Below are 71,343 nucleotides of genomic sequence, written 5' to 3'. Positions count from 1 at the left end.
CAGCATGCAGCCGGCCACTCCGGGCCACCGGGCACTGGACATCATCTATGGCCTTTCCCCAGAGAAACAAAAGTCACTAGGCCCGGTTCCTGATGTCAATTTGCAGGAGGCACTTGGCACTGTCAAACAAATCGCAGGTGCCTGTGGGGGCACTTGTATCTGGGAGGTATCCTGATTCGTTCGGAATTTCAGCAGGCAGCCGGCCTCTCTGGTCCAACTGGTCCAGGATATGAACCATGGCCTTTCCCCTGAGAAACAAAAGTCACCAGGCCAGGTTCCTCATGTCAGTTTGCAGGAGGCACTTGGCACTGTCAAACCAGCCACAATTTCCTGTGGGGGCACCTTGCATCTGGGATGTATCCTCATACGTGCGGAATTTCAGCAGGCAGCCGGCCACTGCGGGCCACCTGGCGCTGGAAATGAACCATGGCATTTCCCCAGAGAAACAAAAGTCCCCAGACCAGGTTCCTGATGTCAGTTTGCAGGAGGCACTTGGCACTCTCAAACCAGCCACAGTTGCCTGTGGTGATATTTTCGGTCTGGGAGGTATCCTGATCCGTTAAGAATTTCAGCAGGCGGCCGGACACTAGGGGCCACCCGGCCCTGGAAACGTACAATGGCCTTTCCCCAGAGAAACAAAAGTCACCAGGCCAGGTTCCTCATGTCAGTTTGCAGGAGGCACTTGGCACTCTCAAATCAGCCACAGTTGCCTGCGGTGGTACTTTCGGTCTGGGAGGTATCGTGATCCGTGTGGAATTTCAGCAGGTAGCAGGCCACTCCGGGCCACCGGGCACTGTACACGATCTATGGCCTTTCCCCAGAGAAACAAAAGTCACCAGGCCAGGTTCCTGATGTCAGTTTGCAGGAGGCACTTGGCACTGTCAAACCAGCCACAGTTGCCTAGTGGGGGCACCTTGCATCTGGGAGGTATCCTGATCCGTGCGGAATTTCAGCAGGCAACCGGCAACTCCGGTCCACTGGGCACTGGACAAGAATGATGGCCCTTTCCCAGAGAAACAAAAGTCACCAGGCCAGGTTCCTGATGTCAGTTTGCAGGAGGCACTAGGCACTGTCAAACCAGCCACAGTTGCCTGAGGTGGTACTTTCGGTCTGGGAGGTATCCTGATCCATGCGGAATTTCAGCAGGCAGCCGGCCATTGCGGGCCACCAGGCCCTGGACATGAACCATGGCCTTTCCCCAGAGAAACAAAAGTCACCAGGCCAGGTTCCTGATGTCAGTTTGCAGGAAGCACTAGGCACTGTCAAACCAGCCACAGTTCCCTTTTGGGGCTCCTTTCTTCTTGGAGGTATCCTCAACCGTGAGGAATTTCAGCAAGCAGCCGCCAACTGCGTGCCAAAGGGCACTGGGCACGAACGATGGCCTTTCCCCAGAGAAACAAAAGTCACCAGGCCAGGTTGCTGATGTCAGTTTGCAGGAGGCACTTGGCACTGTCAAACCAGCCACAGTTGCCTGTGGGAGCACCCTGCATCTGGGAGGTATCCTCAACCGTGAGGAATTTCAGCAGGCAGCCGGCCACTCCGGGCCAGCGGGCCCCGAACAAGAATGATGGCCCTTTCCCAGAGAAACAAAAGTCACCAGGCCAGGTTCCTGATGTCAGTTTGCAGGAGGCACTTGGCACTCTCAAACCAGCCACAGTTGCCTGCGGTGGTACTTTCGGTCTGGGAGGTATCGTGATCCGTGTGGAGTTTCAGCAGGCAGCCGGCCACTCCGGGCCACCGGGCACTGTACACGATCTATGGCCTTTCCCCAGAGAAACAAAAGTCACCAGGCCAGGTTCCTGATGTCAGTTTGCAGGAGGCACTTGGCACTGTCAAACCAGCCACAGTTGCCTGTGTGGGCACATTGCATCCGGGACGTATCCTGATCGGTTCGGAATTTCAGCATGCAGCCGGCCACTCCGGGCCACCGGGCACTGGACATCATCTATGGCCTTTCCCCAGAGAAACAAAAGTCACTAGGCCCGGTTCCTGATGTCAATTTGCAGGAGGCACTTGGCACTGTCAAACAAATCGCAGGTGCCTGTGGGGGCACTTGTATCTGGGAGGTATCCTGATTCGTTCGGAATTTCAGCAGGCAGCCGGCCTCTCTGGTCCAACTGGTCCAGGATATGAACCATGGCCTTTCCCCTGAGAAACAAAAGTCACCAGGCCAGGTTCCTCATGTCAGTTTGCAGGAGGCACTTGGCACTGTCAAACCAGCCACAATTTCCTGTGGGGGCACCTTGCATCTGGGATGTATCCTCATACGTGCGGAATTTCAGCAGGCAGCCGGCCACTGCGGGCCACCTGGCGCTGGAAATGAACCATGGCATTTCCCCAGAGAAACAAAAGTCCCCAGACCAGGTTCCTGATGTCAGTTTGCAGGAGGCACTTGGCACTCTCAAACCAGCCACAGTTGCCTGTGGTGATATTTTCGGTCTGGGAGGTATCCTGATCCGTTCAGAATTTCAGCAGGCGGCCGGACACTAGGGGCCACCCGGCCCTGGAAACGTACATTGGCCTTTCCCCAACGAAACAAAAGTCACCAGGCCAGGTTCCTGATGTCAGTTTGCAGGAGGCACTTGGCACTGTCAAACCAGCCACTGTTGCCTGTGTGGGCACATTGCATCCGGGACGTATCCTGATCGGTTCGGAATTTCAGCATGCAGCCGGCCACTCCGGGCCACCGGGCACTGGACATCATCTATGGCCTTTCCCCAGAGAAACAAAAGTCACTAGGCCCGGTTCCTGATGTCAATTTGCAGGAGGCACTTGGCACTGTCAAACAAATCGCAGGTGCCTGTGGGGGCACTTGTATCTGGGAGGTATCCTGATTCGTTCGGAATTTCAGCAGGCAGCCGGCCTCTCTGGTCCAACTGGTCCAGGATATGAACCATGGCCTTTCCCCTGAGAAACAAAAGTCACCAGGCCAGGTTCCTCATGTCAGTTTGCAGGAGGCACTTGGCACTGTCAAACCAGCCACAATTTCCTGTGGGGGCACCTTGCATCTGGGATGTATCCTCATACGTGCGGAATTTCAGCAGGCAGCCGGCCACTGCGGGCCACCTGGCGCTGGAAATGAACCATGGCATTTCCCCAGAGAAACAAAAGTCCCCAGACCAGGTTCCTGATGTCAGTTTGCAGGAGGCACTTGGCACTCTCAAACCAGCCACAGTTGCCTGTGGTGATATTTTCGGTCTGGGAGGTATCCTGATCCGTTCAGAATTTCAGCAGGCGGCCGGACACTAGGGGCCACCCGGCCCTGGAAACGTGCAATGGCCTTTCCCCAGAGAAACAAAAGTCACCAGGCCAGGTTCCTCATGTCAGTTTGCAGGAGGCACTTGGCACTCTCAAATCAGCCACAGTTGCCTGCGGTGGTACTTTCGGTCTGGGAGGTATCGTGATCCGTGTGGAATTTCAGCAGGCAGCAGGCCACTCCGGGCCACCGGGCACTGTACACGATCTATGGCCTTTCCCCAGAGAAACAAAAGTCACCAGGCCAGGTTCCTCATGTCAGTTTGCCGGAGGCACTTGGCACTGTCAAACCAGCCACAGTTGCCTGTGTGGGCACATTGCATCCGGGACGTATCCTGATCGGTTCGGAATTTCAGCAGGCAGCCGGCCACTCCGGGCCACCGGGCACTGGACATCATCTATGGCCTTTCCCCAGAGAAACAAAAGTCACTAGGCCCGGTTCCTGATGTCAATTTGCAGGAGGCACTTGGCACTGTCAAACAAATCGCAGGTGCCTGTGGGGGCACTTGTATCTGGGAGGTATCCTGATTCGTTCGGAATTTCAGCAGGCAGCCGGCCTCTCTGGTCCAACTGGTCCAGGATATGAACCATGGCCTTTCCCCTGAGAAACAAAAGTCACCAGGCCAGGTTCCTCATGTCAGTTTGCAGGAGGCACTTGGCACTGTCAAACCAGCCACAATTTCCTGTGGGGGCACCTTGCATCTGGGATGTATCCTCATACGTGCGGAATTTCAGCAGGCAGCCGGCCACTGCGGGCCACCTGGCGCTGGACATGAACCATGGCATTTCCCCAGAGAAACAAAAGTCCCCTGGCCAGGTTCCTGATGTCAGTTTGCAGGAGGCACTTGGCACTGTCAAACCAGCCACCGTTGCCTGTGGTGATATTTTCGGTCTGGGAGGTATCCTGATCCGTTCAGAATTTCAGCAGGCGGCCGGACACTAGGGGCCACCCGGCCCTGGAAACGTACAATGGCCTTTCCCCAGAGAAACAAAAGTCACCAGGCCAGATTCCTCATGTCAGTTTGCAGGAGGCACTTGGCACTCTCAAATCAGCCACAGTTGCCTGCGGTGGTACTTTCGGTCTGGGAGGTATCGTGATCCGTGTGGAATTTCAGCAGGCAGCAGGCCACTCCGGGCCACCGGGCACTGTACACGATCTATGGCCTTTCCCCAGAGAAACAAAAGCACCAGGCCAGGTTCCTGATGTCAGTTTGCAGGAGGCACTTGGCACTGTCAAACCAGCCACAGTTGCCTAGTGGGGGCACCTTGCATCTGGGAGGTATCCTGATCCGTGCGGAATTTCAGCAGGCAACCGGCAACTCCGGTCCACTGGGCACTGGACAAGAATGATGGCCCTTTCCCAGAGAAACAAAAGTCACCAGGCCAGGTTCCTGATGTCAGTTTGCAGGAGGCACTAGGCACTGTCAAACCAGCCACAGTTGCCTGAGGTGGTACTTTCGGTCTGGGAGGTATCCTGATCCATGCGGAATTTCAGCAGGCAGCCGGCCATTGCGGGCCACCAGGCCCTGGACATGAACCATGGCCTTTCCCCAGAGAAACAAAAGTCACCAGGCCAGGTTCCTGATGTCAGTTTGCAGGAGGCACTAGGCACTGTCAAACCAGCCACAGTTCCCTTTTGGGGCTCCTTTCTTCTTGGAGGTATCCTCAACCGTGAGGAATTTCAGCAAGCAGCTGCCAACTGCGTGCCAAAGGGCACTGGGCACGAACGATGGCCTTTCCCCAGAGAAACAAAAGTCACCAGACCAGGTTGCTGATGTCAGTTTGCAGGAGGCACTTGGCACTGTCAAACCAGCCACAGTTGCCTGTGGGAGCACCCTGCATCTGGGAGGTATCCACAACCGTGAGGAATTTCAGGAGGCAGCCGGCCACTCCGGGCCACCGGGCACTGTACACGATCTATGGCCTTTCCCCAGAGAAACAAAAGTCACCAGGCCAGGTTCCTCATGTCAGTTTGCCGGAGGCACTTGGCACTGTCAAACCAGCCACAGTTGCCTGTGTGGGCACATTGCATCCGGGACGTATCCTGATCGGTTCGGAATTTCATCATGCAGCTGGCCACTCCGGGCCACCGGGCACTGGACATCATCTATGGCCTTTCCCCAGAGAAACAAAAGTCACTAGGCCCGGTTCCTGATGTCAATTTGCAGGAGGCACTTGGCACTGTCAAACAAATCGCAGGTGCCTGTGGGGGCACTTGTATCTGGGAGGTATCCTGATTCGTTCGGAATTTCAGCAGGCAGCCGGCCTCTCTGGTCCAACTGGTCCAGGATATGAACCATGGCCTTTCCCCAGAGAAACAAAAGTCACCAGGCCAGGTTCCTCATGTCAGTTTGCAGGAGGCACTTGGCACTGTCAAACCAGCCACAATTTCCTGTGGGGGCACCTTGCATCTGGGATGTATCCTCATACGTGCGGAATTTCAGCAGGCAGCCGGCCACTGCGGGCCACCTGGCGCTGGACATGAACCATGGCATTTCCCCAGAGAAACAAAAGTCCCCAGGCCAGGTTCCTGATGTCAGTTTGCAGGAGGCACTTGGCACTGTCAAACCAGCCACAGTTGCCTAGTGGGGGCACCTTGCATCTGGGACGTATCCTGATCCGTGCGGAATTTCAGCAGGCAGCCGGCCACTCCGGTCCACTGGGCACTGGACAAGAATGATGGCCCTTTCCCAGAGAAACAAAAGTCACCAGGCCAGGTTCCTGATGTCAGTTTGCAGGAGGCACTAGGCACTGTCAAACCAGCCACAGTTGCCTGAGGTGGTACTTTCGGTCTGGGAGGTATCCTGATCCATGCGGAATTTCAGCAGGCAGCCGGCCATTGCGGGCCACCAGGCCCTGGACATGAACCATGGCCTTTCCCCAGAGAAACAAAAGTCACCAGGCCAGGTTCCTGATGTCAGTTTGCAGGAGGCACTAGGCACTGTCAAACCAGCCACAGTTCCCTTTTGGGGCTCCTTTCTTCTTGGAGGTATCCTCAACCGTGAGGAATTTCAGCAAGCAGCTGCCAACTGCGTGCCAAAGGGCACTGGGCACGAACGATGGCCTTTCCCCAGAGAAACAAAAGTCACCAGGCCAGGTTGCTGATGTCAGTTTGCAGGAGGCACTTGGCACTGTCAAACCAGCCACAGTTGCCTGTGGGAGCACCCTGCATCTGGGAGGTATCCTCAAACGTGAGGAATTTCAGCAGGCAGCCGGCCACTCCGGGCCACCGGGCACTGTACACGATCTATGGCCTTTCCCCAGAGAAACAAAAGTCACCAGGCCAGGTTCCTCATGTCAGTTTGCCGGAGGCACTTGGCACTGTCAAACCAGCCACAGTTGCCTGTGTGGGCACATTGCATCCGGGACGTATCCTGATCGGTTCGGAATTTCATCATGCAGCTGGCCACTCCGGGCCACCGGGCACTGGACATCATCTATGGCCTTTCCCCAGAGAAACAAAAGTCACTAGGCCCGGTTCCTGATGTCAATTTGCAGGAGGCACTTGGCACTGTCAAACAAATCGCAGGTGCCTGTGGGGGCACTTGTATCTGGGAGGTATCCTGATTCGTTCGGAATTTCAGCAGGCAGCCGGCCTCTCTGGTCCAACTGGTCCAGGATATGAACCATGGCCTTTCCCCTGAGAAACAAAAGTCACCAGGCCAGGTTCCTCATGTCAGTTTGCAGGAGGCACTTGGCACTGTCAAACCAGCCACAATTTCCTGTGGGGGCACCTTGCATCTGGGATGTATCCTCATACGTGCGGAATTTCAGCAGGCAGCCGGCCACTGCGGGCCACCTGGCGCTGGACATGAACCATGGCATTTCCCCAGAGAAACAAAAGTCCCCAGGCCAGGTTCCTGATGTCAGTTTGCAGGAGGCACTTGGCACTGTCAAACCAGCCACAGTTGCCTAGTGGGGGCACCTTGCATCTGGGACGTATCCTGATCCGTGCGGAATTTCAGCAGGCAGCCGGCCACTCCGGTCCACTGGGCACTGGACAAGAATGATGGCCCTTTCCCAGAGAAACAAAAGTCACCAGGCCAGGTTCCTGATGTCAGTTTGCAAGAGGCACTTGGCACTGTCAAACCAGCCACAGTTGCCTATCGTGGTACTTTCGGTATGGGAGGTATCCTGATCCGTGCGGAATTTCAGCAGGCAGCCGGCCACTGCGGGCCACCTGGCGCTGGACATGAACCATGGCCATTCCCCAGAGAAACAAAAGTCACCAGGCCAGGTTCCTCATGTCACTTTGCAGGAGGCTCTTGGCACTGTCAAACCAGCCGCAGTTGCCTGTGGGTGCACCTTGCATATGGGTGGTCCTGATCCGTTAGGAATTTCAGCAGGCAGAAGGCCACTACGGGCTACCGGGCCCTGGACACGAACAATGGGCTTTCCCCAGAGAAACAAAAGTCACCAGGCCAGGTTCCTGATGTCAGTTTGCAGGAGGCACTTGGCACTGTCAAACCAGCCACAGTTGCCTAGTGGGGGCACCTTGCATCTGGGAGGTATCCCGATCCGTGCGGAATTTCAGCAGGCAACCGGCAACTCCGGTCCACTGGGCACTGGACAAGAATGATGGCCCTTTCCCAGAGAAACAAAAGTCACCAGGCCAGGTTCCTGATGTCAGTTTGCAGGAGGCACTAGGCACTGTCAAACCAGCCACAGTTGCCTGAGGTGGTACTTTCGGTCTGGGAGGTATCCTGATCCATGCGGAATTTCAGCAGGCAGCCGGCCATTGCAGGCCACCAGGCCCTGGACATGAACCATGGCCTTTCCCCAGAGAAACAAAAGTCACCAGGCCAGGTTCCTGATGTCTGTTTGCAGGAGGCACTAGGCACTCTCAAACCAGCCACAGTTCCCTTTTGGGTCTCCTTTCATCTTGGAGGTATCCTCAACCGTGTGGAATTTCAGCAGGAAGCAGCCGCCAACTGCGTGCCAAAGGGCACTGGGCACGAACGATGGCCTTTCCCCAGAGAAACAAAAGTCACCAGGCCAGGTTCCTGATGTCAGTTTGCAGGAGGCACTTGGCACTCTCAAACCAGCCACAGTTGCCTTTGGTGATATTTTCGGTCTGGGAGGTATCCTGATCCGTTCAGAATTTCAGCAGGCGGCCGGACACTAGGGGCCACCCGGCCCTGGAAACGTACAATGGCCTTTCCCCAGAGAAACAAAAGTCACCAGGCCAGGTTCCTCATGTCAGTTTGCAGGAGGCACTTGGCACTCTCAAATCAGCCACAGTTGCCTGCGGTGGTACTTTCGGTCTGGGAGGTATCGTGATCCGTGTGGAATTTCAGCAGGCAGCAGGCCACTCCGGGCCACCGGGCACTGTACACGATCTATGGCCTTTCCCCAGAGAAACAAAAGTCACCAGGCCAGGTTCCTGATGTCAGTTTGCAGGAGGCACTTGGCACTGTCAAACCAGCCACAGTTGCCTAGTGGGGGCACCTTGCATCTGGGAGGTATCCTGATCCGTGCGGAATTTCAGCAGGCAACCGGCAACTCCGGTCCACTGGGCACTGGACAAGAATGATGGCCCTTTCCCAGAGAAACAAAAGTCACCAGGCCAGGTTCCTGATGTCAGTTTGCAGGAGGCACTAGGCACTGTCAAACCAGCCACAGTTGCCTGAGGTGGTACTTTCGGTCTGGGAGGTATCCTGATCCATGCGGAATTTCAGCAGGCAGCCGGCCATTGCGGGCCACCAGGCCCTGGACATGAACCATGGCCTTTCCCCAGAGAAACAAAAGTCACCAGGCCAGGTTCCTGATGTCAGTTTGCAGGAAGCACTAGGCACTGTCAAACCAGCCACAGTTCCCTTTTGGGGCTCCTTTCTTCTTGGAGGTATCCTCAACCGTGAGGAATTTCAGCAAGCAGCCGCCAACTGCGTGCCAAAGGGCACTGGGCACGAACGATGGCCTTTCCCCAGAGAAACAAAAGTCACCAGGCCAGGTTGCTGATGTCAGTTTGCAGGAGGCACTTGGCACTGTCAAACCAGCCACAGTTGCCTGTGGGAGCACCCTGCATCTGGGAGGTATCCTCAACCGTGAGGAATTTCAGCAGGCAGCCGGCCACTCCGGGCCAGCGGGCCCCGAACAAGAATGATGGCCCTTTCCCAGAGAAACAAAAGTCACCAGGCCAGGTTCCTGATGTCAGTTTGCAGGAGGCACTTGGCACTCTCAAACCAGCCACAGTTGCCTGCGGTGGTACTTTCGGTCTGGGAGGTATCGTGATCCGTGTGGAGTTTCAGCAGGCAGCCGGCCACTCCGGGCCACCGGGCACTGTACACGATCTATGGCCTTTCCCCAGAGAAACAAAAGTCACCAGGCCAGGTTCCTCATGTCAGTTTGCCGGAGGCACTTGGCACTGTCAAACCAGCCACTGTTGCCTGTGTGGGCACATTGCATCCGGGACGTATCCTGATCGGTTCGGAATTTCAGCATGCAGCCGGCCACTCCGGGCCACCGGGCACTGGACATCATCTATGGCCTTTCCCCAGAGAAACAAAAGTCACTAGGCCCGGTTCCTGATGTCAATTTGCAGGAGGCACTTGGCACTGTCAAACAAATCGCAGGTGCCTGTGGGGGCACTTGTATCTGGGAGGTATCCTGATTCGTTCGGAATTTCAGCAGGCAGCCGGCCTCTCTGGTCCAACTGGTCCAGGATATGAACCATGGCCTTTCCCCTGAGAAACAAAAGTCACCAGGCCAGGTTCCTCATGTCAGTTTGCAGGAGGCACTTGGCACTCTCAAACCAGCCACAATTTCCTGTGGGGGCACCTTGCATCTGGGATGTATCCTCATACGTGCGGAATTTCAGCAGGCAGCCGGCCACTGCGGGCCACCTGGCGCTGGAAATGAACCATGGCATTTCCCCAGAGAAACAAAAGTCCCCAGACCAGGTTCCTGATGTCAGTTTGCAGGAGGCACTTGGCACTCTCAAACCAGCCACAGTTGCCTGTGGTGATATTTTCGGTCTGGGAGGTATCCTGATCCGTTCAGAATTTCAGCAGGCGGCCGGACACTAGGGGCCACCCGGCCCTGGAAACGTACATTGGCCTTTCCCCAGAGAAACAAAAGTCACCAGGCCAGGTTCCTGATGTCAGTTTGCAGGAGGCACTTGGCACTGTCAAACCAGCCACTGTTGCCTGTGTGGGCACATTGCATCCGGGACGTATCCTGATCGGTTCGGAATTTCAGCATGCAGCCGGCCACTCCGGGCCACCGGGCACTGGACATCATCTATGGCCTTTCCCCAGAGAAACAAAAGTCACTAGGCCCGGTTCCTGATGTCAATTTGCAGGAGGCACTTGGCACTGTCAAACAAATCGCAGGTGCCTCTGGGGGCACTTGTATCTGGGAGGTATCCTGATTCGTTCGGAATTTCAGCAGGCAGCCGGCCTCTCTGGTCCAACTGGTCCAGGATATGAACCATGGCCTTTCCCCTGAGAAACAAAAGTCACCAGGCCAGGTTCCTCATGTCAGTTTGCAGGAGGCACTTGGCACTGTCAAACCAGCCACAATTTCCTGTGGGGGCACCTTGCATCTGGGATGTATCCTCATACGTGCGGAATTTCAGCAGGCAGCCGGCCACTGCGGGCCACCTGGCGCTGGAAATGAACCATGGCATTTCCCCAGAGAAACAAAAGTCCCCAGACCAGGTTCCTGATGTCAGTTTGCAGGAGGCACTTGGCACTGTCAAACCAGCCACAGTTGCCTGTGGTGATATTTTCGGTCTGGGAGGTATCCTGATCCGTTCAGAATTTCAGCAGGCGGCCGGACACTAGGGGCCACCCGGCCCTGGAAACGTACAATGGCCTTTCCCCAGAGAAACAAAAGTCACCAGGCCAGGTTCCTCATGTCAGTTTGCAGGAGGCACTTGGCACTCTCAAATCAGCCACAGTTGCCTGCGGTGGTACTTTCGGTCTGGGAGGTATCGTGATCCGTGTGGAATGTCAGCAGGCAGCAGGCCACTCCGGGCCACCGGGCACTGTACACGATCTATGGCCTTTCCCCAGAGAAACAAAAGCACCAGGCCAGGTTCCTCATGTCAGTTTGCCGGAGGCACTTGGCACTGTCAAACCAGCCACAGTTGCCTGTGTGGGAACATTGCATCCGGGACGTATCCTGATCGGTTCGGAATTTCAGCATGCAGCCGGCCACTCCGGGCCACCGGGCACTGGACATCATCTATGGCCTTTCCCCAGAGAAACAAAAGTCACTAGGCCCGGTTCCTGATGTCAATTTGCAGGAGGCACTTGGCACTGTCAAACAAATTGCAGGTGCCTCTGGGGGCACTTGTATCTGGGAGGTATCCTGATTCGTTCGGAATTTCAGCAGGCAGCCGGCCTCTCTGGTCCAACTGGTCCAGGATATGAACCATGGCCTTTCCCCTGAGAAACAAAAGTCACCAGGCCAGGTTCCTGATGTCAGTTTGCAGGAGGCACTAGGCACTGTCAAACCAGCCACAATTTCCTGTGGGGGCACCTTGCATCTGGGATGTATCCTCATACGTGCGGAATTTCAGCAGGCAGCTGGCCACTGCGGGCCACCTGGCGCTGGATATGAACCATGGCATTTCCCCAGAAAAACAAAAGTCACCAGGCCAGGTTCCTGATGTCAGTATGCAGGAGGCACTAGGCACTCTCAAACCAGCCACAGTTCCCTTTTGGGTCTCCTTTCATCTTGGAGGTATCCTCAAGCGTGTGGAATTTCAGCAGGAAGCAGCCGCCAACTGCGTGCCAAAGGGCACTGGGCACGAACGATGGCCTTTCCCCAGAGAAACAAAAGTCACCAGGCCAGGTTCCTGATGTCAGTTTGCAGGAGGCACTTGGCACTCTCAAACCAGCCACAGTTGCCTGCGGTGGTACTTTCGGTCTGGGAGGTATCCTGATCCGTGTGGAATTTCAGCAGGCAGAAGGCCACTGCGGGCCACCTGGCGCTGGATATGAACCATGGCATTTCCCCAGAGAAACAAAAGTCACCAGGCCAGGTTGCTGATGTCAGTTTGCAGGAGGCACTTGGCACTCTCAAACCAGCCACAGTTGCCTAGTGGGGGCACCTTGCATCTGGGAGGTATCCTGATCCGTGCGGAATTTCAGCAGGCAACCGGCAACTCCGGTCCACTGGGCACTGGACAAGAATGATGGCCCTTTCCCAGAGAAACAAAAGTCACCAGGCCAGGTTCCTGATGTCAGTTTGCAGGAGGCACTAGGCACTGTCAAACCAGCCACAGTTGCCTGAGGTGGTACTTTCGGTCTGGGAGGTATCGTGATCCATGCGGAATTTCAGCAGGCAGCCGGCCATTGCAGGCCACCAGGCCCTGGACATGAACCATGGCCTTTCCCCAGAGAAACAAAAGTCCCCAGGCCAGGTTCCTGATGTCAGTTTGCAGGAGGCACTAGGCACTCTCAAACCAGCCACAGTTCCCTTTTGGGTCTCCTTTCATCTTGGAGGTATCCTCAACCGTGTGGAATTTCAGCAGGAAGCAGCCGCCAACTGCGTGCCAAAGGGCACTGGTCAGGAACGATGGCCTTTCCCTAGAGAAACAAAAGTCACCAGGCCAGGTTCCTGATGTCAGTTTGCAGGAGGCACTTGGCACTCTCAAACCAACCACAGTTGCCTTTGGTGATATTTTCGGTCTGGGAGGTATCCTGATCCGTTCAGAATTTCAGCAGGCGGCCGGACACTAGGGGCCACCCGGCCCTGGAAACGTGCAATGGCCTTTCCCCAGAGAAACAAAAGTCACCAGGCCAGGTTCCTCATGTCAGTTTGCAGGAGGCACTTGGCACTCTCAAATCAGCCACAGTTGCCTGCGGTGGTACTTTCGGTCTGGGAGGTATCGTGATCCGTGTGGAATTTCAGCAGGCAGCAGGCCACTCCGGGCCACCAGGCACTGTACACGATCTATGGCCTTTCCCCAGAGAAACAAAAGTCACCAGGCCAGGTTCCTCATGTCAGTTTGCCGGAGGCACTTGGCACTGTCAAACCAGCCACAGTTGCCTGTGTGGGCACATTGCATCCGGGACGTATCCTGATCGGTTCGGAATTTCAGCATGCAGCCGGCCACTCCGGGCCACCGGGCACTGGACATCATCTATGGCCTTTCCCCAGAGAAACAAAAGTCACTAGGCCCGGTTCCTGATGTCAATTTGCAGGAGGCACTTGGCACTGTCAAACAAATCGCAGGTGCCTCTGGGGGCACTTGTATCTGGGAGGTATCCTGATTCGTTCGGAATTTCAGCAGGCAGCCGGCCTCTCTGGTCCAACTGGTCCAGGATATGAACCATGGCCTTTCCCCTGAGAAACAAAAGTCACCAGGCCAGGTTCCTCATGTCAGTTTGCAGGAGGCACTTGGCACTGTCAAACCAGCCACAATTTCCTGTGGGGGCACCTTGCATCTGGCATGTATCCTCATACGTGCGGAATTTCAGCAGGCAGCCGGCCACTGCGGGCCACCTGGCGCTGGACATGAACCATGGCATTTCCCCAGAGAAACAAAAGTCCCCAGGCCAGGTTCCTGATGTCAGTTTGCAGGAGGCACTTGGCACTGTCAAACCAGCCACCGTTGCCTGTGGTGATATTTTCGGTCTGGGAGGTATCCTGATCCGTTCAGAATTTCAGCAGGCGGCCGGACACTAGGGGCCACCCGGCCCTGGAAACGTACAATGGCCTTTCCCCAGAGAAACAAAAGTCACCAGGCCAGATTCCTCATGTCAGTTTGCAGGAGGCACTTGGCACTCTCAAATCAGCCACAGTTGCCTGCGGTGGTACTTTCGGTCTGGGAGGTATCGTGATCCGTGTGGAATTTCAGCAGGCAGCAGGCCACTCCGGGCCACCGGGCACTGTACACGATCTATGGCCTTTCCCCAGAGAAACAAAAGCACCAGGCCAGGTTCCTGATGTCAGTTTGCAGGAGGCACTTGGCACTGTCAAACCAGCCACAGTTTCCTGTGGGGGCACCTTGCATCTGGGAGGTATCCTGATCCGTGCGGAATTTCAGCAGGCAACCGGCAACTCCGGTCCACTGGGCACTGGACAAGAATGATGGCCCTTTCCCAGAGAAACAAAAGTCACCAGGCCAGGTTCCTGATGTCAGTTTGCAGGAGGCACTAGGCACTGTCAAACCAGCCACAGTTGCCTGAGGTGGTACTTTCGGTCTGGGAGGTATCCTGATCCATGCGGAATTTCAGCAGGCAGCCGGCCATTGCGGGCCACCAGGCCCTGGACATGAACCATGGCCTTTCCCCAGAGAAACAAAAGTCACCAGGCCAGGTTCCTGATGTCAGTTTGCAGGAGGCACTAGGCACTGTCAAACCAGCCACAGTTCCCTTTTGGGGCTCCTTTCTTCTTGGAGGTATCCTCAACCGTGAGGAATTTCAGCAAGCAGCCGCCAACTGCGTGCCAAAGGGCACTGGGCACGAACGATGGCCTTTCCCCAGAGAAACAAAAGTCACCAGGCCAGGTTGCTGATGTCAGTTTGCAGGAGGCACTTGGCACTGTCAAACCAGCCACAGTTGCCTGTGGGAGCACCCTGCATCTGGGAGGTATCCTCAACCGTGAGGAATTTCAGCAGGCAGCCGGCCACTCCGGGCCACCGGGCACTGTACACGATCTATGGCCTTTCCCCAGAGAAACAAAAGTCACCAGGCCAGGTTCCTCATGTCAGTTTGCCGGAGGCACTTGGCACTGTCAAACCAGCCACAGTTGCCTGTGTGGGCACATTGCATCCGGGACGTATCCTGATCGGTTCGGAATTTCATCATGCAGCTGGCCACTCCGGGCCACCGGGCACTGGACATCATCTATGGCCTTTCCCCAGAGAAACAAAAGTCACTAGGCCCGGTTCCTGATGTCAATTTGCAGGAGGCACTTGGCACTGTCAAACAAATCGCAGGTGCCTGTGGGGGCACTTGTATCTGGGAGGTATCCTGATTCGTTCGGAATTTCAGCAGGCAGCCGGCCTCTCTGGTCCAACTGGTCCAGGATAAGAACCATGGCCTTTCCCCTGAGAAACAAAAGTCACCAGGCCAGGTTCCTCATTTCAGTTTGCAGGAGGCACTTGGCACTGTCAAACCAGCCACAATTTCCTGTGGGGGCACCTTGCATCTGGGATGTATCCTCATACGTGCGGAATTTCAGCAGGCAGCCGGCCACTGCGGGCCACCTGGCGCTGGACATGAACCATGGCATTTCCCCAGAGAAACAAAAGTCCCCAGGCCAGGTTCCTGATGTCAGTTTGCAGGAGGCACTTGGCACTGTCAAACCAGCCACAGTTGCCTAGTGGGGGCACCTTGCATCTGGGACGTATCCTGATCCGTGCGGAATTTCAGCAGGCAGCCGGCCACTCCGGTCCACTGGGCACTGGACAAGAATGATGGCCCTTTCCCAGAGAAACAAAAGTCACCAGGCCAGGTTCCTGATGTCAGTTTGCAGGAGGCACTAGGCACTGTCAAACCAGCCACAGTTGCCTGAGGTGGTACTTTCGGTCTGGGAGGTATCCTGATCCATGCGGAATTTCAGCAGGCAGCCGGCCATTGCGGGCCACCAGGCCCTGGACATGAACCATGGCCTTTCCCCAGAGAAACAAAAGTCACCAGGCCAGGTTCCTGATGTCAGTTTGCAGGAGGCACTAGGCACTGTCAAACCAGCCACAGTTCCCTTTTGGGGCTCCTTTCTTCTTGGAGGTATCCTCAACCGTGAGGAATTTCAGCAAGCAGCTGCCAACTGCGTGCCAAAGGGCACTGGGCACGAACGATGGCCTTTCCCCAGAGAAACAAAAGTCACCAGGCCAGGTTGCTGATGTCAGTTTGCAGGAGGCACTTGGCACTGTCAAACCAGCCACAGTTGCCTGTGGGAGCACCCTGCATCTGGGAGGTATCCTCAACCGTGAGGAATTTCAGCAGGCAGCCGGCCACTCCGGGCCACCGGGCACTGTACACGATCTATGGCCTTTTCCCAGAGAAACAAAAGTCACCAGGCCAGGTTCCTCATGTCAGTTTGCCGGAGGCACTTGGCACTGTCAAACCAGCCACAGTTGCCTGTGTGGGCACATTGCATCCGGGACGTATCCTGATCGGTTCGGAATTTCATCATGCAGCTGGCCACTCCGGGCCACCGGGCACTGGACATCATCTATGGCCTTTCCCCAGAGAAACAAAAGTCACTAGGCCCGGTTCCTGATGTCAATTTGCAGGAGGCACTTGGCACTGTCAAACAAATCGCAGGTGCCTCTGGGGGCACTTGTATCTGGGAGGTATCCTGATTCGTTCGGAATTTCAGCAGGCAGCCGGCCTCTCTGGTCCAACTGGTCCAGGATATGAACCATGGCCTTTCCCCTGAGAAACAAAAGTCACCAGGCCAGGTTCCTCATGTCAGTTTGCAGGAGGCACTTGGCACTGTCAAACCAGCCACAATTTCCTGTGGGGGCACCTTGCATCTGGGATGTATCCTCATACGTGCGGAATTTCAGCAGGCAGCCGGCCACTGCGGGCCACCTGGCGCTGGACATGAACCATGGCATTTCCCCAGAGAAACAAAAGTCCCCAGGCCAGGTTCCTGATGTCAGTTTGCAGGAGGCACTTGGCACTGTCAAACCAGCCACAGTTGCCTAGTGGGGGCACCTTGCATCTGGGACGTATCCTGATCCGTGCGGAATTTCAGCAGGCAGCCGGCCACTCCGGTCCACTGGGCACTGGACAAGAATGATGGCCCTTTCCCAGAGAAACAAAAGTCACCAGGCCAGGTTCCTGATGTCAGTTTGCAAGAGGCACTTGGCACTGTCAAACCAGCCACAGTTACCTATCGTGGTACTTTCGGTCTGGGAGGTATCCTGATCCATGCGGAATTTCAGCAGGCAGCCGGCCACTGCGGGCCACCTGGCGCTGGACATGAACCATGGCCATTCCCCAGAGAAACAAAAGTCACCAGGCCAGGTTCCTCATGTCACTTTGCAGGAGGCTCTTGGCACTGTCAAACCAGCCGCAGTTGCCTGTGGGGGCACCTTGCATATGGGTGGTCCTGATCCGTTAGGAATTTCAGCAGGCAGAAGGCCACTACGGGCTACCGGGCCCTGGACACGAACAATGGGCTTTCCCCAGAGAAACAAAAGTCACCAGGCCAGGTTCCTGATGTCAGTTTGCAGGAGGCACTTGGCACTGTCAAACCAGCCACAGTTGCCTAGTGGGGGCACCTTGCATCTGGGAGGTATCCCGATCCGTGCGGAATTTCAGCAGGCAACCGGCAACTCCGGTCCACTGGGCACTGGACAAGAATGATGGCCCTTTCCCAGAGAAACAAAAGTCACCAGGCCAGGTTCCTGATGTCAGTTTGCAGGAGACACTAGGCACTGTCAAACCAGCCACAGTTGCCTGAGGTGGTACTTTCGGTCTGGGAGGTATCCTGATCCATGCGGAATTTCAGCAGGCAGCCGGCCATTGCAGGCCACCAGGCCCTGGACATGAACCATGGCCTTTCCCCAGAGAAACAAAAGTCACCAGGCCAGGTTCCTGATGTCTGTTTGCAGGAGGCACTAGGCACTCTCAAACCAGCCACAGTTCCCTTTTGGGTCTCCTTTCATCTTGGAGGTATCCTCAACCGTGTGGAATTTCAGCAGGAAGCAGCCGCCAACAGCGTGCCAAAGGGCACTGGGCACGAACGATGGCCTTTCCCCAGAGAAACAAAAGTCACCAGGCCAGGTTGCTGATGTCAGTTTGCAGGAGGCACTTGGCACTCTCAAACCAGCCACAGTTGCCTTTGGTGATATTTTCGGTCTGGGAGGTATCCTGATCCGTTCAGAATTTCAGCAGGCGGCCGGACACTAGGGGCCACCCGGCCCTGGAAACGTACAATGGCCTTTCCCCAGAGAAACAAAAGTCACCAGGCCAGGTTCCTCATGTCAGTTTGCAGGAGGCACTTGGCACTCTCAAATCAGCCACAGTTGCCTGCGGTGGTACTTTCGGTCTGGGAGGTATCGTGATCCGTGTGGAATTTCAGCAGGCAGCAGGCCACTCCGGGCCACCAGGCACTGTACACGATCTATGGCCTTTCCCCAGAGAAACAAAAGTCACCAGGCCAGGTTCCTCATGTCAGTTTGCCGGAGGCACTTGGCACTGTCAAACCAGCCACAGTTGCCTGTGTGGGCACATTGCATCCGGGACGTATCCTGATCGGTTCGGAATTTCAGCATGCAGCCGGCCACTCCGGGCCACCGGGCACTGGACATCATCTATGGCCTTTCCCCAGAGAAACAAAAGTCACTAGGCCCGGTTCCTGATGTCAATTTGCAGGAGGCACTTGGCACTGTCAAACAAATCGCAGGTGCCTCTGGGGGCACTTGTATCTGGGAGGTATCCTGATTCGTTCGGAATTTCAGCAGGCAGCCGGCCTCTCTGGTCCAACTGGTCCAGGATATGAACCATGGCCTTTCCCCTGAGAAACAAAAGTCACCAGGCCAGGTTCCTCATGTCAGTTTGCAGGAGGCACTTGGCACTGTCAAACCAGCCACAATTTCCTGTGGGGGCACCTTGCATCTGGCATGTATCCTCATACGTGCGGAATTTCAGCAGGCAGCCGGCCACTGCGGGCCACCTGGCGCTGGACATGAACCATGGCATTTCCCCAGAGAAACAAAAGTCCCCAGGCCAGGTTCCTGATGTCAGTTTGCAGGAGGCACTTGGCACTGTCAAACCAGCCACCGTTGCCTGTGGTGATATTTTCGGTCTGGGAGGTATCCTGATCCGTTCAGAATTTCAGCAGGCGGCCGGACACTAGGGGCCACCCGGCCCTGGAAACGTACAATGGCCTTTCCCCAGAGAAACAAAAGTCACCAGGCCAGATTCCTCATGTCAGTTTGCAGGAGGCACTTGGCACTCTCAAATCAGCCACAGTTGCCTGCGGTGGTACTTTCGGTCTGGGAGGTATCGTGATCCGTGTGGAATTTCAGCAGGCAGCAGGCCACTCCGGGCCACCGGGCACTGTACACGATCTATGGCCTTTCCCCAGAGAAACAAAAGCACCAGGCCAGGTTCCTGATGTCAGTTTGCAGGAGGCACTTGGCACTGTCAAACCAGCCACAGTTGCCTAGTGGGGGCACCTTGCATCTGGGAGGTATCCTGATCCGTGCGGAATTTCAGCAGGCAACCGGCAACTCCGGTCCACTGGGCACTGGACAAGAATGATGGCCCTTTCCCAGAGAAACAAAAGTCACCAGGCCAGGTTCCTGATGTCAGTTTGCAGGAGGCACTAGGCACTGTCAAACCAGCCACAGTTGCCTGAGGTGGTACTTTCGGTCTGGGAGGTATCCTGATCCATGCGGAATTTCAGCAGGCAGCCGGCCATTGCGGGCCACCAGGCCCTGGACATGAACCATGGCCTTTCCCCAGAGAAACAAAAGTCACCAGGCCAGGTTCCTGATGTCAGTTTGCAGGAGGCACTAGGCACTGTCAAACCAGCCACAGTTCCCTTTTGGGGCTCCTTTCTTCTTGGAGGTATCCTCAACCGTGAGGAATTTCAGCAAGCAGCTGCCAACTGCGTGCCAAAGGGCACTGGGCACGAACGATGGCCTTTCCCCAGAGAAACAAAAGTCACCAGGCCAGGTTGCTGATGTCAGTTTGCAGGAGGCACTTGGCACTGTCAAACCAGCCACAGTTGCCTGTGGGAGCACCCTGCATCTGGGAGGTATCCTCAACCGTGAGGAATTTCAGCAGGCAGCCGGCCACTCCGGGCCACCGGGCACTGTACACGATCTATGGCCTTTCCCCAGAGAAACAAAAGTCACCAGGCCAGGTTCCTCATGTCAGTTTGCCGGAGGCACTTGGCACTGTCAAACCAGCCACAGTTGCCTGTGTGGGCACATTGCATCCGGGACGTATCCTGATCGGTTCGGAATTTCATCATGCAGCTGGCCACTCCGGGCCACCGGGCACTGGACATCATCTATGGCCTTTCCCCAGAGAAACAAAAGTCACTAGGCCCGGTTCCTGATGTCAATTTGCAGGAGGCACTTGGCACTGTCAAACAAATCGCAGGTGCCTGTGGGGGCACTTGTATCTGGGAGGTATCCTGATTCGTTCGGAATTTCAGCAGGCAGCCGGCCTCTCTGGTCCAACTGGTCCAGGATAAGAACCATGGCCTTTCCCCTGAGAAACAAAAGTCACCAGGCCAGGTTCCTCATGTCAGTTTGCAGGAGGCACTAGGCACTGTCAAACCAGCCACAATTTCCTGTGGGGGCACCTTGCATCTGGGATGTATCCTCATACGTGCGGAATTTCAGCAGGCAGCCGGCCACTGCGGGCCACCTGGCGCTGGACATGAACCATGGCATTTCCCCAGAGAAACAAAAGTCCCCAGGCCAGGTTCCTGATGTCAGTTTGCAGGAGGCACTTGGCACTGTCAAACCAGCCACAGTTGCCTAGTGGGGGCACCTTGCATCTGGGACGTATCCTGATCCGTGCGGAATTTCAGCAGGCAGCCGGCCACTCCGGTCCACTGGGCACTGGACAAGAATGATGGCCCTTTCCCAGAGAAACAAAAGTCACCAGGCCAGGTTCCTGATGTCAGTTTGCAGGAGGCACTAGGCACTGTCAAACCAGCCACAGTTGCCTGAGGTGGTACTTTCGGTCTGGGAGGTATCCTGATCCATGCGGAATTTCAGCAGGCAGCCGGCCATTGCGGGCCACCAGGCCCTGGACATGAACCATGGCCTTTCCCCAGAGAAACAAAAGTCACCAGGCCAGGTTCCTGATGTCAGTTTGCAGGAGGCACTAGGCACTGTCAAACCAGCCACAGTTCCCTTTTGGGGCTCCTTTCTTCTTGGAGGTATCCTCAACCGTGAGGAATTTCAGCAAGCAGCTGCCAACTGCGTGCCAAAGGGCACTGGGCACGAACGATGGCCTTTCCCCAGAGAAACAAAAGTCACCAGGCCAGGTTGCTGATGTCAGTTTGCAGGAGGCACTTGGCACTGTCAAACCAGCCACAGTTGCCTGTGGGAGCACCCTGCATCTGGGAGGTATCCTCAACCGTGAGGAATTTCAGCAGGCAGCCGGCCACTCCGGGCCACCGGGCACTGTACACGATCTATGGCCTTTCCCCAGAGAAACAAAAGTCACCAGGCCAGGTTCCTCATGTCAGTTTGCCGGAGGCACTTGGCACTGTCAAACCAGCCACAGTTGCCTGTGTGGGCACATTGCATCCGGGACGTATCCTGATCGGTTCGGAATTTCATCATGCAGCTGGCCACTCCGGGCCACCGGGCACTGGACATCATCTATGGCCTTTCCCCAGAGAAACAAAAGTCACTAGGCCCGGTTCCTGATGTCAATTTGCAGGAGGCACTTGGCACTGTCAAACAAATCGCAGGTGCCTGTGGGGGCACTTGTATCTGGGAGGTATCCTGATTCGTTCGGAATTTCAGCAGGCAGCCGGCCTCTCTGGTCCAACTGGTCCAGGATAAGAACCATGGCCTTTCCCCTGAGAAACAAAAGTCACCAGGCCAGGTTCCTCATTTCAGTTTGCAGGAGGCACTTGGCACTGTCAAACCAGCCACAATTTCCTGTGGGGGCACCTTGCATCTGGGATGTATCCTCATACGTGCGGAATTTCAGCAGGCAGCCGGCCACTGCGGGCCACCTGGCGCTGGACATGAACCATGGCATTTCCCCAGAGAAACAAAAGTCCCCAGGCCAGGTTCCTGATGTCAGTTTGCAGGAGGCACTTGGCACTGTCAAACCAGCCACAGTTGCCTAGTGGGGGCACCTTGCATCTGGGACGTATCCTGATCCGTGCGGAATTTCAGCAGGCAGCCGGCCACTCCGGTCCACTGGGCACTGGACAAGAATGATGGCCCTTTCCCAGAGAAACAAAAGTCACCAGGCCAGGTTCCTGATGTCAGTTTGCAGGAGGCACTAGGCACTGTCAAACCAGCCACAGTTGCCTGAGGTGGTACTTTCGGTCTGGGAGGTATCCTGATCCATGCGGAATTTCAGCAGGCAGCCGGCCATTGCGGGCCACCAGGCCCTGGACATGAACCATGGCCTTTCCCCAGAGAAACAAAAGTCACCAGGCCAGGTTCCTGATGTCAGTTTGCAGGAGGCACTAGGCACTGTCAAACCAGCCACAGTTCCCTTTTGGGGCTCCTTTCTTCTTGGAGGTATCCTCAACCGTGAGGAATTTCAGCAAGCAGCTGCCAACTGCGTGCCAAAGGGCACTGGGCACGAACGATGGCCTTTCCCCAGAGAAACAAAAGTCACCAGGCCAGGTTGCTGATGTCAGTTTGCAGGAGGCACTTGGCACTGTCAAACCAGCCACAGTTGCCTGTGGGAGCACCCTGCATCTGGGAGGTATCCTCAACCGTGAGGAATTTCAGCAGGCAGCCGGCCACTCCGGGCCACCGGGCACTGTACACGATCTATGGCCTTTTCCCAGAGAAACAAAAGTCACCAGGCCAGGTTCCTCATGTCAGTTTGCCGGAGGCACTTGGCACTGTCAAACCAGCCACAGTTGCCTGTGTGGGCACATTGCATCCGGGACGTATCCTGATCGGTTCGGAATTTCATCATGCAGCTGGCCACTCCGGGCCACCGGGCACTGGACATCATCTATGGCCTTTCCCCAGAGAAACAAAAGTCACTAGGCCCGGTTCCTGATGTCAATTTGCAGGAGGCACTTGGCACTGTCAAACAAATCGCAGGTGCCTGTGGGGGCACTTGTATCTGGGAGGTATCCTGATTCGTTCGGAATTTCAGCAGGCAGCCGGCCTCTCTGGTCCAACTGGTCCAGGATATGAACCATGGCCTTTCCCCAGAGAAACAAAAGTCACCAGGCCAGGTTCCTCATGTCAGTTTGCAGGAGGCACTTGGCACTGTCAAACCAGCCACAATTTCCTGTGGGGGCACCTTGCATCTGGGATGTATCCTCATACGTGCGGAATTTCAGCAGGCAGCCGGCCACTGCGGGCCACCTGGCGCTGGACATGAACCATGGCATTTCCCCAGAGAAACAAAAGTCCCCAGGCCAGGTTCCTGATGTCAGTTTGCAGGAGGCACTTGGCACTGTCAAACCAGCCACAGTTGCCTAGTGGGGGCACCTTGCATCTGGGACGTATCCTGATCCGTGCGGAATTTCAGCAGGCAGCCGGCCACTCCGGTCCACTGGGCACTGGACAAGAATGATGGCCCTTTCCCAGAGAAACAAAAGTCACCAGGCCAGGTTCCTGATGTCAGTTTGCAAGAGGCACTTGGCACTGTCAAACCAGCCACAGTTGCCTATCGTGGTACTTTCGGTCTGGGAGGTATCCTGATCCATGCGGAATTTCAGCAGGCAGCCGGCCACTGCGGGCCACCTGGCGCTGGACATGAACCATGGCCATTCCCCAGAGAAACAAAAGTCACCAGGCCAGGTTCCTCATGTCACTTTGCAGGAGGCTCTTGGCACTGTCAAACCAGCCGCAGTTGCCTGTGGGGGCACCTTGCATATGGGTGGTCCTGATCCGTTAGGAATTTCAGCAGGCAGAAGGCCACTACGGGCTACCGGGCCCTGGACACGAACAATGGGCTTTCCCCAGAGAAACAAAAGTCACCAGGCCAGGTTCCTGATGTCAGTTTGCAGGAGGCACTTGGCACTGTCAAACCAGCCACAGTTGCCTAGTGGGGGCACCTTGCATCTGGGAGGTATCCCGATCCGTGCGGAATTTCAGCAGGCAACCGGCAACTCCGGTCCACTGGGCACTGGACAAGAATGATGGCCCTTTCCCAGAGAAACAAAAGTCACCAGGCCAGGTTCCTGATGTCAGTTTGCAGGAGACACTAGGCACTGTCAAACCAGCCACAGTTGCCTGAGGTGGTACTTTCGGTCTGGGAGGTATCCTGATCCATGCGGAATTTCAGCAGGCAGCCGGCCATTGCAGGCCACCAGGCCCTGGACATGAACCATGGCCTTTCCCCAGAGAAACAAAAGTCACCAGGCCAGGTTCCTGATGTCTGTTTGCAGGAGGCACTAGGCACTCTCAAACCAGCCACAGTTCCCTTTTGGGTCTCCTTTCATCTTGGAGGTATCCTCAACCGTGTGGAATTTCAGCAGGAAGCAGCCGCCAACAGCGTGCCAAAGGGCACTGGGCACGAACGATGGCCTTTCCCCAGAGAAACAAAAGTCACCAGGCCAGGTTGCTGATGTCAGTTTGCAGGAGGCACTTGGCACTCTCAAACCAGCCACAGTTGCCTTTGGTGATATTTTCGGTCTGGGAGGTATCCTGATCCGTTCAGAATTTCAGCAGGCGGCCGGACACTAGGGGCCACCCGGCCCTGGAAACGTACAATGGCCTTTCCCCAGAGAAACAAAAGTCACCAGGCCAGGTTCCTCATGTCAGTTTGCAGGAGGCACTTGGCACTCTCAAATCAGCCACAGTTGCCTGCGGTGGTACTTTCGGTCTGGGAGGTATCGTGATCCGTGTGGAATTTCAGCAGGCAGCAGGCCACTCCGGGCCACCGGGCACTGTACACGATCTATGGCCTTTCCCCAGAGAAACAAAAGCACCAGGCCAGGTTCCTGATGTCTGTTTGCAGGAGGCACTTGGCGCTGTCAAACCAGCCACAGTTGCCTAGTGGGGGCACCTTGCATCTGGGAGGTATCCTGATCCGTGCGGAATTTCAGCAGGCAACCGGCAACTCCGGTCCACTGGGCACTGGACAAGAATGATGGCCCTTTCCCAGAGAAACAACAGTCACCAGGCCAGGTTCCTGATGTCAGTTTGCAAGAGGCACTTGGCACTGTCAAACCAGCCACAGTTGCCTGTCGTGGTACTTTCGGTATGGGAGGTATCCTGATCCATGCGGAATTTCAGCAGGCAGCCGGCCACTGCGTGCCACCTGGCGCTGGACATGAACCATGGCCATTCCCCAGAGAAACAAAAGTCACCAGGCCAGGTTCCTCATGTCACTTTGCAGGAGGCTCTTGGCACTGTCAAACCAGCCGCAGTTGCCTGTGGGGGCACCTTGCATATGGGTGGTCCTGATCCGTTAGGAATTTCAGCAGGCAGAAGGCCACTACGGGCTACCGGGCCCTGGACACGAACAATGGGCTTTCCCCAGAGAAACAAAAGTCACCAGGCCAGGTTGCTGATGTCAGTTTGCAGGAGGCACTTGGCACTGTCAAACCAGCCACAGTTGCCTGTGGGAGCACCCTGCATCTGGGAGGTATCCTCAACCGTGAGGAATTTCAGCAGGCAGCCGGCAACTCCGGGCCAGCGGGCCCCGGACAAGAATGATGGCCCTTTCCCAGAGAAACAAAAGTCACCAGGCCAGGTTCCTGATGTCAGTTTGCAGGAGGCACTTGGCACTCTCAAACCAGCCACAGTTGCCTGCGGTGGTACTTTCGGTCTGGGAGGTATCGTGATCCGTGTGGAATTTCAGCAGGCAGCCGGCCACTCCGGGCCACCAGGCACTGTACACGATCTATGGCCTTTCCCCAGAGAAACAAAAGTCACCAGGCCAGGTTCCTCATGTCAGTTTGCCGGAGGCACTTGGCACTGTCAAACCAGCCACAGTTGCCTGTGTGGGCACATTGCATCCGGGACGTATCCTGATCGGTTCGGAATTTCAGCATGCAGCCGGCCACTCCGGGCCACCGGGCACTGGACATCATCTATGGCCTTTCCCCAGAGAAACAAAAGTCACTAGGCCCGGTTCCTGATGTCAATTTGCAGGAGGCACTTGGCACTGTCAAACAAATCGCAGGTGCCTGTGGGGGCACTTGTATCTGGGAGGTATCCTGATTCGTTCGGAATTTCAGCAGGCAGCCGACCTCTCTGGTCCAACTGGTCCAGGATATGAACCATGGCCTTTCCCCTGAGAAACAAAAGTCACCAGGCCAGGTTCCTCATGTCAGTTTGCAGGAGGCACTTGGCACTGTCAAACCAGCCACAATTTCCTGTGGGGGCACCTTGCATCTGGGATGTATCCTCATACGTGCGGAATTTCAGCAGGCAGCCGGCCACTGCGGGCCACCTGGCGCTGGACATTAACCATGGCATTTCCCCAGAGAAACAAAAGTCACCAGGCCAGATTCCTGATGTCAGTTTGCAGGAGGCACTAGGCACTCTCAAACCAGCCACAGTTCCCTTTTGGGTCTCCTTTCATCTTGGAGGTATCCTCAACCGTGTGGAATTTCAGCAGGAAGCAGCCGCCAACTGCGTGCCAAAGGGCACTGGGCACGAACGATGGCCTTTCCCCAGAGAAACAAAAGTCACCAGGCCAGGTTCCTGATGTCAGTTTGCAGGAGGCACTTGGCACTGTCAAACCAGCCACAGTTGCCTGCGGTGGTACTTTCGGTCTGGGAGGTATCGTGATCCGTGTGGAATTTCAGCAGGCAGCCGGCCACTCCGGGCCACCGGGCACTGTACACGATCTATGGCCTTTCCCCAGAGAAACAAAAGTCACCAGGCCAGGTTCCTGATGTCAGTTTGCAGGAGGCACTTGGCACTGTCAAACCAGCCACAGTTGCCTAGTGGGGGCACATTGCATCTGGGACGTATCCTGATCCGTGCGGAATTTCAGCAGGCAGCCGGCCACTCCGGTCCACTGGGCACTGGACAAGAATGATGGCCCTTTCCCAGAGAAACAAAAGTCACCAGGCCAGGTTCCTGATGTCAGTTTGCAAGAGGCACTTGGCACTGTCAAACCAGCCACAGTTGCCTGTCGTGGTACTTTCGGTATGGGAGGTATCCTGATCCATGCGGAATTTCAGCAGGCAGCCGGCCACTGCGGGCCACCTGGCGCTGGACATGAACCATGGCCATTCCCCAGAGAAACAAAAGTCACCAGGCCAGGTTCCTCATGTCACTTTGCAGGAGGCTCTTGGCACTGTCAAACCAGCTGCAGTTGCCTGTGGGGGCACCTTGCATATGGGTGGTCCTGATCCGTTAGGAATTTCAGGAGGCAGAAGGCCACTACGGGCTACCAGGCCCTGGACACGAACAATGGGCTTTCCCCAGAGAAACAAAAGTCACCAGGCCAGGTTCCTGATGTCAGTTTGCAGGAGGCACTTGGCACTGTCAAACCAGCCACAGTTGCCTGTGGGGGCACCTTGCATCTGGGAGGTATCCCGATCCGTGCGGAATTTCAGCAGGAACCGGCAACTCCGGTCCACTGGGCACTGGACAAGAATGATGGCCCTTTCCCAGAGAAACAAAAGTCACCAGGCCAGGTTCCTGATGTCAGTTTGCAGGAGGCACTAGGCACTGTCAAACCAGCCACAGTTGCCTGAGGTGGTACTTTCGGTCTGGGAGGTATCCTGATCCATGCGGAATTTCAGCAGGCAGCCGGCCATTGCAGGCCACCAGGCCCTGGACATGAACCATGGCCTTTCCCCAGAGAAACAAAAGTCACCAGGCCAGGTTCCTGATGTCAGTTTGCAGGAGGCACTAGGCACTGTCAAACCAGCCACAATTTCCTGTGGGGGCACCTTGCATCTGGGATGTATCCTCATACGTGCGGAATTTCAGCATGCAGCCGGCCACTCCGGGCCACCTGGCCCTGGACATGAACCATGGCCTTTCCCCAGAGAAACAAAAGTCACCAGGCCAGGTTCCTGATGTCAGTTTGCAGGAGGCACTTGGCACTGTCAAACCAGCCACAGTTGCCTGTGGGAGCACCCTGCATCTGGGAGGTATCCTCAACCGTGAGGAATTTCAGCAGGCAGCCGGCCACTCCGGGCCAGCGGGCCCCGGACAAGAATGATGGCCCTTTCCCAGAGAAACAAAAGTCACCAGGCCAGGTTCCTGATGTCAGTTTGCAGGAGGCACTTGGCACTCTCAAACCAGCCACAGTTGCCTGAGGTGGTACTTTCGGTCTGGGAGGTATCGTGATCCGTGTGGAATTTCAGCAGGCAGCCGGCCACTCCGGGCCACCAGGCACTGTACACGATCTATGGCCTTTCCCCAGAGAAACAAAAGTCACCAGGCCAGGTTCCTCATGTCAGTTTGCCGGAGGCACTTGGCACTGTCAAACCAGCCACAGTTGCCTGTGTGGGCACATTGCATCCGGGACGTATCCTGATCGGTTCGGAATTTCAGCAGGCAACCGGCAACTCCGGTCCACTGGGCACTGGACAAGAATGATGGCCCTTTCCCAGAGAAACAAAAGTCACCAGGCCAGGTTCCTGATGTCAGTTTGCAGGAGGCACTAGGCACTGTCAAACCAGCCACAGTTGCCTGAGGTGGTACTTTCGGTCTGGGAGGTATCCTGATCCATGCGGAATTTCAGCAGGCAGCCGGCCATTGCGGGCCACCAGGCCCTGGACATGAACCATGGCCTTTCCCCAGAGAAACAAAAGTCACCAGGCCAGGTTCCTGATGTCAGTTTGCAGGAGGCACTAGGCACTGTCAAACCAGCCACAGTTCCCTTTTGGGGCTCCTTTCTTCTTGGAGGTATCCTCAACCGTGAGGAATTTCAGCAAGCAGCCGCCAACTGCGTGCCAAAGGGCACTGGGCACGAACGATGGCCTTTCCCCTGAGAAACAAAAGTCACCAGGCCAGGTTCCTCATGTCAGTTTGCAGGAGGCACTTGGCACTGTCAAACCAGCCACAGTTGCCTGTGGGAGCACCCTGCATCTGGGAGGTATCCTCAACCGTGAGGAATTTCAGCAGGCAGCCGGCCACTCCGGGCCAGCGGGCCCCGAACAAGAATGATGGCCCTTTCCCAGAGAAACAAAAGTCACCAGGCCAGGTTCCTGATGTCAGTTTGCAGGAGGCACTTGGCACTGTCAAACCAGCCACAGTTGCCTGCGGTGGTACTTTCGGTCTGGGAGGTATCGTGATCCGTGTGGAATTTCAGCAGGCAGCCGGCCACTCCGGGCCACCGGGCACTGTACACGATCTATGGCCTTTCCCCAGAGAAACAAAAGTCACCAGGCCAGGTTCCTCATGTCAGTTTGCCGGAGGCACTTGGCACTGTCAAACCAGCCACAGTTGCCTGTGTGGGCACATTGCATCCGGGACGTATCCTGATCGGTTCGGAATTTCATCATGCAGCTGGCCACTCCGGGCCACCGGGCACTGGACATAATCTATGGCCTTTCCCCAGAGAAACAAAAGTCACTAGGCCCGGTTCCTGATGTCAATTTGCAGGAGGCACTTGGCACTGTCAAACAAATCGCAGGTGCCTGTGGGGGCACTTGTATCTGGGAGGTATCCTGATTCGTTCGGAATTTCAGCAGGCAGCCGGCCTCTCTGGTCCAACTGGTCCAGGATATGAACCATGGCCTTTCCCCTGAGAAACAAAAGTCACCAGGCCAGGTTCCTCATGTCAGTTTGCAGGAGGCACTTGGCACTGTCAAACCAGCCACAATTTCCTGTGGGGGCACCTTGCATCTGGGATGTATCCTCATACGTGCGGAATTTCAGCAGGCAGCCGGCCACTGCGGGCCACCTGGCGCTGGACATGAACCATGGCATTTCCCCAGAGAAACAAAAGTCCCCAGGCCAGGTTCCTGATGTCAGTTTGCAGGAGGCACTTGGCACTGTCAAACCAGCCACAGTTGCCTAGTGGGGGCACCTTGCATCTGGGACGTATCCTGATCCGTGCGGAATTTCAGCAGGCAGCCGGCCACTCCGGTCCACTGGGCACTGGACAAGAATGATGGCCCTTTCCCAGAGAAACAAAAGTCACCAGGACAGGTTCCTGATGTCAGTTTGCAAGAGGCACTTGGCACTGTCAAACCAGCCACAGTTGCCTGTCGTGGTACTTTCGGTATGGGAGGTATCCTGATCCATGCGGAATTTCAGCAGGCAGCCGGCCACTGCGGGCCACCTGGCGCTGGACATGAACCATGGCCATTCCCCAGAGAAACAAAAGTCACCAGGCCAGGTTCCTCATGTCACTTTGCAGGAGGCTCTTGGCACTGTCAAACCAGCCGCAGTTGCCTGTGGGGGCACCTTGCATATGGGTGGTCCTGATCCGTTAGGAATTTCAGCAGGCAGAAGGCCACTACGGGCTACCGGGCCCTGGACACGAACAATGGGCTTTCCCCAGAGAAACAAAAGTCACCAGGCCAGGTTCCTGATGTCAGTTTGCAGGAGGCACTTGGCACTGTCAAACCAGCCACAGTTGCCTAGTGGGGGCACCTTGCATCTGGGAGGTATCCCGATCCGTGCGGAATTTCAGCAGGCAACCGGCAACTCCGGTCCACTGGGCACTGGACAAGAATGATGGCCCTTTCCCAGAGAAACAAAAGTCACCAGGCCAGGTTCCTGATGTCAGTTTGCAGGAGGCACTAGGCACTGTCAAACCAGCCACAGTTGCCTGAGGTGGTACTTTCGGTCTGGGAGGTATCCTGATCCATGCGGAATTTCAGCAGGCAGCCGGCCATTGCAGGCCACCAGGCCCTGGACATGAACCATGGCCTTTCCCCAGAGAAACAAAACTCACCAGGCCAGGTTCCTGATGTCTGTTTGCAGGAGGCACTAGGCACTGTCAAACCAGCCACAGTTCCCTTTTGGGTCTCCTTTCATCTTGGAGGTATCCTCAACCGTGTGGAATTTCAGCAGGAAGCAGCCGCCAACTGCGTGCCAAAGGGCACTGGGCACGAACGATGGCCTTTCCCCAGAGAAACAAAAGTCACCAGGCCAGGTTCCTGATGTCAGTTTGCAGGAGGCACTTGGCACTCTCAAACCAGCCACAGTTGCCTTTGGTGATATTTTCGGTCTGGGAGGTATCCTGATCCGTTCAGAATTTCAGCAGGCGGCCGGACACTAGGGGCCACCCGGCCCTGGAAACGTACAATGGCCTTTCCCCAGAGAAACAAAAGTCACCAGGCCAGGTTGTTGATGTCAGTTTGCAGGAGCCACTTGGCACTCTCAAATCAGCCACAGTTGCCTGCGGTGGTACTTTCGGTCTGGGAGGTATCGTGATCCGTGTGGAATTTCAGCAGGCAGCAGGCCACTCCGGGCCACCGGGCACTGTACACGATCTATGGCCTTTCCCCAGAGAAACAAAAGCACCAGGCCAGGTTCCTGATGTCTGTTTGCAGGAGGCACTTGGCGCTGTCAAACCAGCCACAGTTGCCTAGTGGGGGCACCTTGCATCTGGGAGGTATCCTGATCCGTGCGGAATTTCAGCAGGCAACCGGCAACTCCGGTCCACTGGGCACTGGACAAGAATGATGGCCCTTTCCCAGAGAAACAACAGTCACCAGGCCAGGTTCCTGATGTCAGTTTGCAAGAGGCACTTGGCACTGTCAAACCAGCCACAGTTGCCTGTCGTGGTACTTTCGGTATGGGAGGTATCCTGATCCATGCGGAATTTCAGCAGGCAGCCGGCCACTGCGGGCCACCTGGCGCTGGACATGAACCATGGCCATTCCCCAGAGAAACAAAAGTCACCAGGCCAGGTTCCTCATGTCACTTTGCAGGAGGCTCTTGGCACTGTCAAACCAGCCGCAGTTGCCTGTGGGGGCACCTTGCATATGGGTGGTCCTGATCCGTTAGGAATTTCAGCAGGCAGAAGGCCACTACGGGCTACCGGGCCCTGGACACGAACAATGGGCTTTCCCCAGAGAAACAAAAGTCACCAGGCCAGGTTGCTGATGTCAGTTTGCAGGAGGCACTTGGCACTGTCAAACCAGCCACAGTTGCCTGTGGGAGCACCCTGCATCTGGGAGGTATCCTCAACCGTGAGGAATTTCAGCAGGCAGCCGGCCACTCCGGGCCAGCGGGCCCCGGACAAGAATGATGGCCCTTTCCCAGAGAAACAAAAGTCACCAGGCCAGGTTCCTGATGTCAGTTTGCAGGAGGCACTTGGCACTCTCAAACCAGCCACAGTTGCCTGCGGTGGTACTTTCGGTCTGGGAGGTATCGTGATCCGTGTGGAATTTCAGCAGGCAGCCGGCCACTCCGGGCCACCAGGCACTGTACACGATCTATGGCCTTTCCCCAGAGAAACAAAAGTCACCAGGCCAGGTTCCTCATGTCAGTTTGCCGGAGGCACTTGGCACTGTCAAACCAGCCACAGTTGCCTGTGTGGGCACATTGCATCCGGGACGTATCCTGATCGGTTCGGAATTTCAGCTTGCAGCCGGCCACTCCGGGCCACCGGGCACTGGACATCATCTATGGCCTTTCCCCAGAGAAACAAAAGTCACTAGGCCCGGTTCCTGATGTCAATTTGCAGGAGGCACTTGGCACTGTCAAACAAATCGCAGGTGCCTGTGGGGGCACTTGTATCTGGGAGGTATCCTGATTCGTTCGGAATTTCAGCAGGCAGCCGACCTCTCTGGTCCAACTGGTCCAGGATATGAACCATGGCCTTTCCCCTGAGAAACAAAAGTCACCAGGCCAGGTTCCTCATGTCAGTTTGCAGGAGGCACTTGGCACTGTCAAACCAGCCACAATTTCCTGTGGGGGCACCTTGCATCTGGGATGTATCCTCATACGTGCGGAATTTCAGCAGGCAGCCGGCCACTGCGGGCCACCTGGCGCTGGACATTAACCATGGCATTTCCCCAGAGAAACAAAAGTCACCAGGCCAGATTCCTGATGTCAGTTTGCAGGAGGCACTAGGCACTCTCAAACCAGCCACAGTTCCCTTTTGGGTCTCCTTTCATCTTGGAGGTATCCTCAACCGTGTGGAATTTCAGCAGGAAGCAGCCGCCAACTGCGTGCCAAAGGGCACTGGGCACGAACGATGGCCTTTCCCCAGAGAAACAAAAGTCACCAGGCCAGGTTCCTGATGTCAGTTTGCAGGAGGCACTTGGCACTGTCAAACCAGCCACAGTTGCCTAGTGGGGGCACCTTGCATCTGGGACGTATCCTGATCTGTGCGGAATTTCAGCAGGCAGCCGGCCACTCCGGTCCACTGGGCACTGGACAAGAATGATGGCCCTTTCCCAGAGAAACAAAAGTCACCAGGCCAGGTTCCTGATGTCAGTTTGCAAGAGGCACTAGGCACTGTCAAACCAGCCACAGTTGCCTGTCGTGGTACTTTCGGTATGGGAGGTATCCTGATCCATGCGGAATTTCAGCAGGCAGCCGGCCACTGCGGGCCACCTGGCGCTGGACATGAACCATGGCCATTCCCCAGAGAAACAAAAGTCACCAGGCCAGGTTCCTCATGTCACTTTGCAGGAGGCTCTTGGCACTGTCAAACCAGCTGCAGTTGCCTGTGGGGGCACCTTGCATATGGGTGGTCCTGATCCGTTAGGAATTTCAGCAGGCAGAAGGCCACTACGGGCTACCGGGCCCTGGACACGAACAATGGCCTTGCCCCAGAGAAACAAAGTCACCAGGCCAGGTTCCTGATGTCAGTTTGCAGGAGGCACTTGGCACTGTCAAACCAGCCGCAGTTGCCTGTGGGGGCACCTTGCATATGGGTGGTCCTGATCCGTTAGGAATTTCAGCAGGCAGAAGGCCACTACGGGCTACCGGGCCCTGGACACGAACAATGGGCTTTCCCCAGAGAAACAAAAGTCACCAGGCCAGGTTCCTGATGTCAGTTTGCAGGAGGCACTTGGCACTGTCAAACCAGCCACAGTTGCCTAGTGGGGGCACCTTGCATCTGGGAGGTATCCCGATCCGTGCGGAATTTCAGCAGGCAACCGGCAACTCCGGTCCACTGGGCACTGGACAAGAATGATGGCCCTTTCCCAGAGAAACAAAAGTCACCAGGCCAGGTTCCTGATGTCAGTTTGCAGGAGGCACTAGGCACTGTCAAACCAGCCACAGTTGCCTGAGGTGGTACTTTCGGTCTGGGAGGTATCCTGATCCATGCGGAATTTCAGCAGGCAGCCGGCCATTGCAGGCCACCAGGCCCTGGACATGAACCATGGCCTTTCCCCAGAGAAACAAAAGTCACCAGGCCAGGTTCCTGATGTCTGTTTGCAGGAGGCACTAGGCACTGTCAAACCAGCCACAGTTCCCTTTTGGGTCTCCTTTCATCTTGGAGGTATCCTCAACCGTGTGGAATTTCAGCAGGAAGCAGCCGCCAACTGCGTGCCAAAGGGCACTGGGCACGAACGATGGCCTTTCCCCAGAGAAACAAAAGTCACCAGGCCAGGTTCCTGATGTCAGTTTGCAGGAGGCACTTGGCACTCTCAAACCAGCCACAGTTGCCTTTGGTGATATTTTCGGTCTGGGAGGTATCCTGATCCGTTCAGAATTTCAGCAGGCGGCCGGACACTAGGGGCCACCCGGCCCTGGAAACGTACAATGGCCTTTCCCCAGAGAAACAAAAGTCACCAGGCCAGGTTGTTGATGTCAGTTTGCAGGAGGCACTTGGCACTCTCAAATCAGCCACAGTTGCCTGCGGTGGTACTTTCGGTCTGGGAGGTATCGTGATCCGTGTGGAATTTCAGCAGGCAGCAGGCCACTCCGGGCCACCGGGCACTGTACACGATCTATGGCCTTTCCCCAGAGAAACAAAAGCACCAGGCCAGGTTCCTGATGTCTGTTTGCAGGAGGCACTTGGCGCTGTCAAACCAGCCACAGTTGCCTAGTGGGGGCACCTTGCATCTGGGAGGTATCCTGATCCGTGCGGAATTTCAGCAGGCAACCGGCAACTCCGGTCCACTGGGCACTGGACAAGAATGATGGCCCTTTCCCAGAGAAACAACAGTCACCAGGCCAGGTTCCTGATGTCAGTTTGCAAGAGGCACTTGGCACTGTCAAACCAGCCACAGTTGCCTGTCGTGGTACTTTCGGTATGGGAGGTATCCTGATCCATGCGGAATTTCAGCAGGCAGCCGGCCACTGCGGGCCACCTGGCGCTGGACATGAACCATGGCCATTCCCCAGAGAAACAAAAGTCACCAGGCCAGGTTCCTCATGTCACTTTGCAGGAGGCTCTTGGCACTGTCAAACCAGCCGCAGTTGCCTGTGGGGGCACCTTGCATATGGGTGGTCCTGATCCGTTAGGAATTTCAGCAGGCAGAAGGCCACTACGGGCTACCGGGCCCTGGACACGAACAATGGGCTTTCCCCAGAGAAACAAAAGTCACCAGGCCAGGTTGCTGATGTCAGTTTGCAGGAGGCACTTGGCACTGTCAAACCAGCCACAGTTGCCTGTGGGAGCACCCTGCATCTGGGAGGTATCCTCAACCGTGAGGAATTTCAGCAGGCAGCCGGCCACTCCGGGCCAGCGGGCCCCGGACAAGAATGATGGCCCTTTCCCAGAGAAACAAAAGTCACCAGGCCAGGTTCCTGATGTCAGTTTGCAGGAGGCACTTGGCACTCTCAAACCAGCCACAGTTGCCTGCGGTGGTACTTTCGGTCTGGGAGGTATCGTGATCCGTGTGGAATTTCAGCAGGCAGCCGGCCACTCCGGGCCACCAGGCACTGTACACGATCTATGGCCTTTCCCCAGAGAAACAAAAGTCACCAGGCCAGGTTCCTCATGTCAGTTTGCCGGAGGCACTTGGCACTGTCAAACCAGCCACAGTTGCCTGTGTGGGCACATTGCATCCGGGACGTATCCTGATCGGTTCGGAATTTCAGCATGCAGCCGGCCACTCCGGGCCACCGGGCACTGGACATCATCTATGGCCTTTCCCCAGAGAAACAAAAGTCACTAGGCCCGGTTCCTGATGTCAATTTGCAGGAGGCACTTGGCACTGTCAAACAAATCGCAGGTGCCTGTGGGGGCACTTGTATCTGGGAGGTATCCTGATTCGTTCGGAATTTCAGCAGGCAGCCGACCTCTCTGGTCCAACTGGTCCAGGATATGAACCATGGCCTTTCCCCTGAGAAACAAAAGTCACCAGGCCAGGTTCCTCATGTCAGTTTGCAGGAGGCACTTGGCACTGTCAAACCAGCCACAATTTCCTGTGGGGGCACCTTGCATCTGGGATGTATCCTCATACGTGCGGAATTTCAGCAGGCAGCCGGCCACTGCGGGCCACCTGGCGCTGGACATTAACCATGGCATTTCCCCAGAGAAACAAAAGTCACCAGGCCAGATTCCTGATGTCAGTTTGCAGGAGGCACTAGGCACTCTCAAACCAGCCACAGTTCCCTTTTGGGTCTCCTTTCATCTTGGAGGTATCCTCAACCGTGTGGAATTTCAGCAGGAAGCAGCCGCCAACTGCGTGCCAAAGGGCACTGGGCACGAACGATGGCCTTTCCCCAGAGAAACAAAAGTCACCAGGCCAGGTTCCTGATGTCAGTTTGCAGGAGGCACTTGGCACTGTCAAACCAGCCACAGTTGCCTAGTGGGGGCACCTTGCATCTGGGACGTATCCTGATCCGTGCGGAATTTCAGCAGGCAGCCGGCCACTCCGGTCCACTGGGCACTGGACAAGAATGATGGCCCTTTCCCAGAGAAACAAAAGTCACCAGGCCAGGTTCCTGATGTCAGTTTGCAAGAGGCACTAGGCACTGTCAAACCAGCCACAGTTGCCTGTCGTGGTACTTTCGGTATGGGAGGTATCCTGATCCATGCGGAATTTCAGCAGGCAGCCGGCCACTGCGGGCCACCTGGCGCTGGACATGAACCATGGCCATTCCCCAGAGAAACAAAAGTCACCAGGCCAGGTTCCTCATGTCACTTTGCAGGAGGCTCTTGGCACTGTCAAACCAGCTGCAGTTGCCTGTGGGGGCACCTTGCATATGGGTGGTCCTGATCCGTTAGGAATTTCAGCAGGCAGAAGGCCACTACGGGCTACCGGGCCCTGGACACGAACAATGGGCTTTCCCCAGAGAAACAAAAGTCACCAGGCCAGGTTCCTGATGTCAGTTTGCAGGAGGCACTTGGCACTGTCAAACCAGCCACAGTTGCCTAGTGGGGGCACCTTGCATCTGGGAGGTATCCCGATCCGTGCGGAATTTCAGCAGGCAACCGGCAACTCCGGTCCACTGGGCACTGGACAAGAATGATGGCCCTTTCCCAGAGAAACAAAAGTCACCAGGCCAGGTTCCTGATGTCAGTTTGCAGGAGGCACTAGGCACTGTCAAACCAGCCACAGTTGCCTGAGGTGGTACTTTCGGTCTGGGAGGTATCCTGATCCATGCGGAATTTCAGCAGGCAGCCGGCCATTGCAGGCCACCAGGCCCTGGACATGAACCATGGCCTTTCCCCAGAGAAACAAAAGTCACCAGGCCAGGTTCCTGATGTCAGTTTGCAGGAGGCACTAGGCACTGTCAAACCAGCCACAATTTCCTGTGGGGGCACCTTGCATCTGGGATGTATCCTCATACGTGCGGAATTTCAGCAGGCAGCCGGCCACTGCGGGCCACCTGGCGCTGGACATGAACCATGGCCTTTCCCCAGAGAAACAAAAGTCACCAGGCCAGGTTCCTCATGTCAGTTTGCAGGAGGCACTAGGCACTCTCAAACCAGCCACAGTTGCCTGAGGTGGTACTTTCGGTCTGGGAGGTATCCTGATCCATGCGGAATTTCAGCAGGCAGCCGGACATTGCGGGCCACCAGGCCCTGGACATGAACCATGGCCTTTCCCCAGAGAAACAAAAGTCACCAGGCCAGGTTCCTGATGTCAGTTTGCAGGAGGCACTAGGCACTGTCAAACCAGCCACAGTTCCCTTTTGGGGCTCCTTTCTTCTTGGAGGTATCCTCAACCGTGAGGAATTTCAGCAGGAAGCAGCCGCCAACTGCGTGCCAAAGGGCACTGGGCACGAACGATGGCCTTTCCCCAGAGAAACAAAAGTCACCAGGCCAGGTTCCTGATGTCAGTTTGCAGGAGGCACTTGGCACTCTCAAACCAGCCACAGTTGCCTGTGGTGATATTTTCGGTCTGGGAGGTATCCTGATCCGTTCAGAATTTCAGCAGGCGGCCGGCCACTAGGGGCCACCAGGCCCTGGAAACGTACAATGGCCTTTCCCCAGAGAAACAAAAGTCACCAGGCCAGGTTCCTCACGTCAGTTTGCAGGAGGCACTTGGCACTCTCAAATCAGCCACAGTTGCCTGCGGTGGTACTTTCGGTCTGGGAGGTATCGTGATCCGTGTGGAATTTCAGCAGGCAGCAGGCCACTCCGGGCCACCGGGCACTGTACACGATCTATGGCCTTTCCCCAGAGAAACAAAAGCACCAGGCCAGGTTCCTGATGTCTGTTTGCAGGAGGCACTTGGCACTGTCAAACCAGCCACAGTTGCCTAGTGGGGGCACCTTGCATCTGGGAGGTATCCTGATCCGTGCGGAATTTCAGCAGGCAACCGGCAACTCCGGTCCACTGGGCACTGGACAAGAATGATGGCCCTTTCCCAGAGAAACAAAAGTCACCAGGCCAGGTTCCTGATGTCAGTTTGCAGGAGGCACTAGGCACTGTCAAACCAGCCACAATTTCCTGTGGGGGCACCTTGCATCTGGGATGTATCCTCATACGTGCGGAATTTCAGCAGGCAGCCGGCCACTGCGGGCCACCTGGCGCTGGACATGAACCATGGCCTTTCCCCAGAGAAACAAAAGTCACCAGGCCAGGTTCCTCATGTCAGTTTGCAGGAGGCACTAGGCACTGTCAAACCAGCCACAGTTGCCTGAGGTGGTACTTTCGGTCTGGGAGGTATCCTGATCCATGCGGAATTTCAGCAGGCAGCTGGCCATTGCGGGCCACCTGGCGCTGGACATGAACCATGGCCTTTCCCCAGAGAAACAAAAGTCACCAGGCCAGGTTCCTGATGTCAGTTTGCAGGAGGCACTAGGCACTGTCAAACCAGCCACAGTTCCCTTTTGGGGCTCCTTTCTTCTTGGAGGTATCCTCAACCATGAGGAATTTCAGCAGGCAGCCGGCCACTCCGAGCCAGCGGGCCCCGGACAAGAATGATGGCCCTTTCCCAGAGAAACAAAAGTCACCAGGCCAGGTTCCTGATGTCAGTTTGCAGGAGGCACTTGGCACTGTCAAACCAGCCACAGTTGCCTGCGGTGGTACTTTTGGTCTGGGAGGTATCGTGATCCGTGTGTAATTTCAGCAGGCAGCCGGCCACTCCGGGCCACCGGGCACTGTACACGATCTATGGCCTTTCCCCAGAGAAACAAAAGTCACCAGGCCAGGTTCCTCATGTCAGTTTGCCGGAGGCACTTGGCACTGTCAAACCAGCCACAGTTGCCTGTGTGGGCACATTGCATCCGGGACGTATCCTGATCGGTTCGGAATTTCAGCATGCAGCCGGCCACTCCGGGCCACCGGGCACTGGACATCATCTATGGCCTTTCCCCAGAGAAACAAAAGTCACTAGGCCCGGTTCCTGATGTCAATTTGCAGGAGGCACTTGGCACTGTCAAACAAATCGCAGGTGCCTGTGGGGGCACTTGTATCTGGGAGGTATCCTGATTCGTTCGGAATTTCAGCAGGCAGCCGGCCTCTCTGGTCCAACTGGTCCAGGATATGAACCATGGCCTTTCCCCTGAGAAACAAAAGTCACCAGGCCAGGTTCCTGATGTCAGTTTGCAGGAGGCACTTGGCACTGTCAAACCAGCCACAATTTCCTGTGGGGGCACCTTGCATCTGGGATGTATCCTCATACGTGCGGAATTTCAGAAGGCAGCCGGCCACTGCGGGCCACCTGGCGCTGGACACGAACAATGGGCTTTCCCCAGAGAAACAAAAGTCACCAGGCCAGGTTCCTGATGTCAGTTTGCAGGAGGCACTAGGCACTCTCAAACCAGCCACAGTTCCCTTTTGGGTCTCCTTTCATCTTGGAGGTATCCTCAACCGTGTGGAATTTCAGCACGAAGCAGCCGCCAACTGCGTGCCAAAGGGCACTGGGCACGAACGATGGCCTTTCCCCAGAGAAACAAAAGTCACCAGGCCAGGTTCCTGATGTCAGTTTTCAGGAGGCACTTGGCACTGTCAAACCAGCCACAGTTGCCTGCGGTGGTACTTTCGGTCTGGGAGGTATCGTGATCCGTGTGGAATTTCAGCAGGCAGCCGGCCACTCCGGGCCACCGGGCACTGTACACGATCTATGGCCTTTCCCCTGAGAAACAAAAGTCACCAGGCCAGGTTCCTGATGTCAGTTTGCAGGAGGCACTTGGCACTGTCAAACCAGCCACAGTTGCCTAGTGGGGGCACCTTGCATCTGGGACGTATCCTGATCCGTGCGGAATTTCAGCAGGCAGCCGGCCACTCCGGTCCACTGGGCACTGGACAAGAATGATGGCCCTTTCCCAGAGAAACAAAAGTCACCATGCCAGGTTCCTGATGTCAGTTTGCAAGAGGCACCTGGCACTGTCAAACCAGCCACAGTTGCCTGTCGTGGTACTTTCGGTATGGGAGGTATCCTGATCCATGCAGAATTTCAGCAGGCAGCCGGCCACTGCGGGCCACCTGGCGCTGGACATGAACCATGGCCATTCCCCAGAGAAACAAAAGTCACCAGGCCAGGTTCCTCATGTCACTTTGCAGGAGGCTCTTGGCACTGTCAAACCAGCCACAGTTCCCTTTTGGGTCTCCTTTCATCTTGGAGGTATCCTCAACCGTGTGGAATTTCAGCAGGAAGCAGCCGCCAACTGCGTGCCAAAGGGCACTGGGCACGAACGATGGCCTTTCCCCAGAGAAACAAAAGTCACCAGGCCAGGTTCCTGATGTCAGTTTGCAGGAGGCACTTGGCACTCTCAAACCAGCCACAGTTGCCTTTGGTGATATTTTCGGTCTGGGAGGTATCCTGATCCGTTCAGAATTTCAGCAGGCGGCCGGACACTAGGGGCCACCCGGCCCTGGAAACGTACAATGGCCTTTCCCCAGAGAAACAAAAGTCACCAGGCCAGGTTCCTCATGTCAGTTTGCAGGAGCCACTTGGCACTCTCAAATCAGCCACAGTTGCCTGCGGTGGTACTTTCGGTCTGGGAGGTATCGTGATCCGTGTGGAATTTCAGCAGGCAGCAGGCCACTCCGGGCCACCGGGCACTGTACACGATCTATGGCCTTTCCCCAGAGAAACAAAAGCACCAGGCCAGGTTCCTGATGTCTGTTTGCAGGAGGCACTTGGCACTGTCAAACCAGCCACAGTTGCCTAGTGGGGGCATCTTGCATCTGGGAGGTATCCTGATCCGTGCGGAATTTCAGCAGGCAACCGGCAACTCCGGTCCACTGGGCACTGGACAAGAATGATGGCCCTTTCCCAGAGAAACAAAAGTCACCAGGCCAGGTTCCTGATGTCAGTTTGCAGGAGGCACTAGGCACTGTCAAACCACCCACAGTTGCCTGAGGTGGTATTTTCGGTCTGGGAGGTATCCTGATCCATGCGGAATTTCAGCAGGCAGCCGGCCATTGCGGGCCACCAGGCCCTGGACATGAACCATGGCCTTTCCCCAGAGAAACAAAAGTCACCAGGCCAGGTTCCTGATGTCAGTTTGCAGGAGGCACTAGACACTGTCAAACCAGCCACAGTTCCCTTTTAGGGCTCCTTTCTTCTTGGAGGTATCCTCAACCGTGAGGAATTTCAGCAGGAAGCAGCCGCCAACTGCGTGCCAAAGGGCACTGGGCACGAACGATGGCCTTTCCCCAGAGAAACAAAAGTCACCAGGCCAGGTTCCTGATGTCAGTTTGCAGGAGGCACTTGGCACTGTCAAACCAGCCACAGATGCCTTTGGGGGCACCTTGCATCTGGGAGGTATCCTGATCCGTGCGGAATTTCAGCAGGCAGCCGGCCAATCCGGGCCTTCGGGTCCAGGATGTGAACCATGGCTTTCCCCAGAGAAACAAAAGTCACCAGGCCAGGTTGCTGATGTCAGTTTGCAGGAGGCACTTGGCACTGTCAAACCAGCCACAGTTGCCTGTGGGGGCACATTCCATCTGGGAGGCATCCTGATCCGTGCGGAATTTCAGCAGGCAGCCGAGCAGGCCGGGCCACCCGGCCCAGGACACGAACGATGGCCTTTCCCCAGAGAAACAAAAGTCACCAGGCCAGGTTCCTGATGTCAGTTTGCAGGAGGCACTTGGCACTGTCAAACCAGCCACAGTTGCCTGTAGGGGCACCTTGCATCTGGGAGATATCCTCAGCCGTGTGGAATTTCAGCAGGCGGACGGCCATTCAGAGCATCCAGGCCGTGTACATATACAATGGCCTGTCCCCAGAGAAACAAAAGTCACCAGGCCAGGTTCCTGATGTCAGTTTGCAGGAGGCACTTGGCACTGTCAAACCAGCCACTGTTGCCTGTGGGGGCTCCCTTCATCTAGGCGGTATCCTGATCCGTGCGGAATTTCAGCAGGCAGCCGGCCAATCCAGGCCACCCGGCCCTGGATAGCAACGATGGCCTTTCCCCAGAGAAACAAAAGTCAACATGCCAGGTTCCTGATGTCAGTTTGCAGGAGGCACTTGGCACTGTCAAACCAGCCACAGATGCCTGTGCGGGCACCTTGCATCTGGGAAGTATCCTGATCCGTGCGGAATTTCAGCAGGCAGCTGGCCACTCCGGGCCTAAGGGTCCAGGATATGAAGCATGGCCTTTCCCCAGAGAAACAAAAGTCACCAGGCCAGGTTCCTGATGTCAGTTTGCAGGAGGCACTTGGCACTGTCAAACCAGCCACTGTTGCCTGTGGAGGTACCTTCGGTCTGAGAGGTATCCTGATCCGTTTCGAATTTCAGCAGGCAGCCGGCCACTCTGGGCCACCGGGCCCTGGAGAGGAACGATGGCCTTTCCCCTGAGAAACAAAAGTCACCAGGTCAGGTTCCTGATGTCAGTTTGCAGGAGGCACTTGGCACTGTCAAACCAGCCACAGATGCCTTTGGGGGCACCTTGCATCTGGGAGGTATCCTGATCCGTGCGGAATTTCAGCAGGCAGCCGGCCAATCCGGGCCTTCGGGTCCAGGATGTGAACCATGGCTTTCCCCTGAGAAACAAAAGTCACCAGGCCAGGTTGCTGATGTCAGTTTGCAGGAGGCACTTGGCACTGTCAAACCAGCCACAGTTGCCTGTGGGGGCACATTCCATCTGGGAGGCATCCTGATCCGTGCGGAATTTCAGCAGGCAGCCGAGCAGGCCGGGCCACCCGGCCCTGGACACGAACGATGGCCTTTCCCCTGAGAAACAAAAGTCACCAGGCCAGGTTCCTGATGTCAGTTTGCAGGAGGCACTTGGCACTGTCAAACCAGCCACAGTTGCCTGTAGGGGCACCTTGCATCTGGGAGATATCCTCAGCCGTGTGGAATTTCAGCAGGCGGACGGCCATTCAGAGCATCCAGGCCCTGTACATATACAATGGCCTGTCCCCAGAGAAACAAAAGTCACCAGGCCAGGTTCCTGATGTCAGTTTGCAGGAGGCACTTGGCACTGTCAAACTAGCCACTGTTGCCTGTGGAGGTACCTTCGGTCTGAGAGGTATCCTGATCCGTTTGGAATTTCAGCAGGCAGCTGGCCAATCCGGGCCACCGGGCCCTGGACATGTACAATGGCCTTTCCCCAGAGAAACAAAAGTCACCAAGCCAGGTTCCTGATGTCAGTTTGCAGGAGGCACTTGGCACTGTCAAACCAGCCACAGTTGCCTGTGGGGCCACATTCCATCTGGGAGGCATCCTGATCCGTGCGGAATTTCAGCAGGCAGCCGAGCAGGCCGGGCCACCCGGCCCTGGACACGAACAATGGCCTTTCCCCTGAGAAACAAAAGTCACCAGGCCAGGTTCCTGATGTCAGTTTGCAGGAGGCACTTGGCACTGTCAAACCAGCCACAGTTGCCTGTAGGGGCACCTTGCATCTGGGAGATATCCTCAGCCGTGTGGAATTTCAGCAGGCGGACGGCCATTCAGAGCATCCAGGCCCTGTACATATACAATGGCCTGTCCCCAGAGAAACAAAATCACCAGGCCAGGTTCCTGATGTCAGTTTGCAGGAGGCACTTGGCACTGTCAAACCAGCCACTGTTGCCTGTGGGGGCTCCCTTCATCTAGGCGGTATCCTGATCCGTGCGGAATTTCAGCAGGCAGCCGGCCAATCCAGGCCACCCGGCCCTGGATAGCAACGATGGCCTTTCCCCAGAGAAACAAAAGTCAACATGCCAGGTTCCTGATGTCAGTTTGCAGGAGGCACTTGGCACTGTCAAACCAGCCACAGATGCCTGTGGGGGCACCTTGCATCTGGGAAGTATCCTGATCCGTGCGGAATTTCAGCAGGCAGCTGGCCACTCCGGGCCTAAGGGTCCAGGATATGAAGCATGGCCTTTCCACAGAGAAACAAAAGTCACCAGGCCAGGTTCCTGATGTCAGTTTGCAGGAGGCACTTGGCACTGTCAAACCAGCCACTGTTGCCTGTGGAGGTACCTTCGGTCTGAGAGGTATCCTGATCCGTTTCGAATTTCAGCAGGCAGCCGGCCACTCTGGGCCACCGGGCCCTGGAGAGGAACGATGGCCTTTCCCCTGAGAAACAAAAGTCACCAGGTCAGGTTCCTGATGTCAGTTTGCAGGAGGCACTTGGCACTGTCAAACCAGCCACAGATGCCTTTGGGGGCACCTTGCATCTGGGAGGTATCCTGATCCGTGCGGAATTTCAGCAGGCAGCTGGCCAATCCGGGCCTTCGGGTCCAGGATGTGAACCATGGCTTTCCCCAGAGAAACAAAAGTCACCAGGCCAGGTTCCTGATGTCAGTTTGCAGGAGGCACTTGGCACTGTCAAACCAGCCACAGTTGCCTGTGGGGGCACTTTCCATCTGGGAGGCATCCTGATCCGTGCGGAATTTCAGCAGGCAGCCGAGCAGGCCGGGCCACCAGGCCCTGGACACGAACGATGGCCTTTCCCCTGAGAAACAAAAGTCACCAGGCCAGGTTCCTGATGTCAGTTTGCAGGAGGCACTTGGCACTGTCAAACCAGCCACAGTTGCCTGTAGGGGCACCTTGCATCTGGGAGATATCCTCAGCCGTGTGGAATTTCAGCAGGCGGACGGCCATTCAAAGCATCCAGGCCCTGTACATATACAATGGCCTGTCCCCAGAGAAACAAAAGTCACCAGGCCAGGTTCCTGATGTCAGTTTGCAGGAGGCACTTGGCACTGTCAAACCAGCCACAGTTGCCTGTAGGGGCACCTTGCATCTGGGAGATATCCTCAGCCGTGTGGAATTTCAGCAGGCGGACGGCCATTCAGAGCATCCAGGCCCTGTACATATACAATGGCCTGTCCCCAGAGAAACAAAAGTCACCAGGCCAGGTTCCTGATGTCAGTTTGCAGGAGGCACTTGGCACTGTCAAACCAGCCACTGTTGCCTGTGGGGGCTCCCTTCATCTAGGCGGTATCCTGATCCGTGCGGAATTTCAGCAGGCAGCCGGCCAATCCAGGCCACCCGGCCCTGGATAGCAACGATGGCCTTTCCCCAGAGAAACAAAAGTCAACATGCCAGGTTCCTGATGTCAGTTTGCAGGAGGCACTTGGCACTGTCAAACCAGCCACAGATGCCTGTGCGGGCACCTTGCATCTGGGAAGTATCCTGATCCTTGCGGAATTTCAGCAGGCAGCTGGCCACTCCGGGCCTAAGGGTCCAGGATATGAAGCATGGCCTTTCCACAGAGAAACAAAAGTCACCAGGCCAGGTTCCTGATGTCAGTTTGCAGGAGGCACTTGGCACTGTCAAACCAGCCACTGTTGCCTGTGGAGGTACCTTCGGTCTGAGAGGTATCCTGATCCGTTTCGAATTTCAGCAGGCAGCGGGCCAATCTGGGCCACCGGGCCCTGGAGAGGAAGGATGGCCTTTCCCCTGAGAAACAAAAGTCACCAGGTCAGGTTCCTGATGTCAGTTTGCAGGAGGCACTTGGCACTGTCAAACCAGCCACAGATGCCTTTGGGGGCACCTTGCATCTGGGAGGTATCCTGATCCGTGCAGAATTTCAGCAGGCAGCCGGCCAATCCGGGCCTTCGGGTCCAGGATGTGAACCATGGCCTTTCCCCAGAGAAACAAAAGTCACCAGGCCAGGTTGCTGATGTCAGTTTGCAGGAGGCACTTGGCACTGTCAAACCAGCCACTGTTGCCTGTGGGGGCACTTTCCATCTTGGAGGCATCCTGATCCGTGCAGAATTTCAGCAGGCAGCCGAGCAGGCCGGGCCACCCGGCCCTGGACACGAACGATGGCCTTTCCCCAGAGAAACAAAAGTCACCAGGCCAGGTTCCTGATGTCAGTTTGCAGGAGGCACTTGGCACTGTCAAACCAGCCACAGTTGCCTGTAGGGGCACCTTGCATCTGGGAGATATCCTCAGCCGTGTGGAATTTCAGCAGGCGGACGGCCATTCAGAGCATCCAGGCCCTGTACATATACAATGGCCTGTCCCCAGAGAAACAAAAGTCACCAGGCCAGGTTCCTGATGTCAGTTTGCAGGAGGCACTAGGCACTGTCAAACCAGCCACAGTTGCCTGTGGAGGTACCTTCGGTCTGAGAGGTATCCTGATCCGTTTGGAATTTCAGCAGGCAGCTGGCCACTCCGGGCCACCGGGCCCTGGACATGTACAATGGCCTGTCCCCAGAGAAACAAAAGTCTCCAAGCCAGGTTCCTGATGTCAGTTTGCAGGAGGCACTTGGCACTGTCAAACCAGCCACAGTTGCCTGTGGGGCCACATTCCATCTGGGAGGCATCCTGATCCGTGCGGAATTTCAGCAGGCAGCCGAGCAGGCCGGGCCACCCGGCCCTGGACACGAACGATGGCCTTTCCCCTGAGAAACAAAAGTCACCAGGCCAGGTTCCTGATGTCTGTTTGCAGGAGGCACTTGGCACTGTCAAACCAGCCACAGTTGCCTGTAGGGGCACCTTGCATCTGGGAGATATCCTCAGCCGTGTGGAATTTCAGCAGGCGGACGGCCATTCAGAGCATCCAGGCCCTGTACATATACAATGGCCTGTCCCCAGAGAAACAAAAGTCACCAGGCCAGGTTCCTGATGTCAGTTTGCAGGAGGCACTTGGCACTGTCAAACCAGCCACTGTTGCCTGTGGGGGCTCCCTTCATCTAGGCGGTATCCTGATCCGTGCGGAATTTCAGCAGGCAGCCGGCCAATCCAGGCCACCCGGCCCTGGATAGCAACGATGGCCTTTCCCCAGAGAAACAAAAGTCAACATGCCAGGTTCCTGATGTCAGTTTGCAGGAGGCACTTGGCACTGTCAAACCAGCCACAGATGCCTGTGGGGGCACCTTGCATCTGGGAAGTATCCTGATCCGTGCGGAATTTCAGCAGGCAGCTGGCCACTCCGGGCCTAAGGGTCCAGGATATGAAGCATGGCCTTTCCCCTGAGAAACAAAAGTCACCAGGCCAGGTTCCTGATGTCAGTTTGCAGGAGGCACTTGGCACTGTCAAACCAGCCACTGTTGCCTGTGGAGGTACCTTCGGTCTGAGAGGTATCCTGATCCGTTTCGAATTTCAGCAGGCAGCCGGCCACTCTGGGCCACCGGGCCCTGGAGAGGAACGATGGCCTTTCCCCTGAGAAACAAAAGTCACCAGGTCAGGTTCCTGATGTCAGTTTGCAGGAGGCACTTGGCACTGTCAAACCAGCCACAGATGCCTTTGGGGGCACCTTGCATCTGGGAGGTATCCTGATCCGTGCGGAATTTCAGCAGGCAGCCGGCCAATCCGGGCCTTCGGGTCCAGGATGTGAACCATGGCTTTCCCCAGAGAAACAAAAGTCACCAGGCCAGGTTCCTGATGTCAGTTTGCAGGAGGCACTTGGCACTGTCAAACCAGCCACAGTTGCCTGTGGGGGCACTTTCCATCTGGGAGGCATCCTGATCCGTGCGGAATTTCAGCAGGCAGCCGAGCAGGCCGGGCCACCCGGCCCTGGACACGAACGATGGCCTTTCCCCTGAGAAACAAAAGTCACCAGGCCAGGTTCCTGATGTCAGTTTGCAGGAGGCACTTGGCACTGTCAAACCAGCCACAGTTGCCTGTAGGGGCACCTTGCATCTGGGAGATATCCTCAGCCGTGTGGAATTTCAGCAGGCGGACGGCCATTCAGAGCATCCAGGCCCTGTACATATACAATGGCCTGTCCCCAGAGAAACAAAAGTCACCAGGCCAGGTTCCTGATGTCAGTTTGCAGGAGGCACTTGGCACTGTCAAACCAGCCACAGTTGCCTGTAGGGGCACCTTGCATCGGGGAGATATCCTCAGCCGTGTGGAATTTCAGCAGGCGGACGGCCATTCAGAGCATCCAGGCCCTGTACATATACAATGGCCTGTCCCCAGAGAAACAAAAGTCACCAGGCCAGGTTCCTGATGTCAGTTTGCAGGAGGCACTTGGCACTGTCAAACCAGCCACTGTTGCCTGTGGGGGCTCCCTTCATCTAGGCGGTATCCTGATCCGTGCGGAATTTCAGCAGGCAGCCGGCCAATCCAGGCCACCCGGCCCTGGATAGCAACGATGGCCTTTCCCCAGAGAAACAAAAGTCACCAGGCCAGGTTCCTGATGTCAGTTTGCAGGAGGCACTTGGCACTGTCAAACCAGCCACAGATGCCTGTGGGGGCACCTTGCATCTGGGAAGTATCCTGATCCGTGCGGAATTTCAGCAGGCAGCTGGCCACTCCGGGCCTAAGGGTCCAGGATATGAAGCATGGCCTTTCCCCAGAGAAACAAAAGTCACCAGGCCAGGTTCCTGATGTCAGTTTGCAGGAGGCACTTGGCACTGTCAAACCAGCCACTGTTGCCTGTGGAGGTACCTTCGGTCTGAGAGGTATCCTGATCCGTTTCGAATTTCAGCAGGCAGCCGGCCACTCTGGGCCACCGGGCCCTGGAGAGGAACGATGGCCTTTCCCCTGAGAAACAAAAGTCACCAGGTCAGGTTCCTGATGTCAGTTTGCAGGAGGCACTTGGCACTGTCAAACCAGCCACAGATGCCTTTGGGGGCACCTTGCATCTGGGAGGTATCCTGATCCGTGCGGAATTTCAGCAGGCAGCCGGCCAATCCGGGCCTTCGGGTCCAGGATGTGAACCATGGCTTTCCCCAGAGAAACAAAAGTCACCAGGCCAGGTTCCTGATGTCAGTTTGCAGGAGGCACTTGGCACTGTCAAACCAGCCACAGTTGCCTGTGGGGGCACTTTCCATCTGGGAGGCATCCTGATCCGTGCGGAATTTCAGCAGGCAGCCGAGCAGGCCGGGCCACCCGGCCCTGGACACGAACGATGGCCTTTCCCCTGAGAAACAAAAGTCACCAGGCCAGGTTCCTGATGTCAGTTTGCAGGAGGCATTTGGCACTGTCAAACCAGCCACAGTTGCCTGTAGGGGCACCTTGCATCTGGGAGATATCCTCAGCCGTGTGGAATTTCAGCAGGCGGACGGCCATTCAGAGCATCCAGGCCCTGTACATATACAATGGCCTGTCCCCAGAGAAACAAAAGTCACCAGGCCAGGTTCCTGATGTCAGTTTGCAGGAGGCACTTGGCACTGTCAAACCAGCCACAGTTGCCTGTAGGGGCACCTTGCATCTGGGAGATATCCTCAGCCGTGTGGAATTTCAGCAGGCGGACGGCCATTCAGAGCATCCAGGCCCTGTACATATACAATGGCCTGTCCCCAGAGAAACAAAACTCACCAGGCCAGGTTCCTGATGTCAGTTTGCAGGAGGCACTTGGCACTGTCAAACCAGCCACTGTTGCCTGTGGGGGCTCCCTTCATCTAGGCGGTATCCTGATCCGTGCGGAATTTCAGCAGGCAGCCGGCCAATCCAGGCCACCCGGCCCTGGATAGCAACGATGGCCTTTCCCCAGAGAAACTAAAGTCAACATGCCAGGTTCCTGATGTCAGTTTGCAGGAGGCACTTGGCACTGTCAAACCAGCCACAGATGCCTGTGCGGGCACCTTGCATCTGGGAAGTATCCTGATCCGTGCGGAATTTCAGCAGGCAGCTGGCCACTCCGGGCCTAAGGGTCCAGGATATGAAGCATGGCCTTTCCACAGAGAAACAAAAGTCACCAGGCCAGGTTCCTGATGTCAGTTTGCAGGAGGCACTTGGCACTGTCAAACCAGCCACTGTTGCCTGTGGAGGTACCTTCGGTCTGAGAGGTATCCTGATCCGTTTCGAATTTCAGCAGGCAGCCGGCCACTCTGGGCCACCGGGCCCTGGAGAGGAACGATGGCCTTTCCCCTGAGAAACAAAAGTCACCAGGTCAGGTTCCTGATGTCAGTTTGCAGGAGGCACTTGGCACTGTCAAACCAGCCACAGATGCCTTTGGGGGCACCTTGCATCTGGGAGGTATCCTGATCCGTGCGGAATTTCAGCAGGCAGCCGGCCAATCCGGGCCTTCGGGTCCAGGATGTGAACCATGGCTTTCCCCTGAGAAACAAAAGTCACCAGGCCAGGTTCCTGATGTCAGTTTGCAGGAGGCACTTGGCACTGTCAAACCAGCCACAGTTGCCTGTGGGGGCACATTCCATCTGGGAGGCATCCTGATCCGTGCGGAATTTCAGCAGGCAGCCGAGCAGGCCGGGCCACCCGGCCCTGGACACGAACGATGGCCTTTCCCCTGAGAAACAAAAGTCACCAGGCCAGGTTCCTGATGTCAGTTTGCAGGAGGCACTTGGCACTGTCAAACCAGCCACAGTTGCCTGTAGGGGCACCTTGCATCTGGGAGATATCCTCAGCCGTGTGGAATTTCAGCAGGCGGACGGCCATTCAGAGCATCCAGGCCCTGTACATATACAATGGCCTGTCCCCAGAGAAACAAAAGTCACCAGGCCAGGTTCCTGATGTCAGTTTGCAGGAGGCACTTGGCACTGTCAAACTAGCCACTGTTGCCTGTGGAGGTACCTTCGGTCTGAGAGGTATCCTGATCCGTTTGGAATTTCAGCAGGCAGCTGGCCAATCCGGGCCACCGGGCCCTGGACATGTACAATGGCCTTTCCCCAGAGAAACAAAAGTCACCAAGCCAGGTTCCTGATGTCAGTTTGCAGGAGGCACTTGGCACTGTCAAACCAGCCACAGTTGCCTGTGGGGCCACATTCCATCTGGGAGGCATCCTGATCCGTGCGGAATTTCAGCAGGCAGCCGAGCAGGCCGGGCCACCCGGCCCTGGACACGAACGATGGCCTTTCCCCTGAGAAACAAAAGTCACCAGGCCAGGTTCCTGATGTCAGTTTGCAGGAGGCACTTGGCACTGTCAAACCAGCCACAGTTGCCTGTAGGGGCACCTTGCATCTGGGAGATATCCTCAGCCGTGTGGAATTTCAGCAGGCGGACGGCCATTCAGAGCATCCAGGCCCTGTACATATACAATGGCCTGTCCCCAGAGAAACAAAATCACCAGGCCAGGTTCCTGATGTCAGTTTGCAGGAGGCACTTGGCACGGTCAAACCAGCCACTGTTGCCTGTGGGGGCTCCCTTCATCTAGGCGGTATCCTGATCCGTGCGGAATTTCAGCAGGCAGCCGGCCAATCCAGGCCACCCGGCCCTGGATAGCAACGATGGCCTTTCCCCAGAGAAACAAAAGTCAACATGCCAGGTTCCTGATGTCAGTTTGCAGGAGGCACTTGGCACTGTCAAACCAGCCACAGATGCCTGTGGGGGCACCTTGCATCTGGGAAGTATCCTGATCCGTGCGGAATTTCAGCAGGCAGCTGGCCACTCCGGGCCTAAGGGTCCAGGATATGAAGCATGGCCTTTCCACAGAGAAACAAAAGTCACCAGGCCAGGTTCCTGATGTCAGTTTGCAGGAGGCACTTGGCACTGTCAAACCAGCCACTGTTGCCTGTGGAGGTACCTTCGGTCTGAGAGGTATCCTGATCCGTTTCGAATTTCAGCAGGCAGCCGGCCACTCCGGGCCACCGGGCCCTGGAGAGGAACGATGGCCTTTCCCCTGAGAAACAAAAGTCACCAGGTCAGGTTCCTGATGTCAGTTTGCAGGAGGCACTTGGCACTGTCAAACCAGCCACAGATGCCTTTGGGGGCACCTTGCATCTGGGAGGTATCCTGATCCGTGCGGAATTTCAGCAGGCAGCCGGCCAATCCGGGCCTTCGGGTCCAGGATGTGAACCATGGCTTTCCCCAGAGAAACAAAAGTCACCAGGCCAGGTTCCTGATGTCAGTTTGCAGGAGGCACTTGGCACTGTCAAACCAGCCACAGTTGCCTGTGGGGGCACTTTCCATCTGGGAGGCATCCTGATCCGTGCGGAATTTCAGCAGGCAGCCGAGCAGGCCGGGCCACCCGGCCCTGGACACGAACGATGGCCTTTCCCCTGAGAAACAAAAGTCACCAGGCCAGGTTCCTGATGTCAGTTTGCAGGAGGCACTTGGCACTGTCAAACCAGCCACAGTTGCCTGTAGGGGCACCTTGCATCTGGGAGATATCCTCAGCCGTGTGGAATTTCAGCAGGCGGACGGCCATTCAAAGCATCCAGGCCCTGTACATATACAATGGCCTGTCCCCAGAGAAACAAAAGTCACCAGGCCAGGTTCCTGATGTCAGTTTGCAGGAGGCACTTGGCACTGTCAAACCAGCCACTGTTGCCTGTGGGGGCTCCCTTCATCTAGGCGGTATCCTGATCCGTGCGGAATTTCAGCAGGCAGCCGGCCAATCCAGGCCACCCGGCCCTGGATAGCAACGATGGCCTTTCCCCAGAGAAACAAAAGTCAACATGCCAGGTTCCTGATGTCAGTTTGCAGGAGGCACTTGGCACTGTCAAACCAGCCACAGATGCCTGTGGGGGCACCTTGCATCTGGGAAGTATCCTGATCCTTGCGGAATTTCAGCAGGCAGCTGGCCACTCCGGGCCTAAGGGTCCAGGATATGAAGCATGGCCTTTCCCCAGAGAAACAAAAGTCACCAGGCCAGGTTCCTGATGTCAGTTTGCAGGAGGCACTTGGCACTGTCAAACCAGCCACTGTTGCCTGTGGAGGTACCTTCGGTCTGAGAGGTATCCTGATCCGTTTCGAATTTCAGCAGGCAGCTGGCCAATCTGGGCCACCGGGCCCAGGAGAGGAAGGATGGCCTTTCCCCTGAGAAACAAAAGTCACCAGGTCAGGTTCCTGATGTCAGTTTGCAGGAGGCACTTGGCACTGTCAAACCAGCCACCGATGCCTTTGGGGGCACCTTGCATCTGGGAGGTATCCTGATCCGTGCAGAATTTCAGCAGGCAGCCGGCCAATCCGGGCCTTCGGGTCCAGGATGTGAACCATGGCCTTTCCCCAGAGAAACAAAAGTCACCAGGCCAGGTTGCTGATGTCAGTTTGCAGGAGGCACTTGGCACTGTCAAACCAGCCACTGTTGCCTGTGGGGGCACTTTCCATCTTGGAGGCATCCTGATCCGTGCAGAATTTCAGCAGGCAGCCGAGCAGGCCGGGCCACCCGGCCCTGGACACGAACGATGGCCTTTCCCCAGAGAAACAAAAGTCACCAGGCCAGGTTCCTGATGTCAGTTTGCAGGAGGCACTTGGCACTGTCAAACCAGCCACAGTTGCCTGTAGGGGCACCTTGCATCTGGGAGATATCCTCAGCCGTGTGGAATTTCAGCAGGCGGACGGCCATTCAGAGCATCCAGGCCCTGTACATATACAATGGCCTGTCCCCAGAGAAACAAAAGTCACCAGGCCAGGTTCCTGATGTCAGTTTGCAGGAGGCACTAGGCACTGTCAAACCAGCCACTGTTGCCTGTGGAGGTACCTTCGGTCTGAGAGGTATCCTGATCCGTTTGGAATTTCAGCAGGCAGCTGGCCACTCCGGGCCACCGGGCCCTGGACATGTACAATGGCCTGTCCCCAGAGAAACAAAAGTCTCCAAGCCAGGTTCCTGATGTCAGTTTGCAGGAGGCACTTGGCACTGTCAAACCAGCCACAGTTGCCTGTGGGGCCACATTCCATCTGGGAGGCATCCTGATCCGTGCGGAATTTCAGCAGGCAGCCGAGCAGGCCGGGCCACCCGGCCCTGGACACGAACGATGGCCTTTCCCCTGAGAAACAAAAGTCACCAGGCCAGGTTCCTGATGTCAGTTTGCAGGAGGCACTTGGCACTGTCAAACCAGCCACAGTTGCCTGTAGGGGCACCTTGCATCTGGGAGATATCCTCAGCCGTGTGGAATTTCAGCAGGCGGACGGCCATTCAGAGCATCCAGGCCCTGTACATATACAATGGCCTGTCCCCAGAGAAACAAAAGTCACCAGGCCAGGTTCCTGATGTCAGTTTGCAGGAGGCACTTGGCACTCTCAAACCAGCCACTGTTGCCTGTGGGGGCTCCCTTCATCTAGGCGGTATCCTGATCCGTGCGGAATTTCAGCAGGCAGCCGGCCAATCCAGGCCACCCGGCCCTGGATAGCAACGATGGCCTTTCCCCAGAGAAACAAAAGTCAACATGCCAGGTTCCTGATGTCAGTTTGCAGGAGGCACTTGGCACTGTCAAACCAGCCACAGATGCCTGTGGGGGCACCTTGCATCTGGGAAGTATCCTGATCCGTGCGGAATTTCAGCAGGCAGCTGGCCACTCCGGGCCTAAGGGTCCAGGATATGAAGCATGGCCTTTCCACAGAGAAACAAAAGTCACCAGGCCAGGTTCCTGATGTCAGTTTGCAGGAGGCACTTGGCACTGTCAAACCAGCCACTGTTGCCTGTGGAGGTACCTTCGGTCTGAGAGGTATCCTGATCCGTTTCGAATTTCAGCAGGCAGCCGGCCACTCTGGGCCACCGGGCCCTGGAGAGGAACGATGGCCTTTCCCCTGAGAAACAAAAGTCACCAGGTCAGGTTCCTGATGTCAGTTTGCAGGAGGCACTTGGCACTGTCAAACCAGCCACAGATGCCTTTGGGGGCACCTTGCATCTGGGAGGTATCCTGATCCGTGCGGAATTTCAGCAGGCAGCCGGCCAATCCGGGCCTTCGGGTCCAGGATGTGAACCATGGCTTTCCCCAGAGAAACAAAAGTCACCAGGCCAGGTTCCTGATGTCAGTTTGCAGGAGGCACTTGGCACTGTCAAACCAGCCACAGTTGCCTGTGGGGGCACTTTCCATCTGGGAGGCATCCTGATCCGTGCGGAATTTCAGCAGGCAGCCGAGCAGGCCGGGCCACCCGGCCCTGGACACGAACGATGGCCTTTCCCCTGAGAAACAAAAGTCACCAGGCCAGGTTCCTGATGTCAGTTTGCAGGAGGCACTTGGCACTGTCAAACCAGCCACAGTTGCCTGTAGGGGCACCTTGCATCTGGGAGATATCCTCAGCCGTGTGGAATTTCAGCAGGCGGACGGCCATTCAAAGCATCCAGGCCCTGTACATATACAATGGCCTGTCCCCAGAGAAACAAAAGTCACCAGGCCAGGTTCCTGATGTCAGTTTGCAGGAGGCACTTGGCACTGTCAAACCAGCCACAGTTGCCTGTAGGGGCACCTTGCATCTGGGAGATATCCTCAGCCGTGTGGAATTTCAGCAGGCGGACGGCCATTCAGAGCATCCAGGCCCTGTACATATACAATGGCCTGTCCCCAGAGAAACAAAAGTCACCAGGCCAGGTTCCTGATGTCAGTTTGCAGGAGGCACTTGGCACTGTCAAACCAGCCACTGTTGCCTGTGGGGGCTCCCTTCATCTAGGCGGTATCCTGATCCGTGCGGAATTTCAGCAGGCAGCCGGCCAATCCAGGCCACCCGGCCCTGGATAGCAACGATGGCCTTTCCCCAGAGAAACAAAAGTCAACATGCCAGGTTCCTGATGTCAGTTTGCAGGAGGCACTTGGCACTGTCAAACCAGCCACAGATGCCTGTGGGGGCACCTTGCATCTGGGAAGTATCCTGATCCTTGCGGAATTTCAGCAGGCAGCTGGCCACTCCGGGCCTAAGGGTCCAGGATATGAAGCATGGCCTTTCCACAGAGAAACAAAAGTCACCAGGCCAGGTTCCTGATGTCAGTTTGCAGGAGGCACTTGGCACTGTCAAACCAGCCACTGTTGCCTGTGGAGGTACCTTCGGTCTGAGAGGTATCCTGATCCGTTTCGAATTTCAGCAGGCAGCCGGCCAATCTGGGCCACCGGGCCCAGGAGAGGAAGGATGGCCTTTCCCCTGAGAAACAAAAGTCACCAGGTCAGGTTCCTGATGTCAGTTTGCAGGAGGCACTTGGCACTGTCAAACCAGCCACAGATGCCTTTGGGGGCACCTTGCATCTGGGAGGTATCCTGATCCGTGCAGAATTTCAGCAGGCAGCCGGCCAATCCGGGCCTTCGGGTCCAGGATGTGAACCATGGCCTTTCCCCAGAGAAACAAAAGTCACCAGGCCAGGTTGCTGATGTCAGTTTGCAGGAGGCACTTGGCACTGTCAAACCAGCCACTGTTGCCTGTGGGGGCACTTTCCATCTTGGAGGCATCCTGATCCGTGCAGAATTTCAGCAGGCAGCCGAGCAGGCCGGGCCACCCGGCCCTGGACACGAACGATGGCCTTTCCCCAGAAAAACAAAAGTCACCAGGCCAGGTTCCTGATGTCAGTTTGCAGGAGGCACTTGGCACTGTCAAACCAGCCACAGTTGCCTGTAGGGGCACCTTGCATCTGGGAGATATCCTCAGCCGTGTGGAATTTCAGCAGGCGGACGGCCATTCAGAGCATCCAGGCCCTGTACATATACAATGGCCTGTCCCCAGAGAAACAAAAGTCACCAGGCCAGGTTCCTGATGTCAGTTTGCAGGAGGCACTAGGCACTGTCAAACCAGCCACTGTTGCCTGTGGAGGTACCTTCGGTCTGAGAGGTATCCTGATCCGTTTGGAATTTCAGCAGGCAGCTGGCCACTCCGGGCCACCGGGCCCTGGACATGTACAATGGCCTGTCCCCAGAGAAACAAAAGTCTCCAAGCCAGGTTCCTGATGTCAGTTTGCAGGAGGCACTTGGCACTGTCAAACCAGCCACAGTTGCCTGTGGGGCCACATTCCATCTGGGAGGCATCCTGATCCGTGCGGAATTTCAGCAGGCAGCCGAGCAGGCCGGGCCACCCGGCCCTGGACACGAACGATGGCCTTTCCCCTGAGAAACAAAAGTCACCAGGCCAGGTTCCTGATGTCAGTTTGCAGGAGGCACTTGGCACTGTCAAACCAGCCACAGTTGCCTGTAGGGGCACCTTGCATCTGGGAGATATCCTCAGCCGTGTGGAATTTCAGCAGGCGGACGGCCATTCAAAGCATCCAGGCCCTGTACATATACAATGGCCTGTCCCCAGAGAAACAAAAGTCACCAGGCCAGGTTCCTGATGTCAGTTTGCAGGAGGCACTTGGCACTGTCAAACCAGCCACAGTTGCCTGTAGGGGCACCTTGCATCTGGGAGATATCCTCAGCCGTGTGGAATTTCAGCAGGCGGACGGCCATTCAGAGCATCCAGGCCCTGTACATATACAATGGCCTGTCCCCAGAGAAACAAAAGTCACCAGGCCAGGTTCCTGATGTCAGTTTGCAGGAGGCACTTGGCACTGTCAAACCAGCCACTGTTGCCTGTGGGGGCTCCCTTCATCTAGGCGGTATCCTGATCCGTGCGGAATTTCAGCAGGCAGCCGGCCAATCCAGGCCACCCGGCCCTGGATAGCAACGATGGCCTTTCCCCAGAGAAACAAAAGTCAACATGCCAGGTTCCTGATGTCAGTTTGCAGGAGGCACTTGGCACTGTCAAACCAGCCACAGATGCCTGTGGGGGCACCTTGCATCTGGGAAGTATCCTGATCCTTGCGGAATTTCAGCAGGCAGCTGGCCACTCCGGGCCTAAGGGTCCAGGATATGAAGCATGGCCTTTCCACAGAGAAACAAAAGTCACCAGGCCAGGTTCCTGATGTCAGTTTGCAGGAGGCACTTGGCACTGTCAAACCAGCCACTGTTGCCTGTGGAGGTACCTTCGGTCTGAGAGGTATCCTGATCCGTTTCGAATTTCAGCAGGCAGCCGGCCAATCTGGGCCACCGGGCCCAGGAGAGGAAGGATGGCCTTTCCCCTGAGAAACAAAAGTCACCAGGTCAGGTTCCTGATGTCAGTTTGCAGGAGGCACTTGGCACTGTCAAACCAGCCACAGATGCCTTTGGGGGCACCTTGCATCTGGGAGGTATCCTGATCCGTGCAGAATTTCAGCAGGCAGCCGGCCAATCCGGGCCTTCGGGTCCAGGATGTGAACCATGGCCTTTCCCCAGAGAAACAAAAGTCACCAGGCCAGGTTGCTGATGTCAGTTTGCAGGAGGCACTTGGCACTGTCAAACCAGCCACTGTTGCCTGTGGGGGCACTTTCCATCTTGGAGGCATCCTGATCCGTGCAGAATTTCAGCAGGCAGCCGAGCAGGCCGGGCCACCCGGCCCTGGACACGAACGATGGCCTTTCCCCAGAAAAACAAAAGTCACCAGGCCAGGTTCCTGATGTCAGTTTGCAGGAGGCACTTGGCACTGTCAAACCAGCCACAGTTGCCTGTAGGGGCACCTTGCATCTGGGAGATATCCTCAGCCGTGTGGAATTTCAGCAGGCGGACGGCCATTCAGAGCATCCAGGCCCTGTACATATACAATGGCCTGTCCCCAGAGAAACAAAAGTCACCAGGCCAGGTTCCTGATGTCAGTTTGCAGGAGGCACTAGGCACTGTCAAACCAGCCACTGTTGCCTGTGGAGGTACCTTCGGTCTGAGAGGTATCCTGATCCGTTTGGAATTTCAGCAGGCAGCTGGCCACTCCGGGCCACCGGGCCCTGGACATGTACAATGGCCTGTCCCCAGAGAAACAAAAGTCTCCAAGCCAGGTTCCTGATGTCAGTTTGCAGGAGGCACTTGGCACTGTCAAACCAGCCACAGTTGCCTGTGGGGCCACATTCCATCTGGGAGGCATCCTGATCCGTGCGGAATTTCAGCAGGCAGCCGAGCAGGCCGGGCCACCCGGCCCTGGACACGAACGATGGCCTTTCCCCTGAGAAACAAAAGTCACCAGGCCAGGTTCCTGATGTCAGTTTGCAGGAGGCACTTGGCACTGTCAAACCAGCCACAGTTGCCTGTAGGGGCACCTTGCATCTGGGAGATATCCTCAGCCGTGTGGAATTTCAGCAGGCGGACGGCCATTCAGAGCATCCAGGCCCTGTACATATACAATGGCCTGTCCCCAGAGAAACAAAAGTCACCAGGCCAGGTTCCTGATGTCAGTTTGCAGGAGGCACTTGGCACTGTCAAACCAGCCACTGTTGCCTGTGGGGGCTCCCTTCATCTAGGCGGTATCCTGATCCGTGCGGAATTTCAGCAGGCAGCCGGCCAATCCAGGCCACCCGGCCCTGGATAGCAACGATGGCCTTTCCCCAGAGAAACAAAAGTCACCAGGCCAGGTTCCTGATGTCAGTTTGCAGGAGGCACTTGGCACTGTCAAACCAGCCACAGATGCCTGTGGGGGCACCTTGCATCTGGGAAGTATCCTGATCCGTGCGGAATTTCAGCAGGCAGCTGGCCACTCCGGGCCTAAGGGTCCAGGATATGAAGCATGGCCTTTCCACAGAGAAACAAAAGTCACCAGGCCAGGTTCCTGATGTCAGTTTGCAGGAGGCACTTGGCACTGTCAAACCAGCCACTGTTGCCTGTGGAGGTACCTTCGGTCTGAGAGGTATCCTGATCCGTTTCGAATTTCAGCAGGCAGCCGGCCACTCTGGGCCACCGGGCCCTGGAGAGGAACGATGGCCTTTCCCCTGAGAAACAAAAGTCACCAGGTCAGGTTCCTGATGTCAGTTTGCAGGAGGCACTTGGCACTGTCAAACCAGCCACAGATGCCTTTGGGGGCACCTTGCATCTGGGAGGTATCCTGATCCGTGCGGAATTTCAGCAGGCAGCCGGCCAATCCGGGCCTTCGGGTCCAGGATGTGAACCATGGCTTTCCCCAGAGAAACAAAAGTCACCAGGCCAGGTTCCTGATGTCAGTTTGCAGGAGGCACTTGGCACTGTCAAACCAGCCACAGTTGCCTGTGGGGGCACTTTCCATCTGGGAGGCATCCTGATCCGTGCGGAATTTCAGCAGGCAGCCGAGCAGGCCGGGCCACCCGGCCCTGGACACGAACGATGGCCTTTCCCCTGAGAAACAAAAGTCACCAGGCCAGGTTCCTGATGTCAGTTTGCAGGAGGCACTTGGCACTGTCAAACCAGCCACAGTTGCCTGTAGGGGCACCTTGCATCTGGGAGATATCCTCAGCCGTGTGGAATTTCAGCAGGCGGACGGCCATTCAGAGCATCCAGGCCCTGTACATATACAATGGCCTGTCCCCAGAGAAACAAAAGTCACCAGGCCAGGTTCCTGATGTCAGTTTGCAGGAGGCACTTGGCACTCTCAAACCAGCCACTGTTGCCTGTGGGGGCTCCCTTCATCTAGGCGGTATCCTGATCCGTGCGGAATTTCAGCAGGCAGCCGGCCAATCCAGGCCACCCGGCCCTGGATAGCAACGATGGCCTTTCCCCAGAGAAACAAAAGTCACCAGGCCAGGTTCCTGATGTCAGTTTGCAGGAGGCACTTGGCACTGTCAAACCAGCCACAGATGCCTGTGGGGGCACCTTGCATCTGGGAAGTATCCTGATCCGTGCGGAATTTCAGCAGGCAGCTGGCCACTCCGGGCCTAAGGGTCCAGGATATGAAGCATGGCCTTTCCCCTGAGAAACAAAAGTCACCAGGCCAGGTTCCTGATGTCAGTTTGCAGGAGGCACTTGGCACTGTCAAACCAGCCACTGTTGCCTGTGGAGGTACCTTCGGTCTGAGAGGTATCCTGATCCGTTTCGAATTTCAGCAGGCAGCCGGCCACTCTGGGCCACCGGGCCCTGGAGAGGAACGATGGCCTTTCCCCTGAGAAACAAAAGTCACCAGGTCAGGTTCCTGATGTCAGTTTGCAGGAGGCACTTGGCACTGTCAAACCAGCCACAGATGCCTTTGGGGGCACCTTGCATCTGGGAGGTATCCTGATCCGTGCGGAATTTCAGCAGGCAGCCGGCCAATCCGGGCCTTCGGGTCCAGGATGTGAACCATGGCTTTCCCCAGAGAAACAAAAGTCACCAGGCCAGGTTCCTGATGTCAGTTTGCAGGAGGCACTTGGCACTGTCAAACCAGCCACAGTTGCCTGTGGGGGCACTTTCCATCTGGGAGGCATCCTGATCCGTGCGGAATTTCAGCAGGCAGCCGAGCAGGCCGGGCCACCCGGCCCTGGACACGAACGATGGCCTTTCCCCTGAGAAACAAAAGTCACCAGGCCAGGTTCCTGATGTCAGTTTGCAGGAGGCACTTGGCACTGTCAAACCAGCCACAGTTGCCTATAGGGGCACCTTGCATCTGGGAGATATCCTCAGCCGTGTGGAATTTCAGCAGGCGGACGGCCATTCAGAGCATCCAGGCCCTGTACATATACAATGGCCTGTCCCCAGAGAAACAAAAGTCACCAGGCCAGGTTCCTGATGTCAGTTTGCAGGAGGCACTTGGCACTGTCAAACCAGCCACAGTTGCCTGTAGGGGCACCTTGCATCTGGGAGATATCCTCAGCCGTGTGGAATTTCAGCAGGCGGACGGCCATTCAGAGCATCCAGGCCCTGTACATATACAATGGCCTATCCCCAGAGAAACAAAAGTCACCAGGCCAGGTTCCTGATGTCAGTTTGCAGGAGGCACTTGGCACTGTCAAACCAGCCACTGTTGCCTGTGGGGGCTCCCTTCATCTAGGCGGTATCCTGATCCGTGCGGAATTTCAGCAGGCAGCCGGCCAATCCAGGCCACCCGGCCCTGGATAGCAACGATGGCCTTTCCCCAGAGAAACAAAAGTCACCAGGCCAGGTTGCTGATGTCAGTTTGCAGGAGGCACTTGGCACTGTCAAACCAGCCACAGATGCCTGTGGGGGCACCTTGCATCTGGGAAGTATCCTGATCCGTGCGGAATTTCAGCAGGCAGCTGGCCACTCCGGGCCTAAGGGTCCAGGATATGAAGCATGGCCTTTCCACAGAGAAACAAAAGTCACCAGGCCAGGTTCCTGATGTCAGTTTGCAGGAGGCACTTGGCACTGTCAAACCAGCCACTGTTGCCTGTGGGGGCACTTTCCATCTGGGAGGCATCCTGATCCGTGCGGAATTTCAGCAGGCAGCCGAGCAGGCCGGGCCACCCGGCCCTGGACACGAACGATGGCCTTTCCCCTGAGAAACAAAAGTCACCAGGCCAGGTTCCTGATGTCAGTTTGCAGGAGGCACTTGGCACTGTCAAACCAGCCACAGTTGCCTGTAGGGGCACCTTGCATCTGGGAGATATCCTCAGCCGTGTGGAATTTCAGCAGGCGGACGGCCATTCAAAGCATCCAGGCCCTGTACATATACAATGGCCTGTCCCCAGAGAAACAAAAGTCACCAGGCCAGGTTCCTGATGTCAGTTTGCAGGAGGCACTTGGCACTGTCAAACCAGCCACAGTTGCCTGTAGGGGCACCTTGCATCTGGGAGATATCCTCAGCCGTGTGGAATTTCAGCAGGCGGACGGCCATTCAGAGCATCCAGGCCCTGTACATATACAATGGCCTGTCCCCAGAGAAACAAAAGTCACCAGGCCAGGTTCCTGATGTCAGTTTGCAGGAGGCACTTGGCACTGTCAAACCAGCCACTGTTGCCTGTGGGGGCTCCCTTCATCTAGGCGGTATCCTGATCCGTGCGGAATTTCAGCAGGCAGCCGGCCAATCCAGGCCACCCGGCCCTGGATAGCAACGATGGCCTTTCCCCAGAGAAACAAAAGTCAACATGCCAGGTTCCTGATGTCAGTTTGCAGGAGGCACTTGGCACTGTCAAACCAGCCACAGATGCCTGTGGGGGCACCTTGCATCTGGGAAGTATCCTGATCCTTGCGGAATTTCAGCAGGCAGCTGGCCACTCCGGGCCTAAGGGTCCAGGATATGAAGCATGGCCTTTCCACAGAGAAACAAAAGTCACCAGGCCAGGTTCCTGATGTCAGTTTGCAGGAGGCACTTGGCACTGTCAAACCAGCCACTGTTGCCTGTGGAGGTACCTTCGGTCTGAGAGGTATCCTGATCCGTTTCGAATTTCAGCAGGCAGCCGGCCAATCTGGGCCACCGGGCCCAGGAGAGGAAGGATGGCCTTTCCCCTGAGAAACAAAAGTCACCAGGTCAGGTTCCTGATGTCAGTTTGCAGGAGGCACTTGGCACTGTCAAACCAGCCACAGATGCCTTTGGGGGCACCTTGCATCTGGGAGGTATCCTGATCCGTGCAGAATTTCAGCAGGCAGCCGGCCAATCCGGGCCTTCGGGTCCAGGATGTGAACCATGGCCTTTCCCCAGAGAAACAAAAGTCACCAGGCCAGGTTGCTGATGTCAGTTTGCAGGAGGCACTTGGCACTGTCAAACCAGCCACTGTTGCCTGTGGGGGCACTTTCCATCTTGGAGGCATCCTGATCCGTGCAGAATTTCAGCAGGCAGCCGAGCAGGCCGGGCCACCCGGCCCTGGACACGAACGATGGCCTTTCCCCAGAAAAACAAAAGTCACCAGGCCAGGTTCCTGATGTCAGTTTGCAGGAGGCACTTGGCACTGTCAAACCAGCCACAGTTGCCTGTAGGGGCACCTTGCATCTGGGAGATATCCTCAGCCGTGTGGAATTTCAGCAGGCGGACGGCCATTCAGAGCATCCAGGCCCTGTACATATACAATGGCCTGTCCCCAGAGAAACAAAAGTCACCAGGCCAGGTTCCTGATGTCAGTTTGCAGGAGGCACTAGGCACTGTCAAACCAGCCACTGTTGCCTGTGGAGGTACCTTCGGTCTGAGAGGTATCCTGATCCGTTTGGAATTTCAGCAGGCAGCTGGCCACTCCGGGCCACCGGGCCCTGGACATGTACAATGGCCTGTCCCCAGAGAAACAAAAGTCTCCAAGCCAGGTTCCTGATGTCAGTTTGCAGGAGGCACTTGGCACTGTCAAACCAGCCACAGTTGCCTGTGGGGCCACATTCCATCTGGGAGGCATCCTGATCCGTGCGGAATTTCAGCAGGCAGCCGAGCAGGCCGGGCCACCCGGCCCTGGACACGAACGATGGCCTTTCCCCTGAGAAACAAAAGTCACCAGGCCAGGTTCCTGATGTCAGTTTGCAGGAGGCACTTGGCACTGTCAAACCAGCCACAGTTGCCTGTAGGGGCACCTTGCATCTGGGAGATATCCTCAGCCGTGTGGAATTTCAGCAGGCGGACGGCCATTCAGAGCATCCAGGCCCTGTACATATACAATGGCCTGTCCCCAGAGAAACAAAAGTCACCAGGCCAGGTTCCTGATGTCAGTTTGCAGGAGGCACTTGGCACTGTCAAACCAGCCACTGTTGCCTGTGGGGGCTCCCTTCATCTAGGCGGTATCCTGATCCGTGCGGAATTTCAGCAGGCAGCCGGCCAATCCAGGCCACCCGGCCCTGGATAGCAACGATGGCCTTTCCCCAGAGAAACAAAAGTCACCAGGCCAGGTTGCTGATGTCAGTTTGCAGGAGGCACTTGGCACTGTCAAACCAGCCACAGATGCCTGTGGGGGCACCTTGCATCTGGGAAGTATCCTGATCCGTGCGGAATTTCAGCAGGCAGCTGGCCACTCCGGGCCTAAGGGTCCAGGATATGAAGCATGGCCTTTCCACAGAGAAACAAAAGTCACCAGGCCAGGTTCCTGATGTCAGTTTGCAGGAGGCACTTGGCACTGTCAAACCAGCCACTGTTGCCTGTGGAGGTACCTTCGGTCTGAGAGGTATCCTGATCCGTTTCGAATTTCAGCAGGCAGCCGGCCACTCTGGGCCACCGGGCCCTGGAGAGGAACGATGGCCTTTCCCCTGAGAAACAAAAGTCACCAGGTCAGGTTCCTGATGTCAGTTTGCAGGAGGCACTTGGCACTGTCAAACCAGCCACAGATGCCTTTGGGGGCACCTTGCATCTGGGAGGTATCCTGATCCGTGCGGAATTTCAGCAGGCAGCCGGCCAATCCGGGCCTTCGGGTCCAGGATGTGAACCATGGCTTTCCCCAGAGAAACAAAAGTCACCAGGCCAGGTTCCTGATGTCAGTTTGCAGGAGGCACTTGGCACTGTCAAACCAGCCACAGTTGCCTGTGGGGGCACTTTCCATCTGGGAGGCATCCTGATCCGTGCGGAATTTCAGCAGGCAGCCGAGCAGGCCGGGCCACCCGGCCCTGGACACGAACGATGGCCTTTCCCCTGAGAAACAAAAGTCACCAGGCCAGGTTCCTGATGTCAGTTTGCAGGAGGCACTTGGCACTGTCAAACCAGCCACAGTTGCCTGTAGGGGCACCTTGCATCTGGGAGATATCCTCAGCCGTGTGGAATTTCAGCAGGCGGACGGCCATTCAGAGCATCCAGGCCCTGTACATATACAATGGCCTGTCCCCAGAGAAACAAAAGTCACCAGGCCAGGTTCCTGATGTCAGTTTGCAGGAGGCACTTGGCACTCTCAAACCAGCCACTGTTGCCTGTGGGGGCTCCCTTCATCTAGGCGGTATCCTGATCCGTGCGGAATTTCAGCAGGCAGCCGGCCAATCCAGGCCACCCGGCCCTGGATAGCAACGATGGCCTTTCCCCAGAGAAACAAAAGTCACCAGGCCAGGTTCCTGATGTCAGTTTGCAGGAGGCACTTGGCACTGTCAAACCAGCCACAGATGCCTGTGGGGGCACCTTGCATCTGGGAAGTATCCTGATCCGTGCGGAATTTCAGCAGGCAGCTGGCCACTCCGGGCCTAAGTGTCCAGGATATGAAGCATGGCCTTTCCCCTGAGAAACAAAAGTCACCAGGCCAGGTTCCTGATGTCAGTTTGCAGGAGGCACTTGGCACTGTCAAACCAGCCACTGTTGCCTGTGGAGGTACCTTCGGTCTGAGAGGTATCCTGATCCGTTTCGAATTTCAGCAGGCAGCCGGCCACTCTGGGCCACCGGGCCCTGGAGAGGAACGATGGCCTTTCCCCTGAGAAACAAAAGTCACCAGGTCAGGTTCCTGATGTCAGTTTGCAGGAGGCACTTGGCACTGTCAAACCAGCCACAGATGCCTTTGGGGGCACCTTGCATCTGGGAGGTATCCTGATCCGTGCGGAATTTCAGCAGGCAGCCGGCCAATCCGGGCCTTCGGGTCCAGGATGTGAACCATGGCTTTCCCCAGAGAAACAAAAGTCACCAGGCCAGGTTCCTGATGTCAGTTTGCAGGAGGCACTTGGCACTGTCAAACCAGCCACAGTTGCCTGTGGGGGCACTTTCCATCTGGGAGGCATCCTGATCCGTGCGGAATTTCAGCAGGCAGCCGAGCAGGCCGGGCCACCCGGCCCTGGACACGAACGATGGCCTTTCCCCTGAGAAACAAAAGTCACCAGGCCAGGTTCCTGATGTCAGTTTGCAGGAGGCACTTGGCACTGTCAAACCAGCCACAGTTGCCTGTAGGGGCACCTTGCATCTGGGAGATATCCTCAGCCGTGTGGAATTTCAGCAGGCGGACGGCCATTCAGAGCATCCAGGCCCTGTACATATACAATGGCCTGTCCCCAGAGAAACAAAAGTCACCAGGCCAGGTTCCTGATGTCAGTTTGCAGGAGGCACTTGGCACTGTCAAACCAGCCACAGTTGCCTGTAGGGGCACCTTGCATCTGGGAGATATCCTCAGCCGTGTGGAATTTCAGCAGGCGGACGGCCATTCAGAGCATCCAGGCCCTGTACATATACAATGGCCTATCCCCAGAGAAACAAAAGTCACCAGGCCAGGTTCCTGATGTCAGTTTGCAGGAGGCACTTGGCACTGTCAAACCAGCCACTGTTGCCTGTGGGGGCTCCCTTCATCTAGGCGGTATCCTGATCCGTGCGGAATTTCAGCAGGCAGCCGGCCAATCCAGGCCACCCGGCCCTGGATAGCAACGATGGCCTTTCCCCAGAGAAACAAAAGTCACCAGGCCAGGTTGCTGATGTCAGTTTGCAGGAGGCACTTGGCACTGTCAAACCAGCCACAGATGCCTGTGGGGGCACCTTGCATCTGGGAAGTATCCTGATCCGTGCGGAATTTCAGCAGGCAGCTGGCCACTCCGGGCCTAAGGGTCCAGGATATGAAGCATGGCCTTTCCACAGAGAAACAAAAGTCACCAGGCCAGGTTCCTGATGTCAGTTTGCAGGAGGCACTTGGCACTGTCAAACCAGCCACTGTTGCCTGTGGAGGTACCTTCGGTCTGAGAGGTATCCTGATCCGTTTCGAATTTCAGCAGGCAGCCGGCCACTCTGGGCCACCGGGCCCTGGAGAGGAACGATGGCCTTTCCCCTGAGAAACAAAAGTCACCAGGTCAGGTTCCTGATGTCAGTTTGCAGGAGGCACTTGGCACTGTCAAACCAGCCACAGATGCCTTTGGGGGCACCTTGCATCTGGGAGGTATCCTGATCCGTGCGGAATTTCAGCAGGCAGCCGGCCAATCCGGGCCTTCGGGTCCAGGATGTGAACCATGGCTTTCCCCAGAGAAACAAAAGTCACCAGGCCAGGTTCCTGATGTCAGTTTGCAGGAGGCACTTGGCACTGTCAAACCAGCCACAGTTGCCTGTGGGGGCACATTCCATCTGGGAGGCATCCTGATCCGTGCGGAATTTCAGCAGGCAGCCGAGCAGGCCGGGCCACCCGGCCCTGGACACGAACGATGGCCTTACCCCTGAGAAACAAAAGTCACCAGGCCAGGTTCCTGATGTCAGTTTGCAGGAGGCACTTGGCACTGTCAAACCAGCCACAGTTGCCTGTAGGGGCACCTTGCATCTGGGAGATATCCTCAGCCGTGTGGAATTTCAGCAGGCGGACGGCCATTCAGAGCATCCAGGCCCTGTACATATACAATGGCCTGTCCCCAGAGAAACAAAAGTCACCAGGCCAGGTTCCTGATGTCAGTTTGCAGGAGGCACTTGGCACTGTCAAACTAGCCACTGTTGCCTGTGGAGGTACCTTCGGTCTGAGAGGTATCCTGATCCGTTTGGAATTTCAGCAGGCAGCTGGCCAATCCGGGCCACCGGGCCCTGGACATGTACAATGGCCTTTCCCCAGAGAAACAAAAGTCACCAAGCCAGGTTGCTGATGTCAGTTTGCAGGAGGCACTTGGCACTGTCAAACCAGCCACAGGTGCCTGTGGGGCCACATTCCATCTGGGAGGCATCCTGATCCGTGCGGAATTTCAGCAGGCAGCCGAGCAGGCCGGGCCACCCGGCCCTGGACACGAACGATGGCCTTTCCCCTGAGAAACAAAAGTCACCAGGCCAGGTTCCTGATGTCAGTTTGCAGGAGGCACTTGGCACTGTCAAACCAGCCACAGTTGCCTGTAGGGGCACCTTGCATCTGGGAGATATCCTCAGCCGTGTGGAATTTCAGCAGGCGGACGGCCATTCAGAGCATCCAGGCCCTGTACATATACAATGGCCTGTCCCCAGAGAAACAAAAGTCACCAGGCCAGGTTCCTGATGTCAGTTTGCAGGAGGCACTTGGCACTGTCAAACCAGCCACTGTTGCCTGTGGAGGTACCTTCGGTCTGAGAGGTATCCTGATCCGTTTCGAATTTCAGCAGGCAGCCGGCCACTCTGGGCCACCGGGCCCTGGAGAGGAACGATGGCCTTTCCCCTGAGAAACAAAAGTCACCAGGTCAGGTTCCTGATGTCAGTTTGCAGGAGGCACTTGGCACTGTCAAACCAGCCACAGATGCCTTTGGGGGCACCTTGCATCTGGGAGGTATCCTGATCCGTGCGGAATTTCAGCAGGCAGCCGGCCAATCCGGGCCTTCGGGTCCAGGATGTGAACCATGGCTTTCCCCAGAGAAACAAAAGTCACCAGGCCAGGTTCCTGATGTCAGTTTGCAGGAGGCACTTGGCACTGTCAAACCAGCCACAGTTGCCTGTGGGGGCACTTTCCATCTGGGAGGCATCCTGATCCGTGCGGAATTTCAGCAGGCAGCCGAGCAGGCCGGGCCACCCGGCCCTGGACACGAACGATGGCCTTTCCCCTGAGAAACAAAAGTCACCAGGCCAGGTTCCTGATGTCAGTTTGCAGGAGGCACTTGGCACTGTCAAACCAGCCACAGTTGCCTGTAGGGGCACCTTGCATCTGGGAGATATCCTCAGCCGTGTGGAATTTCAGCAGGCGGACGGCCATTCAGAGCATCCAGGCCCTGTACATATACAATGGCCTGTCCCCAGAGAAACAAAAGTCACCAGGCCAGGTTCCTGATGTCAGTTTGCAGGAGGCACTTGGCACTGTCAAACTAGCCACTGTTGCCTGTGGAGGTACCTTCGGTCTGAGAGGTATCCTGATCCGTTTGGAATTTCAGCAGGCAGCTGGCCAATCCGGGCCACCGGGCCCTGGACATGTACAATGGCCTTTCCCCAGAGAAACAAAAGTCACCAAGCCAGGTTGCTGATGTCAGTTTGCAGGAGGCACTTGGCACTGTCAAACCAGCCACAGGTGCCTGTGGGGCCACATTCCATCTGGGAGGCATCCTGATCCGTGCAGAATTTCAGCAGGCAGCCGAGCAGGCCGGGCCACCCGGCCCTGGACACGAACGATGGCCTTTCCCCTGAGAAACAAAAGTCACCAGGCCAGGTTCCTGATGTCAGTTTGCAGGAGGCACTTGGCACTGTCAAACCAGCCACAGTTGCCTGTAGGGGCACCTTGCATCTGGGAGATATCCTCAGCCGTGTGGAATTTCAGCAGGCGGACGGCCATTCAGAGCATCCAGGCCCTGTACATATACAATGGCCTGTCCCCAGAGAAACAAAAGTCACCAGGCCAGGTTCCTGATGTCAGTTTGCAGGAGGCACTTGGCACTGTCAAACCAGCCACAGTTGCCTGTAGGGGCACCTTGCATCTGGGAGATATCCTCAGCCGTGTGGAATTTCAGCAGGCGGACGGCCATTCAGAGCATCCAGGCCCTGTACATATACAATGGCCTGTCCCCAGAGAAACAAAAGTCACCAGGCCAGGTTCCTGATGTCAGTTTGCAGGAGGCACTTGGCACTGTCAAACCAGCCACTGTTGCCTGTGGGGGCTCCCTTCATCTAGGCGGTATCCTGATCCGTGCGGAATTTCAGCAGGCAGCCGGCCAATCCAGGCCACCCGGCCCTGGATAGCAACGATGGCCTTTCCCCAGAGAAACAAAAGTCAACATGCCAGGTTCCTGATGTCAGTTTGCAGGAGGCACTTGGCACTGTCAAACCAGCCACAGATGCCTGTGGGGGCACCTTGCATCTGGGAAGTATCCTGATCCTTGCGGAATTTCAGCAGGCAGCTGGCCACTCCGGGCCTAAGGGTCCAGGATATGAAGCATGGCCTTTCCACAGAGAAACAAAAGTCACCAGGCCAGGTTCCTGATGTCAGTTTGCAGGAGGCACTTGGCACTGTCAAACCAGCCACTGTTGCCTGTGGAGGTACCTTCGGTCTGAGAGGTATCCTGATCCGTTTCGAATTTCAGCAGGCAGCCGGCCAATCTGGGCCACCGGGCCCTGGATAGGAAGGATGGCCTTTCCCCTGAGAAACAAAAGTCACCAGGTCAGGTTCCTGATGTCAGTTTGCAGGAGGCACTTGGCACTGTCAAACCAGCCACAGATGCCTTTGGGGGCACCTTGCATCTGGGAGGTATCCTGATCCGTGCAGAATTTCAGCAGGCAGCCGGCCAATCCGGGCCTTCGGGTCCAGGATGTGAACCATGGCCTTTCCCCAGAGAAACAAAAGTCACCAGGCCAGGTTGCTGATGTCAGTTTGCAGGAGGCACTTGGCACTGTCAAACCAGCCACTGTTGCCTGTGGGGGCACTTTCCATCTTGGAGGCATCCTGATCCGTGCAGAATTTCAGCAGGCAGCCGAGCAGGCCGGGCCACCCGGCCCTGGACACGAACGATGGCCTTTCCCCAGAGAAACAAAAGTCACCAGGCCAGGTTCCTGATGTCAGTTTGCAGGAGGCACTTGGCACTGTCAAACCAGCCACAGTTGCCTGTAGGGGCACCTTGCATCTGGGAGATATCCTCAGAATTGTGGAATTTCAGCAGGCGGACGGCCATTCAGAGCATCCAGGCCCTGTACATATACAATGGCCTGTCCCCAGACAAACAAAAGTCACCAGGCCAGGTTCCTGATGTCAGTTTGCAGGAGGCACTTGGCACTGTCAAACCAGCCACTGTTGCCTGTGGGGGCTCCCTTCATCTAGGCGGTATCCTGATCCGTGCGGAATTTCAGCAGGCAGCCGGCCAATCCAGGCCACCCGGCCCTGGATAGCAACGATGGCCTTTCCCCAGAGAAACAAAAGTCAACATGCCAGGTTCCTGA

Source organism: Passer domesticus, chromosome 6 (genome assembly GCF_036417665.1).
Source record: "Passer domesticus isolate bPasDom1 chromosome 6, bPasDom1.hap1, whole genome shotgun sequence".
NCBI lineage: Eukaryota > Metazoa > Chordata > Aves > Passeriformes > Passeridae > Passer > Passer domesticus.
This window is presented reverse-complemented; position numbering follows the sequence as displayed.